This window comes from Clinocottus analis, unplaced genomic scaffold (genome assembly GCF_023055335.1).
Source record: "Clinocottus analis isolate CAN_PGR_092001 unplaced genomic scaffold, fCliAna1.0.p SCAF_22, whole genome shotgun sequence".
NCBI classification, from domain to species: domain Eukaryota; kingdom Metazoa; phylum Chordata; class Actinopteri; order Perciformes; family Cottidae; genus Clinocottus; species Clinocottus analis.
In genome coordinates, this window is record NW_027175954.1 from 8,675,001 (window position 1) to 8,730,926 (window position 55,926).

Sequence of the window (55,926 nt, forward strand, 5' to 3'; positions counted from 1 at the left end):
GCTCAAGGACGGATTCTTGGCAAATCTTGCTCATAATCAAGCTGGATGTTATATAAAAAAAATATTTAAAAATAATTAAATTATACATTAATTTTTTTTTTTGTTGAAAAAAAATGATATGAAAGAACACAAGTATTAGAACTAATTTGGGGTTCATACGACCACTTGAACACAGGCAACAAGAGGTACGTACCCATGTATGGGTACATGTTTTCCAAAAGGTTTCAAGTATCAGCCGTTTTTTTTCTCGCTAAAATTGCTAAGGTTTTCATACCCATACTAAAATTGGTTTATCTCCCCAACCACAACGGCTAATTGAATCCGTAGGTTGTGAGGATACACTGGTGTTCGCCGTTATCATGTATTATCACTATATTTGTTCAATACATTTAAGTGCAATCTATGCCCAAAGACATTTCCACTTGGACCTTACCCCAATACAGGGAGGGCGTTACCGACAGGTTCAAAAATGGACGAAATGTGAAAACACTCTTAGTCAGACCCTCCTTGCCATTTAAACAGCCTGTCTTTACTCTGTGTCTTGAATCTGTAAGGTGATTCTCCTGTTACAAATGTATTGCTGAGCTACCCTGATGACATGATCAGGCTCTTTTCTAAGGCTTGTTAAATTCTCAGAAGTGTACTTTATAATCCAGTTTGGCATCTAAACTGAACAGAAGGTGCTGCATTAAAGTGTAAAGCAACACCGCAGCTACATGATGTAACTCTAAATCAGACATATGTTGTATTTAAATGGGAACACAAGACCAACAATTAGGGAAATGAAAGCAAAATCTCCAACGCTAAATAAGCTTTGCTAAAATGCTGCTTGCATAGAAGCAAGCTTAATCAAGATAGCACAGCCTGTGAGAGCTATAGCGAGCTCACCAATGCTGGTATAACGAACGCCGCCATGATCCAAACAAGCTGATCACTCATTAGGACTGTTTGGTCCACAGGATTCATCTCTGTTTAAAGCTTCACTGGCAAGGACATTGTTTTGATTGTTGCTACTGCAGCAAAAACATTACATAATACAACATATGAATAAGTTTGAATTACATAAGCAATAGAGAGGCAGCAACTTTTTTTTCGGATCAGCGGCTAGGGACTGAGAGCTGGCGGATGATGGAGGGAAACAGATAGAAAGAAGAGAATCAAAGCGATGATTCAGCAGCTGAAGTGAGTGAAAGCTGAACAGAAGGCATGTTGCTGTGAAGCTCACGATGACAAGGCAGAGAGACAGAGAGAGAGAGGAGACTTCAAATGCAACCAGGAGGAAAGGACCCAGGTTCTCCTCCGTTAGATGAGCTTCATGCTGAGAGAGGGATAGAAAAACGAGAGTAGAGGAAATATAGAGGAACGCAGAAAAGTAGATGTTATACTGACGCGTTTCTTCTATTGTGTGTCCGCCTGCTCGAGCCATTCTGCAAATAACAAGGCTGGATGTATGACAAGTTGATTTGAGGCCCCATAAGACAACCAATCTGTCTTGTGATGGAGAGGGAAATAGTTACGGGCTTTTACAGTAAGGTCCTGCAGTCCATTGGTGCTTCACATCACTGTAACTAGATGCTATTGTTTTCAAGATGCTTGAGTATTTCTGAGCAAACATTTATATTCAACTGTCATGACTATTTCCTCTGGACCCAAAGCCTTGAGTCCTCGGTGCTATTGAGCTCTATTGTTGTCCAAAAACTATTAAAAACACATCAGTGAGTCACACTGTTAGGCGAGGGGCCATGTTACAACATTAAGATAAACACGGGCACATTTTGATCAATATGTATTCATTTGTGTCTGACAATTATCCACAAAAAGCACTATTAACTCCAGTTTAGGTAATGTTTGCTAAAATTCTCTATTACATTTTTTTGGCCTTTAAAAAAAAGTTAGCCATATATTCTTGACCTGTTTTTGAAGATATTCATCCCTGATGAACCTTGGGGCTCAGCAAAAGCAAAAGCAAGGGCAGTTGGTGGCGGTGCACGATCTGTTATGTTTAAGTCTTTATTACTGAAGCAAATATGGCTCAAGACTGAACATCGGAAAAGGAAGTGTACCTATAGAAACAAGTGCGACGAATCATCAGACGACCACAGCATCCTACGACTGCCAACCCAAACCAGCCTGACCAAACACAACCAAAGTCAACCGCTGCAGGAGGAGAGAGAGAGGAAAACCGGGATGTGAGCTAAGCTAAGCCAGCGATGGCTTAAGGCAATCCCACTACCTAGCATGAATAAAATGTAGAATTATGAGGGGCTTTTCCACAGGGATAAACCTACACAGAATATAAAAGATTCCTCGTCACGATTACACGTCAGTTCCCATCACTGATACCATCCTTGAGGAATGCATAACTGAGGCTTTAACCTTTAATTAAATGGTAATGATGTGGCATGTTACTTTTGTATGCCTTCTCGGACATTTTCTATTGTTTGACATATTTATGATTGAGATATACATGTGCCTCCTGATCCTTCGAAAGAGAAGGATCCGAGAGACCGTTGAGTCATGACAGTCATAGAAATGCTGGTGAAACATTCATTATGTCAAGTACGGTAGGTCTATCTGCTCATTGTGCAGAGGGGTCCAGCACATCAAAGGAACCTTTTTATCTATCCGTCTATCAATATCAGTTAAATACATTTAACTGTGGTGCATGATAACTGGGACTGATATCCTAAAAAAGAGCAAAAACATCCAGTCATTCTGCAATTCTTCAGGGGGAAACAAAGTGTTTTGATGCTCTGCAACAGAGTATGACCTCATGAACCAAAGACAGGCATATGTGGGATGAAGGCCAACACATTCCCTGTTGGTTTTTCACAAACCACCTTACAAATTACTGCACTGATGTCCCAAAGAAAGACAACTTGAGCCCCATGCACACTGCAGAAATCCCTCGTCTCCCTCTAATCACATACAGGTAACTCAGAGATTCATTAAAAATCCTTCTTCTGCGCTTCTCTTATGTGCAGGTCTTCCCTGAGGGACTTCTGAGAATCTCTTCTCCTCCCAGTTTCACTTAACTGGACCAAAAACTAACATGGACATTGAAGAACAGGCAAAAGAGTCACCTGATGAAGGCATTCACAATTCAACACACATTTTGCCATATACTGTTTTTGCAGGGCACATTTTTTTGTAGTTAGTGAGCTCTTATAAAACTAATGAGTAGCCTTGGCAGAAACTTAATACAAAACGTAATACATGCAATATAAACCAAATAAAAAAAAGTGAAAATATGTTGAAGTATCAGACTTAGAAAACTAAATATCCCTTGATAGGGCTTTTTAAAATGTCCTTTTTCTCCATATGTCTGAGCAGGAAAAACACCAGTGTAATTCATAATATTAATGCAACTCCTTCGTGAATGTGATGACTGCAAGGTATAGATTAATTACTGATAGTGTACATAGTAACAACATTCACTGACAAAATATTCAAGTATCAGCAGGTTTTGAAAAAGAAGCAACTGTCTGCTGAAAAGTTTACCATTTCAACTTAAAAGATGGTTTTAGATCGATCCATTGATAATATTTCAGTGTCATTTTTACAGTTTGTTTCCATTGCCCCATAAATTCATTTGATGCTTTACCAATGTCGTGGCAAACTGTCATATAGATCATTTTGTAACAGTCGTTTCGTAATGTTCTGGGAAGGCCCTGATGAATACAACACTATCACCAGACAAGATCCCTGATATGGGACCAGTGTGCAGAACTTTTTGAAATATCATATCGAGTGTATTGTGAAGGTTAGGTAACTAAAGGGAGGGAAGATATTGCAACATTTTAGAAACTTCCCAAAAGATTGAAAAAAAATATTAGTATTATTTGGCTGGATAAATGATATCTTCCTATAAATGCAGGCGTCAAATGAGGAAATGCTCATGTGGGCCATTTTGGAAGTGACGGATTATGTACTCTGTCCTTGTGGATGAAAATCTCTCATAACGACATAAAATATATAACACCTGGTGCCTGAAATTACACTGTTAAGAGTAGTACGACCGCTCTACTGAGGTGAAGGAAGACAACACCAAGAGACAGGCAAGCAGAGGGCAGTCAGGCAGATGTACCGGTATGAAAATATTCACCAAACACAGAATTCCCCACAACGGCTGTTGTACGTTACCTTGAATAATTCTCAACCGCTGCCGGCACACACACACACACACCAATAAACACACAGACACACACCCACCTGCACATGATCACACGGTGTCCCTAATGCATCAAAGAGAGCCTTCAGTCAGGATGGTACGTAACAGAGGAAACGTATTCTTTCTGTTCATCATCGCTGAAGCTCTGACGTGATTTGTGCCTCGGCCCCTTTCATCTCCATCCAGATGAAAACCACCACAGGGCCCAGGTATACTGTAGCTTTTCCGAGAGGGAGACACAGACAGACACACAGTTAATATTTCATGTCTTCAGAGACTTTCAGCTCACGAAGAGTTTGAGACCACATGAAACACTGTTTGATGGTTAAACCAAGTAGTGAGAAATCAGCTGGAATAAAACCCTGTCATGAAAGGGACCGAAAGCACTTTGTCTCTTCTTTCTCTTGGAAGTATTCATCTGACAGAATCGGAGATAGTTTTGGACCACAAAAAAGGGAAATTGCAAACCTGTACATTATCACCGTGATTCTGTGCAGTCCAGCGTCAGTGACAATGTGTCTGCTTGTATACTCACTTACGTATTGAAGATGTGGTTTGTTTGTGTTTTTTAAAAACACTTCAAACTAAGGTTTAAACAGGTGAATCCCATTTGCCGTACAAATTAAAAGGTCTGGGAGTTAGCAGTGTGCTAAACAGAAATATGAATCAGATTTTAGTCTTAAAAATTAAGACTTGAGACTTGATTGAGATAAGAACAATCCAGTGTTGTGTTTTGATCTAATAAAATCCCAGAACAAGGCCAATATGACTTGCCACACATCTTAAATATTACATTATTAGGCTTATTGTACTCGAAACAAATCTGAAGGTTCATGCGCAATTTGCTTGGTAAGACTTGTGACTTGATTTTGAGACTTGATCTGGTAGATTTTCCCTGAGAAATGTAAAGTTAACTTTGGGGCTAGATATACGATACAAATACTTCTGGACAATCTCTAAAGAAATGTGAAAACTGAAAGTCAACCTTTAGTGGCTCTGATAAGTTTTAGAGGAAGCAAAATTAATGTTATAAGAAAAAACACTGCTGATTAACTAGACAGTCAATATAAAAAGGTAAGATCCAGCCTAAAATACTTCAACTCTGTTTGTGATGCACAGTACCTTGAATCTCTCTGTTGTGTTGGTGCTGCACAGTTGAAGACAGAGAGACATATTAAAATGTTCATGAACTAGTCAGCCACAGTTAGCCAGCTTGTTGTATAATATACTTATTATCATACATTCATTTTTGCCTCTTTTCTTGACAATCAGGCCATTGTGTATAATGTAAGAAATCACAGACTGATGAAGAAATACTTCAAGCAACAAGCTAATTCACAAATAAAGAGAATTGCATTAACTACAACGTACCTTCTGTAATTCTTTAAGCTCTCCACTGCGACTCCACATTGTTGTTGCATCTCGTCAAAGAAAAGAAGACATTCCTCATCTGATGAAAAACTCCTCTGCACATTCACTCCATCTCGCCGACTGCAATCAAAAGAGGAGACTTTGCTCTTCTCTTTACAGACCGCCATGGCCTTCACCCGTTTGGCTGGGCGTCCTTTGTTTGGCTTGGCTCAGATCTGCTCAGAGAAATGTCTCAAGGGCAGCCACACTGTGGAGCACCTTCTCATTTGACCTGGTCAAAACTTCAAGAGTTCAACTAATTGATTTCTTTAAGCATGTATTTGATCCTTGTTCCATGCTTTCAGACGCATGCTTTTTTCTCATGATGTTCAGTGATGATACCGAGGGGAAATGTCACTGCTCCCCTTTAAAAATAATGGTCCAGTGCTTTCTACAGTTTCTCCTGAATGTTCTCTTTCTTGCTCCTCTCTCTTTTTGCAGGGGCAAAATGAGAGCGAAAAAACACACGTTATTATTTTTCTGTCTCTTCTTTTGTCTTAATGTCAAATATACATAATGTAGAGAAGCAGCAATACCTAAAAAAAAAAATGTTTACCTAAGCGATACAAGGATTCTGCACTGATGAAGATTACTACTTGGCTTGTCTGACTCGCCAAATGTAGACTGTTTGTATCGGCGGTCATTCTCCTCCCACGCCACTATCTCCGCTATCTATTTTGGAAGTGCAACGTTGCTGCATCCTGGGCTGTGCACGTCGGTTTTAATTGATTTGAAGAAATACAGACATGCCAGAGTGTTTTTCCCTATGACAGAATGTTAATGTGTGGAGCCACACCTTTCTTTAACGCCGAGGTAGGTCTGGCTATGTGAGACTATTACTTGGCTAGTTTAATTAAGGACATTACTGTTCATGAATCAATGGCGTTCAATAATGAATGCGATGTCTATTTAGGCACATGTATGTTGGGTAATTCAATTTTTAAAAGACAGAAACTAAATGTCAAACCTGAAAATTCTTGTTGTATAAATTAGTAAATGACTCTCATTCCTTTTTACAGCAAGTTCCAGGGCCACAGCCTTGTAAAACACAATATTGTAAAATCAACTTTTTGCTACACCAAATGAAACCTGGGGGAAAGGGCAGAACAATTAAAAAGCTGAGAACATTCTAACAAGAAGATAAAAGCAGGTCGGAGTTGACAGTGAACCAAAAGAAGCCGGCGAGGGAGCACATGGAGGACACAGAGAGGCTGCTGATGGACAGAGCTGTCAGAGGAGGGTTACAGGATCGCTGCCCTCTGTCAGAGCCTTCAGGCTCTAAAAAACGAAAAAGCAAAGATGTTCACCAAAGTTTCAACTGCTCAGGCTTTCTGGAAGTCAGAGAATAAAAGGAGGGGATGGAGATAGAGGGATTACAGATTGTAAAACTTGTGGTGGAAACAAAACAGATGAGGAAGAAGCTGCCAGAGAAGTGAGCTAGATTCCTGTAGTGTGAACACTGCTTATTCAATAGCTTTGTATGACCTGTGAATAACGCAAACACGTTCATAAGGTGTCTGATGATGGATGCTGGTTGCACATTAAGAGCAAATATGTCTGATTAGAGTGTCACATTAGTTACCAAAGATCTTTTGTGCTTTCAGCAGCATTAACCTGTCCATAGTGTATTTAAATCATGTGCAGTGTCCTACACTCTGTACATCCCTCTGACGTGGGGCCAGTCTGCGGTCTCCACCAGCTGATCTCTAACCCCTCCTGCTGATCAGTACTGCCCCATCTGACCACTTCTATTCCTGGCCACCATCCCTGCAGAGTCAGCCCCCTTCTTTTCCGCTCGCCTCGCTGGGACCGGCCTGGTACAGCGGTGCCCTCTGCCAAGTCTGACTCACTTAAAGAGAGACACTCAGTGACGACACATTAAACACAATATGGCCTGGGACTGTGTGTGTGTGTGTGTGTGTTATATTGTTTGCCTTTCCCATAGCGCTCACTGTAGAATTTAAAAGGAAGCCCAATTCACACAAACAAAACATATTCACAGATGACCAGCACTCTGAAACATACCAGGGGCATTTATGATTTATTCATGAGGTTCCCAGTGTAAAAACCTGAGTGACCCAAAATTGTAATGAGAACAGTGTATAAAAAGAGCTGGTCTGACCCATATTCAGTTTGAACATGAGGCAAGTGCATAAAAAGATAGATTTAATCTGTCTTGTTGTTTTAGAACTGGTCCACGACTAAAATAGCCCGAACTCTCACGCACATACACATGGACACGCACTAGCACACACAATTTTAGTGGTCTTCAGTACTTTGTGGTCTTCAACATTCTTGAGATTTTCCGTTGCATCTTTTTAAAACTGAAACAAGAAAAGAGGAGACAAAGAGCAAACAATTTAATGCAATGAAAATAAATATTGTATATATATATATATATATATATATATATATATATATATATATATATATATATATATACACTCACACACACATACACACACACAAGACAAAAAAACAACCACAATTCAAATCTTTAAAGCTTTAAAGTCAGGCTAAATGATTATATGTTAAGGTAAAAATGATTTGAAGATGATATTTCCCTATACTTCTTTTGTAGGCTGAAACAAGGACACCCACATGGCTTAAAATTGTATTTTAGCCTATTAAGTGGATTAAAATAAGAAGATTTGACTCAGCTGAGTAAAATCAGCCCTATCCAACCACAACATTTACAGCTCTTATTATGCTTATATTGCTGTGTCTTGCACATATTACACAGGCGCCTCCTGCAAATCCCCGAAGAACATGAACTACCCTCCTCCACTGTGCTATTCCCTTTTCAAGTACACTCTTTGTTAACTTAGGTGATCTACATGAGATGGGTCACTTCTGGAATTTCACTCAGTCTTTAGCAAATGCAAAATACAAATATGACCAGATAGTAGGTTGGTTCGAGATGAGCCAGTTCTGCTCAGAATCGATCGCTGGTGATCAACACACAATACATGCCGGTTAGATTTGTGTCCGACTTGCTCCCGCTTTGCTCTGACGTCATGCACACATGGTCATCGATACTCTCACGAGAGCGAGACGGACATCAATTTTAGAGGCAGGCGCTGCAGCAGCTCTCCACCAACTGGCTGGTCAAGTGCATGATGGGAAACGCCTGGCTGTCGCCACATTAGAGAGCTGATTGGCTCTTAGACCTGACAGCAAACACCACGTGTTGTAGAAAATTCTTATTTTATGTGTAGTTGTAATACTTAACGCTGAATTGTTGACTATTAGTCTCAGGTTTAATCTAAACATACATCTTTTTTAGTTAATAGTACAAAATCGTATGTATACAATATGTATCAAACCAGTAGTAATTTATTTCACAGGCAGACATAAAAACAACAGAGGACGCAGCTACACACACATTTCTCCATAAACATATATTTATAATCACATGTGAATGAATTCAAATGTGATCCGCAAACTACAAGTAGACTACAGATCGGAACTAACAGGAAGTATTTTGTTCTGTAACTTCCTGTTAATACTTTGAAGGCAGCTGAAAACTGTCCGACTTGATCACAGTTTTTTGTCAACGCCTTCTGCAGCGGCCGCCTGCTCTCGTCTGGATTCCAGGCGAAAGCAGCTCTAACGAACGAGCCTAATGTTACAAATAATGTGTCCTCTTCTCTGTGCCACAGTTCAGCTTCCATACTCCCCTGTCACTCTGCGTCACACTCACCTCTCAGCCACTCCCACCTCACCCGCCGTCAAAGCTCCGCCCCTTCTCTCCTGCCACTCCTACTCACCTAATCAGCTCATTTAGTGCACCTGTTAGTCAAACCCACCTAATCAGCTTAATCACTCTCATCTGCCCACTGTGCTGCTCCCTTTAGTATTTGAACCCCAGTCTCAGACACACCTCCTGTCAGATCGTTCTCTGTATTATACCAGACTGTGTTTATCATCTGACATTTTTTTTTTTTTACCATTGCCGACCCTGCATGTTTGGACTTCTACGCCTTGCCTCTGCCTCAGTAACTTGTTCTGTCCCCGACCACAAGAATAGCCTCTGCTTCCTGTCTGCCTTCTCCCGTGATGGCTTGATGTTCCAACGTGTGGATTTCTCCACGCGGGCTGATCCAAGACTGTTTGACTGTTGTGTCCTCTGCCTGGATTAAAGCATTGTTTAACTATTCTGTGTGTTCGTCGTGCTGCTCTATGGTCCTTACACTCTGAGGATCTTTGGCCAGTTGGGAGTTATTTTCTATTCTTGAGTGGCTTGATAAATACGGGATTTGATCTGTTAATGAGAAAGCGTTCAGATTAATTTACACTCAGAGGTGAGTTTACACCAAGAGGCTTCATCAACGCAGTACTGAACACATACTGTCATGGCACAGCTATTTCTGTATTGTAGCAGTAAAAACTGAAGCCTAACAGCGAGGCCCATTAGCAGCCTCCGTCATTATTTCCCCCCAAACTGTAGAGGCCGCAGCCTGCCTCTGCAGTCCAGTTAATTTGGGCCCTGCAGCAACACAACACAAAGCAATTTGCGCTGAATAGCCACCCAGGATATATTCAGTGCATTACCAAGGCAATCAGCAACGGCAAGTAAACCGGAAGAGAGCGACACTAAGCAACAGAGCAGCGAGGAGAAACTAGAAACAGGAATTTCGTGAGAAAGACGGACACATATTTCTTAAAAAGAGCCATGTGGAGAATGAGATGGTGAGCTATTATCATGTTACAGCTGGCCACAGTGCAGTTCAAGGTGCTGAATGGGCAATAAAAGGACAGCATAATAGAGTTGTAATAGCAAGAGAGCGGACATTACATACGGCTGACTCAGGGTCAGTTTTAGAGGAAGGGAGATGAGGCCCCCGCTGTGTACTCCTGTGTAGCCGTAGGGTGTCTATATCTAATTTTAGTTATTAGATATGGACACACTATTTCATGGCTGGTGATTGAGGACAGGTATTATTAGTTATAATTTTATGTGCAGAGCTGATGGTTTTAAGTACAAGGCTTTATGGAAAATAAATCAATTAGCGCTGTATTCAGTTGCCTTGTATGGCAATGCAACTCAGTAGGGTGATCTGGCAGTTTAATGCTGGGATTAAAGGATAATTCCAGTTTATTTTAACCAGGATCTTTTTTTTTTTTAAAGAGATCTGTACATTTCATAGAATAACTACATTTCATGTTTTAACCAATATGTTATAACCTATGTACTACATTTTCCTCAGGCACTTCACAATATTCCGCAAATATGTTGCAAAGATTATGTGAGATTGATACTGGCAAGTTAAAAAAAGTGGATGTGATCGAGTCCAATTCATATTTCCCTACTGTCATATCTTGTCTCTTATCAGTATTTATAGTAAAATAGTATAGTTTCCCTACTGTTAGGTGGCTTTTACACTTGTGCTTTCTACGACACATTTCGACATTGTGTGTGTTTCTACTAAAAGCTCAAATGATGAGTTTTGGAACCAATAAAGTGCACCATGGGGCTTTGATGGCTTATGACTCAGGCCATTAGAGTTGGGGAGTGTTTCTCTAATGGGCTATTATGCATCTTTTCTAATTAGATATAAGACATGATGATACATGACGGTGGTACTGCAGGGTTGAAACTCAAATTATAAACAGGGGACATTTCAATTTATAGAAATATATTCAAGGATTATGTACAAACACATACATGTGAATAATTGTTTCTTACAGAGTTTTTTTTTAAGTGCCAAGGGATTGATAAAATGCTTTGTGGCATGTAGCAGGCCATATTCAGATTCAGTCATTAGTCTTGTTTCTTCATTTTTGTCACACCGTGAGCTCAGTTTAAAGTCATATTTTTAGTACAACTAGCTACTCTTATCAATACTGTGCTTTTTTACAAGACTAAATAATTGCTTTTAAAAACATGAATAGAATATTAAAAGTAAATAAATTAAGAACAAGATTAGAAATATTTATTTTAGATATATCGAAAATATCGTTTACAGAACAGGAAAAGTTACATTATACAACAACAAAGTGCCTATATAAAGTCATTTATATCTCACTGAAAACAAATATAAAATGTTAATAATGAACAACACTTCTGAATAAAGTTCATGAAGAATGAAGAACACAGACATGCGTCAGTATAAAGTTATTCCTCCTGTCCTCTGTCCTTCTGCCTGCTTTGTCTCAGCCAGCAGAAACTTTACAATAAAAATAGCTTTTAGCCGGATGTGCTTGCTGTGCTTGCTGTGCTTGCTGTGTTTGCGGCGGTGGACGATTAAATTAGGTTTCACTTTTGTTTACTTGTCCGTTCTTGTTAAACCGATGTATTGTCTTTTTCTTGCAAATATTCTATCGCACGTACATTAACACACCTAGCTGCCATCAACTCGAGTGTCTTTCACTTTAGTGGGTTTACTTCAACACAGCGGTCTGTCTGCTCACGCTTCATGTGAGTGTTTTATTTCTGTGTGTAGTTGGAGGAGCTCAGTCTGCCAACACAACAGCAAATGTGCGCTGCAGTGTGATGATAAAATACCCCAAAACATTAAAAAGTACTAATTAAAATACTTTGGTCATTTATTACGAGGGCCTGTTTAATACCTTAACGCATCTTTCAGATAATGTAAAACACAAATGTCTTTCGCCAGAGCCAGTGTCCGTTCTGGGCTGCTGTAGAAACTTGGCAATGCAAGATGGTGGACTGCGAGGAAGACGATCTGCTCCCTATGTGGAGATATAAATAACTTTTTCTAGCTAACGAAAACGATACGGTTCTTAGTTTCAGGGGATTATGTACTGATTATTACATTGGTGCCAACTAATCCCCCTAAATGTTACACACTGTTCCTTTCATGCATAAATCAACAAAAAAACAAATTTGTATGCACTAAGCTTTGTATCACATCAGTCACCATACTATCGCTGACGACATCCAACAGTTTGCTTCGGTGTTCCCTAATGGTAAGAATCCCATTGACTTTATATTCAATTGCTATTACATCTCTCGTTGTGGTTGCAAAGACAGGAAACACAGTCATTAAAAATGTATGATCTCACTGTCATAGCATTACTGCGAGGAAATATTTATTGGGCCTAATCTGACACTGAAATCGCATAATGCCTGATATGAACAGACTGGATTACTGCATTTCCCTCTCTATTGACCTTCCCACTAAAATCTCTTATGGATTGCAGCCCATATGGAGTTGTCCTTCTACACTTGTTTCAGTAGTTAATTCAATGTCCAAAGCTCTGAATGGCCTCTCCTCATATTAGACACGCTCTTAGTTTATGAACTCAGCAGATCTTTCAGGTCTCAAGTTACCAATCTTCCTAATATTCCCAGAGCTTTCTACAAAATTAATGAGAGCATTTAACAGCGAGCAGAGGAGCTTGAACCAATATTTATAAACTGCTTGATGTATCACATTTTTACCACGAAAGACCTTTAAACATCTTGAAATGATTATAGCATCTTTTTTTAATCCTCTTCATGAAGAGTTTGACTTTAAGAGTTAGACTACAATAGGATTGTATATAGAGTATGTATCTTGTCTTATGTTGAAACCCATTTACAGTAAAAACAACTATTTTATTCAGTTTATTGTTCTCATAAAGTCCAAGTAAGCATTATTCATCTTCTATTTTGATATTCTTTGTTGTTTTCTCTTCTCACCCTTTTTATATTTTAATTTGTTATTACCCTCAAACCAGCCACTTCAACTAGAATATGTGTAAAACGGTGCTATCTATTAACGTTATTTCATGATTTAGCAAGAACATTTCAGTTCCAGTTCGTCACTCAAAGCGGCCACGCCTTTAATTATGCATAACTTGAAGTCTTAATGTAATTTAAAAAGGTGTGTTGTATAAACATCCCCCTAGATAGTTGTCACACCCCCTCGTGACTACTTTTATCTCAGAATACAGTCATAGCTTGATCTACAGCGGGAGATTCAGATTAACAAGGCATCCTAAACGTAGCTTTTTTTTTCTTTGGTGTAGGTCATAGAGTATATAATTAATTATTGCAATATTCACATAACACTTGAGAGAAGATGCAAACTGGGAAATTGTCAAGGGGTCTCATTAGATAAAAAGAAATGTCCAAACAGCTTGTTCCAAAGACAGGAAAAATGTCATGTTCTTATTAAATAAGCAATTCCTGTACTCATGGCTGTGTCCCATCATATCTAAGACCTCCTATCTTATTGTAACACAAGAAATCCTAACTATGACTGTTTGAGCCTTTAATCACTTGTTCTGTCACGCCTGTATCTATGTTAAGAATCAACCTTAAGGAATTGTGATTATATTAGTGATTCTCTGACTTTACCTTTCGTATGTAATTTAGTTTGTACCTTGAAGTATTATAAAACTAATCACATCCCCATTAGCCTTAGCTGTACTCCGTGTACATTAAAATAAAAATAAGATGGTGACAGTGGTGAACATTATATTTGCTAAACATCAACTTATATTGTCATTAGGAGCATGTTAGCTTGCTTCTTCAAAAAAGCCACTTGCGTTGTTACAAAGTCTTTAACTAGTGTGAATGGCTGTCTGCTTCTATGAGGCAGGCCTGTGATTGACTGGCGACCTGTCCAGGCCGTGCCCTGCCTCTGGCCCAATGGGTTCGATTCCTGCCCCCTTCAATCCTCTGAAGATAAGCAGTTATAGACAATGGATGGGATAATGTTTTTCTTTAAATATATGGCTACTTACTTACAAAGCTTTTAAACAATGGTCCTTTCAAATTACACAACACTACTTCTCCCCTGAGGTGCTAATATTGGGATTCCCTATCAATTTGAGATGGTGACTTGCATTGGTTTTAGTGTCTTACACATCAGATGTCATTTGGAAGAATGTATGCAAATCCTTTTGTGGCATAAAACCCTCAGAAAGAGGACAAACGAGATGAGTTGAGTTTCTGCACATGCCTCATAGCACCACCTGCATGCATTAACTACAATCACAGAAACTGTTCTATACTGGGTGCTTCTGTAAATATTGAGGAACTAAGTGCAGTTTTGATTTAGTTGCCCCTTCCCCACATCTCATTAAGAAATAATGAGAGTGACCTACAGGATAATTTACATGATATATGCAAATAGACTTTCATTTAGATTAGCATATTAGTCAGCCTTCCTGTCACTTAGCACATATAAATGGTAAATGGTACATTCACTTATTCATACACTGATGACAGAGGCTACCATGCAAGGTGCCACCACTAACTAACCTTCATACAACATTCCCTAAAAAGAGCAATTTAAAGTGAAGAGTCTTGTGCCAGGACACATTGACTAGTGGAGCCTGGGATCGAACCGCTAATCTTCTGATTAAAGGACGACCCTCCAGACGACTGAGCCACAGTCCTTACTGATTAAGACAACATCACTAGAACACTCTTTGTTTAGTCATTTTAAATGTGCCTCAGTCCTATTCTGGTGTCCCTCTGAGGCCAACAAAGAGACGGAGGAATCACAATGAAACACTGTGCAACATACCGTACGGGCCACAACAACAGCTGGCTTCTGGATGTATTGATATGCAAAACTAAATTTACACATGATGACACACCCATGGTCACATAAACACACACACAGGTACTTCTGAAAACGCATGCATACGGAAACATTTGCACACAAAAACCCCTAAAGTCAGCACATTTCTAGACGCTAAGCAAGCCTGAGAACTGCTTTGCAATGCTGGTCAGGCTTCAGGCATTACTAGTGCACATAACATGAACCCACACACACACACGCTCACGGGCCTGTAAACATTAGCAATATTTTCCCATTTCCTCTGCAGGGTAGACGGGAGAGCAGTAGATCTTCAGGGGGGCTGAGCCCTTCACTGGTAATAATCTCCTTTACACTTCATACTGCCAGAGAGATGAATCATGGTGGATGGTGTCACTGTGTGTGAGAGAGTGGAAAGGGGGCCTGACGTGCCATGCGAAGGCTAGCCTTTATGGTCCTTGGCTATGTATGTGTGTGTGTGTGTGTGTGTGTCCCTTTGTGTGTTTGTGGATTCAGCGGTGCAGAGAGAGGCCAAGGATCTTATTCAGACATTGTCAGCAGACCAGAGGTGCAAAGCTGTTTTCACTGACGCAGAGGAGGTTTGCTGGATTCATTCATTTGATGTAAAACTAAAAGGTGAAGGAAAATAACAAAAAAATACGCAATTTGTATAACAAACACTTTACTAATCTTTTCCAGGCAGATATTTTACTGTTAAAGTAAAGGCGATAATGTTGACTACCCAGTGGACAGATGTAATACATTACTTTTAGGAATCTTAACTTCACACTAAACTTTCAGGTGGTAATGCATATACACTTCAGGTATTTTGCTGTCTGCTCACTTACATTATTACAGATTAGAGTACATGTTTTATTGACTATCTCTTAGAAATAGAACTCGTCTGAACTGTTAAAGTTGAATGCTAGTGGCCTCGTACGTTGGTATCACAAGTTGAGTGAGTGAGTGGTTGAGTGGTGAGTGAGGACGGGTTGTTAACAAACACACATGAGTGGTATTAATCTTTTAATCTAACTGGGAAAATCACTGAATATACTGGTGTATTTCCTGAATGATGTTGCTTTAAAGAAGTATCAAAAAGCTCCAAGTAACAATACAGATTACTGTGGATGGAACTCTAAACCTAACATGAGAGTTCAATGTTCAATAGCAATACATTTTTAATCCTCTTGTGAATTTCATACAAAATAATTACTATTTACCGACATCAAACATACAGAAGATATGTCCAACCCAAACAGTGGCTCTGCTGCACATAAGAATATTAAATGGCATCTTGTTTAGATACACAATAAGGGTCAACGCTTTTTACCTGAGGTTTAAATAACATGCATGTGTATCGCAAATGTGTTTGTGTGCAGATCTGCATCTCTGCCATTGTGTGTCTGAGTTGGTGGATTCGTATAAATCTTTAAAACAAATGTGCACACACACACACTGGGTTTTGGCCTTAAGGTTTTTTCATTTCACCCAAATCAAAGACTTTTCCAATTTCATCAAAGACTGTTTTTTTTATTCTACCTTCAACTAACCAAATAGGTTGAGTTAACCCAACTCACAGTGAGTTCCTTCTGCGATCTATATACTTTCTTGGCTTCATCTGAGAGCAGTCTGATGAAACAGAATCTCATGAAAATGCAGGCGGCTGGTTTGGTCTCATATTCACACGCACCTTTTTTCCACCAGTATATATATATCAGCAGATGCCTTACTTTCCCCAAAACCACATGAAACTTAAAATTGTGTTCAATGTATGAAGAGTATGAATATGAAAAACTCTTGATGCGTTACAGCTTTGGATTAACTAAGCATGCAAATTAACGTGAGGGGACCGCTGAGATGTTAACCTTAATGAAATGGAATATATGAGTATATCAGACGCAGCATCAGCTCCCAACTTGCACTGTGTGACGTTAGCAGTGACCTGACTGATGAGGACATGGCAGGTTGACAGGGACAGAGACACCTGCCATCGAGCTGGTCCCCAGGAGACGCTCGCTACCTATGCAAACTGCTGATCTACTTCTGGAGAGAAAAAAAGACAGAAACACGTAAATATATGAGCAACATCTGCAGTGTGCTGACAGGCTGCAAGTCAAGATCAGAGGGTGAGTTTTTAAGAAATTGTACCTTCATTAATTCAACATGACATCCATCGCACAATTTATAGGAGCTGACACCTTTGCCTAATATTTATGACAGCTATTTATAGGAGCAGTAGTACTGGTAGCAGTAGATGCAAGTACATTTACTCAACTAATAGAGTACAAGAAAATCCCTGTATAAGGTACACAGATTCCTCACCAAATGTATATGACATGTATATGAAAGTACGTATTTTTGATATCCAAGAATTTTTAAAATAGTTAAAGCTGCTGCTGAAGGCCAAGGCTGTATTGATGGGCTCGCTGGAGGGAGGGGAGGCACGGGAGGACCAGGACAGAGCAAGGCAGACTCTTACACTGCAGTAGATTTAGTAGTAATGTGGCAATCCTGGGGGTAGCTGTAATAGTAACAGGAGCAGCAGTAGCAGCAGTGCTAGTAGGTGGAGTAATGCACACATTACACAGCCCTTAAAAGATTGTCTAATATTTCACACTGACACTCCAAACTAAAAGCAGCAGCAGTGTTTTTGGCAGTGTTGACATCAACAGCTTGCCTACTGAAGCCCACTGGCTTGTCACCCAACATAAATGATGTTAGCATTATCTAATAATTCCTTCTCTTCAACCAGTGGAAGTGAAACGGATCAGTCTGCTATTATGATGGTCTGGTCAAGGATGCTTTTTTATGTAATATGTCAGTGGTTTATACTGCTCAAAGAACTAAACGTTATCAGGTTGATTTCTTTAAATACTGCTACTGTAAGTTGAGATGCAGCCAGTCTTATTTGAATGCCCATTTATAACAACACCGACAGCATCCTGACTTATCAGGAATTCTCAGCAGGAAAAAAAAAAGGCAGTGAACAGTGAGACGTTAAGTCACTGTTGCCCCTTACCTGCCTGAATGTCAATCTCTCCCTGGTTTCTGCTACAAAGCAGCTTATTTACGAAAAGCCACATTGCTATAAAAAAAAAGCCCCCTCATACTGAATTCTGATTGGTTCAGTGTGGTACGATTCACTGTCATGTCTGACAGCTGTGTACCAGAGTGAGAAGGTGATGGAGGAGAGGAAGACGGCCGGGACAGTGGAGCGATGAGAAAGAGAGGGAGTTAGGGGCAGGCGTCCAGAAAAGGAGCAAGGTGTGATGACAGGAGGATTGAACAAAAGTGGAGGAAGAGAGGAAAATTAAGAAAGAATAAAGAGATGTTTAGAATGAGGGAAAGGCAGACAGGTTTAGAACATCAGATAGAGAAAGAAAGGACGTTTGAAGCTGCCTGACATTAAAGTGCACTTGACACCAAAGGATAGATTGAGGAGGAGGATGGGGTGGGGGGATGAAGGGGTGAGATGGATGGTCCCCTTTGTTAAACCCCATCAGTGAAGAGAATTGACATAACGAATAGTAAATTCTGTGTACCTAACAATCTGCACCACAGCCAACATTTATCATTGTGCACAGTAATATGCTCTATAGCTATGTAGCATCATGCCAGGGTGTCGTTCACTGAGAAAAAAATAAACACGTTGGTGTGACATTTGAGTTTTAAACCAAATATCAACATCACTGATTCACCGCTCATCTCGCCAGCAAATCACACTCTTGCCTGGCCTGTAGTACAACACCATATTACTCCGATGCAAATGAGCTGTGGTGGGTGTGATGCATGGAATTGGATGTCGTATCTGCGGGGAACTCGCAGGCGTTACAAGCCTGCACCAATGTCATCAATATGCACATTAATGCTTATGAATGGCCTGAGAGACGAGGCATCATGGAGGTCTGCGGTGAAAGAGCCCACAGGCTGTTGGCTCTTTGCTGTGAGTAATTATGCGAGTGAGTGAGGGAAGGTCTTTGTGAGTAGGAGTTGCTGGTTTTCCTCCAGTAATGAGTGAGTGGCACATTGTTAAAAAAAGAAAAAAGAAACATACCCGTGAGCGCACACACACACACACACATACACAGAGTGAAAAGAATGAGCACATGTGTGAGAGGGATAATGACACTGGAGCATCTGATGGCGAGGTGAGATGAGAGGCTGATGCTGCAGATCAGCATGTGATTATTCCACGACTTGAACCTGCTGTGAGCTGCATCCATTATTTGATCAGGGGTTATCATGAGTGTGTGTGGCCATAAGTGTGTATACTGTATGTGCAGTATAAGAGGGAGCAAGCACAGTGAAGTGTGTGGGTGTGTATTTGGATAAATATGACGGATAGTTAAGTTAGATAAGTTGCCATAATAGAATAAAGGCAACTGCAGATTGCAAAATAGTGAGACAAAGTGCTTGCCAACGCACCACTGCCCTCAGAAAAAACTAACCAGATTCCAAATATTAACCCTTCACTTGACTGTTAAATTATAGATTAGATACAAATTATTGAGGACTGCTTTAACTTAAGAATACAATATAATATGTGCTATTATCAAAAATGTGTAGATCTGGATTAGAAACATATCTAAATGCAGACACAAAGACAGCAAAAACAACAACAACAACCTGGGGTTTCTAAACAGACATGCGAGGTTTTGAAGCAGTGGATTAGTCAACATAGAGCTAATGTACTATTTTTTACTTGTTGAATCAGGCTTTGTCCTAGATCCAACAGTCATCCATTTCATTCATGCAAAGCTTATAATTCTGATAAATAAGGTGCTATTATGCACACACAATTGTTATAAATGTAGCAAAAACAATGTAAATTAATGTTTACAACTACTATAAATCTGGTTGAAGTATAAGGACCACAGTGCAGACGAGTGATTTTAGCGCTCGACTAGTTGAGTAAACCTCTCATGACCTAAAAACCAGAGGAACAGAGGAACAGATTCAGTGAGTGGTGCTTGGCTCAGTTCACTCTGTTAAGGTGCTCTGAAGTGCTCTGGGCAGATGTCTATCAAATGCTCTCTGTAGGATTATTAGTATTCATCCGCATCAGCCAACTTTAATCAATTTGCACAAACACACACCTTCACAAACGTACGCAGTTAAAACAAATCATCTTTCCGGTTATTATTTTTCCGAGATCTCAAGATAACATTAATGTGAATGAGCCTGTGAGTTTAAAAGATAAGTTGATAACTTTGCAAAAAGCAGAAACAGGGCTTTGGAGATTCATAAGCAATCCTAATGGAACATGTGTCTGACTATTTTGAAAGATGTAACCTGGAAATACAAAGCAGTCTGAGGGAGGATGGAAGATTTTTCAGTATACTGTATCAACAAAAACTTTTGCTAACCTCAATATTCATTACACACCACAAATTTTTGGGGGATGAAATAATAATAATAATAATAATGCATTTCATTTATATAGTGCTTTACTAAGTACTCAAAGACATTAAAAGCAATGAACAGCATATAACTAGTAGTGGAACTATAGTTAAGTTTTGAGTTTTCCTGAGGGTGGTACTTGAGGAAAAGGCCTGGAGGTAACCAAAATCATGACGTAGGTGAGAGCCAATTACAAAAGATAAGTACTGTTAGAAAAATTCTATCGACCCCTCTGAGTAAAGTCATTAAAACAGGAACATTTATTTGTTGCAAGGAAGGAGCAGAGTCAGAAGTACAAAGTGATAGACAAATTGCATATCCAAGACTGAGTTTGTGAGTAAGATTAAACAGAGACAGTTCAATGAGAAGTCTGAATATAACAGTGAAACAGTAACTGATTAAGCGTGAATATTTTTTTCTTCCAACAATTACCCAACAATTGTATTTGAGTACAATACTTGAGTAGCATTGCTAGAACAAGAGCACACAATCGTTTACAAGAGCACAAACACCTCACCTTTTAATTTTGCTCTCAAAGTGCACCAGATTGATGCATTTAATTTTAAAATAGGTAAAAAAAAAAAAAAAGGTTTCGAACTATGCAGTTTCTAACAATAATCTCTGATCATGGATACAATTGACATATGGCCAAGTTTTACATAGAGTTAAACATTACACAACGGAACTGGTGGGAATTTAATTAATGGTTAAACCCTCCAGCCACTCGGAAAGGCTTCTGAGAACGTTAATCCCACTCCTGACGAAGCCGAGCAGCGCTGCTGACTAATATACCTCACAAGCAGGAGCGCAGCGGCGCGACTATGGAGTTACTAAGCAGGGGTGGACTTCACATAACAGTCACTCAATGAAAACAAAAGCCCTGGCCCTGAATGCTGAGACTCTTCTCGCAGAAAAATCTAAAAACCGATGTTCGCAGCGTCTCCTCTGGCTCGTCCATGACGCGTCCTTATTGCAATAGATCGGCCTCAATTGATTTATCTTCAGAAGCCTCACAGAAAGAAAGGTCCCATTGATTTTCTGGTTTACAGCAAGGGCATGTAAGAAGTTTGAAGTCTGTGGATGGAAAGACACCTGTTCAGCTTGTTTGCAGTGGGAAGGACACACAAGTGTGAGGGTCTGTGTGTGTGTGCGTTGTGCTAGGGCTTCCATTTGAGATAAACAAGGCCATTTGTCTGGTATTGCAGCACCTCACCTGTCGTTATAACTCAAGTGCCAGGCGGTGTCGGCGTGGTCATCTATCAATCACACATGTCAGGAAGCCACAACAGAACAAGACACTGCAGACAACGGTAGAGATACACAGTCGCTGGAGACACATCTGGTCAGTTTTAGAGAAAACAGAAATACAAAACACAGAAAACACACAAAGGGCTTCTGTTCTGTTTAACCTCGCAGAAAGGGCCCCTAAGTGTATGAATGAATGCTATTCTGAAAATTCACTCCAATAGATGTTTACATTTACTCCAATTACATCATCAATATGTTGCAACTGAGACAAAGCTTCTTTGAAATGTAGTAGTAGACACCAACACCAACGACCAATACCCAATTTGTTCATAACCACGGTTACAAACTAAAAGCAAACAATAAATACCAAATACTGGCTGCATGATATTCATGCTTTGTCTCCAGTACACTGAGCAGAAGCAGTTGGACCATAACGTTAAGGTGTATTGGAAAGAAAATACCATTACCATCCACCACTACATCTCTTTCTCTAGATGCCAATTTCTCCACTTTTGCCAGGTGTAAAAACAGCTTGTTTATCTCAAATGTCTGATTTCTCAGTGGAAAATAAACACACTCTGTAGATTATTGGCTCTAACGCTATTGTTGTTAGAAGAATCCAGGAGCAAAAGCTGAATGTGGCTGAAGTAATCCATCTTTTACTGACAAACATGCAATCATGATGTTTTCACTCAATTAATTATACGAGTGGTTGTGATCACTACATAAAGCTCCAGGCCAAGCATGACTACCCCTCAATGACTTCATGTGCCAGCAGGAAAAAAGTCCTGGGGAAAAGGTCAACAAATGATTAGAGCACTCTATTGATTAACTCGTTGATGTGTCTTTCTACAGCTTTGAGTCATCTACAGACCCTTCTCCTGCTGTAGAGATGTTACTAGCTGTGTCAAGACAATTGTAAGTGAACTTTGGAAATGCCACAAAAAAAGAAATGGGGTTTAGAGACATTTTTATGAATCCTCGGTGCTGAGAAACAAAGCCAACACATAAGTACAAAAAACTGCAGTTCCTCAAATGACTCAAAAAGCAAGTCAATCCCCACAGACGCAGCAGAAATAAACATGGTTTCAGCCTGGTCTAAAAAATGGGTTCATCGCTAATTTCCCCATTCATGGTAACTGAACATTTTTTTTACATTTTTTTATAAAATGGACCAGTTTAAATTATATTGAGGCTTAAAGTTCAACATATTTAGGGTGTGCTAGCTGTCTGGTGCATCACTGACAATCCACCTCTTTAGCTGTGTCGTCACTGTCAAGATGATGACATCCACTTCTTGAGAGCTTCACAGCAGCTCTGAAGGTATAATTTAGAAATAAACGTTCCTGACCATCAGTACTGCCATTTCTGCATCACATTATATTACTTAAATAGATAAACCTGCCATTTCCAAGAGATGTTTGTTTGATAAATCAATTCATTCTGCGAGGTGTTTCCATAATCCCTTAAACGCATCAACTTCTTGTGTGACCGTGAAAACATTGTTTCCGTTATTACATCAGTTTCATCAAATTTACTGTTTCCAGACAGATGTTTTGATGCAATACTTTAAGATATTTAAATATTTTTGTAGTCTCAACACAGTATTATGCCACATCAACCCTTGGTTCAACCTTTGTGACACAGCTGCCTCATGGTGTAATGTACAGTCAAGGCTGCTGGCAGTGACGGCATCATTGTAACGGGGTGCTGGAGGGATTCAAGACACCGTTTCCACGTCATATAAGTAGCTAAAGGGATTATAGAATTATATTTTTAACATTCTTGCTTCCCACTGTTTTCCTACCTGAGTGTCAGCATGACTTCTTCTGAAGAAAAAAGTATCTGTCAGTCTTTGAAATTAATAAATTAATATTCCACTGAGCTCTAATTCTTCAGCATACAGTGAATTCTCCATTAGGGAAACTGTATCTATCTGTCTGTCAAGAAGTAAATGAAGCAATGTTAGCTGTTGCTTGTTTTCTCCATCTGCCCACTCCCAAGGCCCCACCCACTTTTTCACCCACCCAGTTTTCCTCTCCTCTCTCTTCCCATCTCTCATTCCTGAGGCTCAGCGATTGTTCTTGTTATCGCAGACGAGTGCACGGGGGTTTTGTGTCAGTGCGTATGTGTTTGACGACGAGCCGACGCTGGTGAAAAATGAGGCAGTTGGTGGCAATTCATCAACACTTGAGCGGCGATCTGGCAGAGGGAGGCGAGGCCGCGCAAAACACAACGATGAGGGTTTTTGTGAGACCAGGCATGATGAAATGGATGCGGTTTCTCCTCCGCTACCTCAGATAGAGGATAGATAAAGAGAGAAACAGAGAAGGGAGGGGAGAGGGAAGGGTCTTTCCTGTATCTGCAGGCTTCCACATCAAGCATCGGCTTTTCCCCCGCAGATACTCCCTCCACATCATCCCAATCTCCCTCCTCCTTCCCATCTCATTCCAGGGAGTCAATCTTTAAGGGTTTGCTCTCGCAGCACACATTTTTTCATCTTTCCTAGGTAATTTGTGTCGTTGTTGGCGTGGAAACAGATGACAGAATGCCAATACAGGGAATTAAATTCTTTCACAGTCCAATGATGCCATGTCAACACTTCCCCTCGCTCCCACCCACCCTTCAACTTTCAAACCATCTCTTGATTCATCTCTCTCCGTATTACCTGTGCTCTCAATCCCCTAAATCAACACACACACACACACACACACACACACACACACACACACACACACACACACGCACACACACGCACACACACACACACACACACACACAAACCCCTTGCCACTGCTGCAATTTCTGACCTTTTTGCAATATATCTCCTTCCCTATCATCGCTTTTCCCAATCCCCGATATCATTACATAAACACACAAATACACACAGATATTGTACGCGCACACACGCACGCACACACGCACGCTCCTCTCACTCGATGCCTGCAGCCGCCTCAAGCTCACTGAAGCGCTCTCCACTGGGAGGAACACATGGTGGGGAAGCTGCATCAAGGCAAGTGATAAAAAAAAACAGCAACAAAAAAAAGACAAAAACATGAATACCTAAAATTCGGGGAGTTGATTAATAAAAAAAAAATAAAAAAATCCTCTTGGCTGAAAGTTTCCCTTTGCTAGTTCAAAATTACTGATGACTCCATCTGTTAATATTTCAACTAAAAGCATAGTGTGCCAATGATTTTTCTTTCTGCCAGATAAGGGAGGAGCCACACAGAAGAGATTACAGAGGGCTGAATATATACAAAGCACAGACATGTTTTGATGAAGCCGAGCCAGTGAATCTGGAACAAACGGAGAAACAATAAGTGAAGAAGGTAAAACAAAGACAAATAAGAAATTATATAAATAGGGAAACAAGATATCCATGGATGACATACCTGGGAGGATTTTAAGTGGAGAAAAGTGGCTTCATTGCGACTCCAGCTTCTTTGCTTATGGCACTCAGACACGTGTGCTAAAATGCATTCGACACATGCATCCAGGGGTCGAAGGAAAAAAGGGGCTATTTTAACGACAAGCTGTGCTTCCTGGCTGCAGTGTTGTATGCTGTTAATGCAGCATATAAAACTGGCTGATTTGATATTTCCATAATAAATGCACTCGCATGTTTTTTTGTTGAAGACAACCCAAAAACAACAAAAAAAAGCAAAAATGGACTTCCACAGAACAAGTTCCAATGGCAGAAATGCTCTCTTGTGATTTCAAAGCAGCATTAATAAGTGATTTTGGCCCCGAAAAGCTTCACATAACACAAATGTTTGGCCTTAAAGTTGTTTCGTCTCACTTATTAGCTGACTGCTGCTGCTGAAAACAGGTTAATGAGAAGGATGAGACATAATCAAAACAATAAAGTTGTAGAACGTAAAACCAAACTATGTGCTAAAGAAGACTAAACTACTGACCAGACCTTGGGAGAATCACAAGGCTCGGTGATAATTATCTGCAGGTTTGTCACTAGTTCATTTTACATGTTGTTCACTTTATGTATGAGAGCCCAGCCACCACACGAATGGTGCTCATTTCGATCGCTTGTATCCACAATCTCATTATTTCGGTGACTACCCAAAGCTTATGACTATAGGTGTGGGGCGGCAAGTAGATGGACTGGTAAATCAAGAGCTTCGCCGTGCGGCTCAACTCCCTCTTCGCCCACAACGGCCCACATCCCTGGTGGAGCCACACTGAACCGCAAGTGGATCTCACGCTCCATCTTACCCTCACTTATGAACAAGATGTGAACGAACGCCCTTGCTGTGGGCAGGGACTCACTCATAACTGAGCTGTTTGAGAGAAAGAACGGGAGAACAGACAGTGAGCCAGAGACCGACAGAGAGTAAAATATCATTAAAACTTTGTGCCCCTGAGTCAACTGGACATGTTTTATTTACTGGTAATTTGATACAGAGTTGGCATCAGAACGGTTTGCTCCACAGTTTGGGTCAGCCTGGGCCGACAGCCTGGGCCACGGACGCACACACAATAGTTTAGTAGATGTTGAGATGCTGGGTTGACTTATAGTAATTATTGAACCATAACAGATTACTTCTAACCTTATGACTCTCTACATTTTGAAATCAAAATTAAAACATTATTTATCTTACAAATTAAATGTTGAATTCATAAGCAATACAACTAACTGTTGTTGCTGCCATCGTCGTATGTAAGTGTTCGTTTGAGTTGGCTAATGTTAACTAACACTGCTGAGGTAGTTCTAGGACTTCATCTTCTCTTTGCTATTGCTAAACTGAATCAACTTTTTCAAAAAACTTAATTTGGGCACACTAATTACCAGTTAGATTGAAAATGTCAACATAAAAAAACAACACAAAAAAGACAAAATAAAAGTGCCAGTCCAAAATCAAAGAAAAAACTGCATGAAAGCTGCACTGAAAAATACAAATGACTAATTAGTCAGCATTTGTTTTTCAAACTGGGGACATCAGTTTTATTCTTGGCAGAACAAGCCATCTAAAGTCCAACATGAGAGAACACATGCACACACACACCGTCTGCGGTGGCCCAATTGGTCGATAAAATAGCCTCCATGGGTTAATCTGAATTACCCTTAAGGGGAATGAGAATGTATCGTTGAAGTGAATTTAGGACCATGGAGCAGGGAGATGAAAAATTCACTGCCTCTGGACCTCAGTCCTCCAGTTACTACTCAGCTAAAGAGTACCTGAAGCAATCAGCTGTGTCCTCGTATCACTATACCTTTTTAATGAGACCGTCTGCTCCCAACAGAGCTCTTCGCTCCAGCCTTCGGCCAACCGCCTCTGCAATTCTTCCATGACTTTCTACAAATGTTTTTGAAAAGGGCAGTAAAGTTTGCATAACGGCATGAAGTTGATTGGAACAAATTCCACAGTTGAAGCTGAAAAGTCTCCTGATGGATTATTGACAGTTTGGGACTATGTGCTAAAAGTATGCAAATCTGACTCGCATATAATAAACTCAATAGCTGAAGTTATTGTATTTGGGGGTGTTCTGGTGGTGGACGCAAACCACCTTGTTGCCGGTATAAGTCCCGTTGGGATCTTTGCTGCATATCATCATCCCAAATGCCTGTCTTATTATATCATAAAATGAAATCAAGGCAACATTTTGACATTTAAGACGTCAATGGTTAAAAAAGAAATTCAAAAAAGTGTAATCCATTATTTAATCATTTCATAATTGTTTTACTTTGTAATGTGTGTAAGTATGTTCTGTATACTGACTCTGACTTCTGTTCTCATAGAATCTTGTTGAATTAAAGACTTTATCCTGCTGCCCATATGTTATAAAATATATGTAGAAATGAGAATGACTCACGTCTTGCACCTCTGGACAGATTTTCAACTTGATTTTATTTTATTGAAAATAGATCTACCCATTATCTATTACCACTTCAGGAGGGCCAGTCAATCAAGGCTGACCCTTGAGCAAAGCAACCATTCACATCTTTTGGCAATTGAGTCATCAACCCAAGTTGCATGCTTTTGGACTGCGGGGGAATAATGCAGGAGAAGACCCACACAGTTTCCTCCTTTAGTAATTTCTGAACAGTATTACCCATATTTTTTCAGGCTTCCATAGTCACAATTGCCTAACTATACAATATAGTATGACACAAAAGGGTACACCAAAGTCCCAATATTAGAGAAAAAACAAATCAAAGAAAAGGTGCTCAGTAATTTCACAGTTCCAACTCTGACATGAATTGGACAGGAAGGTCAGAATAGAAGCAGAGTAAGTGCAATACAAAATAAATGCTTGAAGGCCTCTGAAAACATGATGGATTTTGTCCAAATGTTTTCAATTTATTTCCTCTGGAGAGGCAGAAGCAATCTGAACTCTGACTAGTTGAAGCACTGTCTACTTTGGTTTAGGTATCTGTAAACTCACCAGGCCGTGCATAACAGCAAGCAATAGCAGTAGAAAGAGTTAAATCCAGAAACAAGCAGCATACCACTCCGTCACTCAAACCACTGAGAAGTTTGTATCTTCTTGCCTTGCCTCTTCTATTTTACAGGCATTGATTTTTCCACACTCTCGTTCTTCCCCTCCCTCCGTCCGTACCCCTGTTGTTTCCCCCCTCTATTCAGATCTCTTCATCTACTCTCCTGCTGCTCCGTCTTTCATGTCTCTCTCCTTTCTTTGAGAGAGACAGAAACTCTATTTCTTTTTGTCTGCCACCCAGGGACACAACCCTCAGTCCGCTGTTAAGATGTTCGCTCCCTGCGACTATCTGCAGGTGAACAGATTTCAGCCGATTACCGTAGAGCTCGTCTCTACAGTAAAGACTGATTCAATCAGAAAAAGCTGGTTACCTGAGTTAAAACGTGTCGGAAAACTAAGTGAATGCAACATTGCACACATATCGGACCCATGAGGAAATATAAGGTGAGAAATAAAATAATTGGTTTCTTGTAAATCCTTAAATCGTTTTACGGTGCGTTAAGCTCAGGTCATGAAGCCTTTCCTGAAGTATGATCACTACTACGCCATGATCTCTACTACATGGTCACTGGACTATTCCGGTCTTGTCTATAATGGGTCATCAAACCAATGTAATGGCACAGATAAATGGCCCAAAAGAAATTTGCGTAGAAAAGATACATTTTGGTTCTATACTCATAAGTTCACGAGTTACATTAACCCTTGAGTTAAGTCAAAACATTACACACTTTGTAAAGGATCACATGTTGGTGCAACCGGGCAGAGCTTCTTGGGCCCATGGCTTTTATTTCTACTAAATTTTAGTGAAATATCTTGAGTTTTTTGGGGGCTATCCTGCTTACAATCAAACCTACCTAAATAGTAATTTAATGTTCAGCAATCTGTCTTTGTGATTTGGTCCTTTTATCACATAAATTGAGAGATCACATGCCCGGCATATATGGTAGACCAGATCTAGCTGCAAAGTACAGTGTCCGATCGAATGCAGCCTGTTGAGCGAGTGAGAGGCTAAAGCTGGGTTAAGGCCTAGAGGAACCTGGTACAGCCCTGCTTAGTCAGCACAAAGCCTCCCTCCCTGTCTCAGCCTCTTTGTAGAGGGGCTGATCAAAGAGCGGAGTGCGCTCAGAGGATTCACCCCGTCAGGAAGCTTCCGAGTGGATGAACACGGACATCCCATTTTGTTTCCCACCGGGGTAAGCTGAGGGATGTGAGCGTGCACACACACACACACACACACACACACACACGAGCCCGCGTGTGAGCCACTGTGAACATAACTGTGAGTGTGAGCTGCTGCACTTTGGTTCTGAATGTACAATTCTGTGCATCCTTGGAAATACTTTGCATTGGAGGGCGAGAACGAAAGAGGATTTTTCGAAGCGTCTGAGTGTGCAAACGGCCTGCAGCTTTGATCTGTAATGAGGAAGGTAGGGTCGAAGTGAGCGGCGCTGCCTGTTATTTCAGATAAGATTCACAGGATCAAAGGATTTTCCTCACCTCACTGTTCCATCTTTCTCTTTCTGCCTATGTGTCTCTGCTTAACCTCAGGCGTCCTTGGCTCACCTCCTAAACTTCCCCCTCTGCTGCAGCAGGATGGAGGTGTGTACCGTCACATCCAAACAGGAAGCCTTGGTAAAAACTCCCCCCTCTGAGCAAGCAAATGAATCCCAACTAGCTACAAGTCTGTTGCTCACTTGCTGACCTCTGACCTCCCTTCTGGCAGGTGATACTATTCCTGACAGAGACTCGGACCTGTGCTGAGTAGGCTTCATATTGTTTGTAATGGATGAGTCTAATTTCACAGGTGTCATTTAAACTTTTTAATCTTTCCTCTGTCTCGACTATATGGTCAAGCTAATAACGCAGAAATAAGACAGAGACAATTATTTTGGTGGCAAATCCTGAAACAATCTTCAGTTTTCTTAAGCTACTGGAATGTTTATCCTCCTCTACAATAAATTTACTTAATTTTACCAGCAAATTGGATGAGAATGATTAAAACTTGTGCTGTGTAGACTACACAGTGATTGCAATGCATGACTTTAATTTCACTGGTTTAATTTAAACTTTTTGATCATTCCTCTGCCCCTACTGTGATTGAGCTAATAAGGTAGGAGAGACAATTCATTTTATGGAAACAATCTTTAGTTTTCTAAAGGTAGATTGTTTATCCTCCTCTACATCCAGTTTGCTTAATTTACACTGCAAATTAGATGAGAATGATTTGGCTTTCTACCAACAAATGTGGCTTTAATTTAGGATTTGGGGAATTTCTCGATGAGTCACTTTGACGCTGTGACATTTAAGCCTATTTTAAGCCTGTGATAAACAACCCTGTCACACTATGTGCGAAGGTACCACTAAAACAAGTTATTTGTGTTGGAAGTGTGAGAACCCACACGTATAAGGTGTATTTTGTCACTTACCTCATTTCTTTGTATCATGTATCTGCACCTGGGAAGTGTGTGCGAAGGTATTCTCTGGAGCGAAAGTCAGCCTGTGGAAGAAGTTATGAAGAAGAGGGAGGGAGATAGCAAAAAATTACAAAAAGGATTTAGCGAGCCGTCAGAAACAGTTTTAAGCTGTGATCATAAGTGCAAGATTGCACAAACACACAGAACACATTTAAAATTAAAGTGAAGTGCCTTGATGCTGACTTTACGCAGAACAGACCGAGCTCTTCTGTTTGCTGCCAAATCTGACAAACAACGTAAATCTCTGTGAGACACAGTGGGTTGTTTGCACAGCTTTTATTGAGGCTGCTTTGCTTTCTAATCATCATTAGGATGTTACAGCGTCTGCACTCAGGCCCCAACATCTGAAAACTCTTTCTGTGATCTTCGATGGTGCTCCACAAGTGACAAAAATGCATAATTTATGATAAAAGTGTTCCTGTGGGTTATCCTCGACAAACCATGGTTCATAACACACAAAAACTTGTGCTATGAAAACATGAAGCTCATCATTTCGCCATCTTAGCAACAATGTGTTGGAGGTCAAAGAGAAAGCTACAAGGACTAGCTCACGTGTATCGTCTCGTCACATTGCAATACCTTTTACTGTCGCGCCTCCCCAGAATAATTAGATTGGTGATCGGGACCGCTCGGCGTTCACTCACTTAAGAAGAAATAACGCTATCACAGGTGAAGGGGATTTAATGTGAAATACCATTCCACAGTCTAATATATTTATCTTTTTCTACACAACCATCTAGTGAAACCTGAGAATCTCAGCAGTTTGGGGTCTGGAGTTATGAGTTGCACCTTTACTTATGAAGGGAAGTTTGCAATGATATTTCAGCCATTTCAGACCAGTATTGGGGATTAGTTAATAAATACATTTTATGACATGTTTTCCATCTTTTAACATTTTGGAACCATGTTAGAAATTAGTATTCTCACCAGATACTTATTCAATCTTTTCAAATTCACTATTTGTATGATTCATCCCAGGAGAAGACAACCAATATCAACTTTTTTATTGAATTAACCTACACAGTGTCCGTACGGAGTGCATGCCCGTTTGGAGCCAGCTTTTAACATTTTGGAACCATGTTAGAAATTAGTATTCTCACTTCAACGTGTTATCCCTTGGACTGGTGCATTTGATAGATTAATAAATTAATCTATTTAAACATCAGAGCAAAAAAAAGAGACACCCTGCTTCTATTAAATGTCGTTCTAGACGCTACAAAAAAATGAGGCCCAGTTTGTTTATTTTTGCCCAATTTGAGCTGTCTTTTTCCAACAGCATCAAACAGAAGTTGCACACACCAGCTTTTGATCAATGCTTTGATTTGGTGAAGCTGTTTGAACTCATAAACCTGGTCTCCTCTAATCAAACTGCTCTGCCTCGTCAGCTGATATGCCACTTAGCTGTGAACTGTTGGTACTTGCTTCTTCAAAGGCCTGTTTGAGGGTTCACGCGTGGTTTCAAGGTTCAGGTTAGAAATAGGTTTAAGTTATGATACAGGTGTTCAAGGATGTAGTTGCGATAGTTAAGGTTAGGCCACCTGATCCGCTAGATGGTTTGTGAAACAAAAGCAAAGGGCCCGCACATGGGAAAAATATGTGGCAGGTGAGAGTTGGGAGGATTTTTTTCTTTTTCAAGTGAGAAAAAAGCCTTCAATGTTGTTCTTTGCTCTTCTTTCGATAAAGAAATCCTCTCTAGTTCTAAAAAAACTGATTCTATTGCAGCATTTACACTAACCTCTTTAAGAGCTGCCATTCTTGTTAAGGAACAGTCGCCCCCCTGGGTTGTCTGCCACACACCTGAACCACGCCGTAGCTTTAAGTAGCTTGTCAGTGATTTCTCAACTGCTGCAGCAAACAGAGCAAAGTAAATGTACTTTCACGAAGTGGATCAAGTCTCCAAACTCAACTCCTGCTGCTGGTTTGTGAGATATTAAGATGTCCATTAGTAAAACACTATCCGTCCTCAGGAGCGTTTCCAAACTCCTCCATTTTCGGTGCTCTAAAACTCTGGTCTCGTGAGGACGCTCAATGTAAATTTAGCAAAAGATATGCGTTTTAAAATGGAAACATAGTAGTGTGGACATGGCCTATTTATTTTACGTTATTTTATTTGCATTTAAAACATTCTTAGCATCCTAAATGCATAGGGCTGCTGTGAAGCGCCTGGGGACCAACTGTGGGTTCAATGTCTTGCTAAAGGGCACTTTAAGCATAAACAACAATGTGGTTACAGGATAACCACTGTTGGGGCCATATATTTACTTTTGATTATAAATCATGTCATATAATTTATCTGTGCCTGCGTCATATGAATGGATCTTATATTTATGTTTGAAATAATGCCTCTTTGTGTGAATTACTTATGCTAATTTGATGAAGATCAGCCGGTGTAAGAGGAAGGGGCAGGACCGAATATCAGGGTTTTAGTTTCTTATGTGGAACGAGACATCGGCACAATCGTTTTTACAGAATTTAAACTAGGAACTGAAGTTAGACTTATGATTTTGTTTGTTCGATTAGAGAGGAATAAATCGACAATTATGAAAATGGAATCAACGTCTCCAGAGCCATCATTTTTTAACGTGGGAGTCAATCAACAGAGTCCCGTAATGTGGCACAGAATATCAACAGAAAAGCAGGAATTGGCAAACCACTCTACCCGATGAGCCACAAATATGAGGGGTCATGACCTGCACATAGTTGTGTGTTTAATTGACCTTAATATAGGCCGACAAATGGGAGTGTATTTTTTTCAAAAAGTAAAATATCAGTCCAATATTATAAATTGTCTTCTATAATTTTACATAATATGACTCTATATAAAACATTATAAGCTGTCATATCAAATAGCTTTTGCGGCTCCAGACAAATTTTATTTGGTAGAAAATAAGGCAAAATGGCTCTTTGGATAGGAAAATTGCTGACCCCTTGATTTGAAACATAGATATAAATGTACTGAATTGTTATTTATACAAAATAATAGTATCCGATACCAGATCAGATTATTCCTTTAAAGCAAGAAAAAATGTCACTGAGGCAGTCGTCCAGAAAGGAGCCCAAAATTCCCAAATGTTCGACCTTATTAGGCAGTGTGAACCTTTACACACCGTGTCAATAATACACAAAAGAAAATGTCCCACTCTGGTTTAGAGACGCATAAATTATTGATCTGCGTATCAAAGGTAAAATGGAGAGGGTAAACTGTGGTAAATTTAAGTGAATCTGACAGCTGTGTTGCTGAAGAGCAAAGAAAACCCTGAACTGAAGTCTGCTCAGCTCAGAGCCGGTTTGCCATCGTCCCTGGCAAGGAAGGAATGCACAGGTGAACACAAGTGCACGGCTAGTTCTCTGCAGGGGCTTTTGGCAGATTTAGGACACACACACAGACACACACCACACACACACACACACACACACACACACGCGCACACACACACACACACACACACACACACACACACACACACACACAAAGAGGTGTCTGAGTCCTGGCTTTGGTCCAGTGGCCTGGGGCAGATCTTTATCCTCCAGCCCACCAAAGCCCTTTAAGCCCTGCAGCTATACCAGTCTGTTATACTCCTTTCTCCTTTCTATATCCCTCCTTGCTTTACCAAATCATTTTTTTAATTCTTCTTCTCCCTGGAATCCACCTCCTCTCACTCAAATTTTTTTAATTTTTAAAAAAAAATCATTCTAATTATTCAACTTTTTCCTCCAGATCTCTACGCTTCACTGTCTCTCCACCACCTCAGGGCTGCTGTTTCATCTCGCTCCAACCTTCTTCCCATCTCTCTGTGGAGGTCCAGAGTCCAGTGGCTGAAGCACCAGAATGTCAGACAGCCATATATTAACATTTAGACAGCCTCTGGGCCTGAAAGGGAGCTCCGGTTTAAATCAGTCACATCCTCTCTGCGCGCTCAGAAAAGTGTCACAAGCGGACTGGTACAGCTGGCAACAGCGGAGCACCAGTGTCAATCTTCACGGGTGTTTTACCCCGTCAGTTGGCCTACGTGACTGTTTCATGGGTTTGTAGGTTTCACTCTCTCTTACTTTTTCCTCTCACACTGTTCTCTTACAATTCCATTAAACACATTGTGGTATGTTGCCTTCAGTGTCAAGTCAATTTGACAGTCTAGCTTCTCTATGGGAAATCGAGCATTAAAAGAACAGTGTGTGTGTGTGTGTGTGTGTGTGTGTGTGTGTGTGTGTGTGTGTGTGTGTGTGTGTGTGTGCGTGTCCCATTCCAATAACTGTGGCTGAAACTACCCAATATTTTTAATATTCTTTAATCTTATTTTTTTCATGAAATGTTCAACAAAACCCAAGAAGACAGTAAAAAACACCCATCACAGTTTCCCAGAGCCCAAGGTGAAAATTTCAGATTGCTTGTTTTATCTGAATAACAATCCAAAATCGAAATATGTCCAATGTACACAGATATATAAAGGAGAAAAGCAGTAAATCCTTACATATGAGAGCCAAGAGCCAAGTCAATTATTCAAACAAACACCTTGGTTCAGAAATACTTCTATAAATATTGGATGAATTGCTGGTTATTACCATGGCCACAAAAGTCTCAAGTTTTAATACCAAGTTTTAATACCAAGTATGTGGCAAAAATGTTCCAAAAATCTTGACGCTTTTAAAATATAGTTGACCTTCTAAAGGAAAAATAGTTGCACACTTGTAAGGTTTACCCTAAAGAAGATGGTCATGTTGAAAAGTCGGTCTATTACTAAATTATTATATACCTTTTACTTTAACGAGTGTGTGACTCTTTTTCCTTTACATTTGTATCATCCACGTGGTCAGCACCTCTCAAAAGTGTGTGTTCCCTCTCTCTCTCCTTCAGTACATTAACTATGTAAAAATATAGACTACATCAATAAAGCAGCCTACTTTGGCCAAATACTTATTCAATCTTTTCAAATTCACTATTTGTATGATTCAGCCCAGCAGAAGACAACTAATCTCAACTTTTTTCATTGAATTAACCCATGCAGTGTCCGTACGCAGTGCATGCCCGTTTGGAGCCAGCAGATTGATCGGCTAATTGCATTGCTTGGTTGCAGCGTTGCTGGGGTGATTGCCCATTTGGTACCTGAGCCTGCGCAGAGCGGGACTCTTGCTTTGCCCCCAAAGTGCAGCATTCTCAAGAAGTGCTCATCTCGAGTTGACTCCAGGGAGCTTAAGAAAAGTATGGCGTTAGTGTATTCATAACGCAGCAGCAAAAATGAACTGCCGTCATGAGCTGTGGCCTGAAGCCCCACCACCGCCGCTGCACAGATTGCCAGCGCTTGTTTATTCAAAGTCTATTAATATTGCATGTGTGACATGTCCAAATCTTACCACCTTTGATACTGCACATCCTTTGGTCTGCTACAATACACCCACCAATTGTGAAGTAGATCGGATGAACAGTTTCCGATATATGGAAAGAACACCGACAGACAGAGACTCCCTTATCGATTGATGCAACTAAAAAAAAAACAGTCCTGCAATTGTGGCGGTGACAAAAAAAAACAAGCTAAAGTAGAGTGAATATTGATTGGCACTTCATCATGATGACCAGAAACACAATTCCAAATCACTGCTAATATTGTTCCCGGTTTATACTAGTAGGGTCTACCTGCGGTCGCGCAGCAGCCACTTTAGTAAAAGACTCTCCCACTGCGATAACAACCAGGATAACCATAACTCTGAGCTTTTCCTAAACATTACCAAAGTTTGAATGTTTTGAAGGTGTATCATGTAGTAAGCATGTCCTGTAGGACTGTGCGCCAGTAGACAGACCAACTTGAAGTAAGAAACAGTTTGCTAGTACGTTTGCCAGCTTCATAGGGGGACGCCAGTGTTACGTTTTTAGATTCTTCTGGTCCCCCCACCTGGAAGAAAAATCAGTTAATGCAGCCTTAAAAGAAGCATTTGTTGATGCCAGATCCCTAGTGGATGTAGTGGAATTTGAGTATGTTCATAGCATGTAAATGTGTAGCTGTCTTTACGTTACATAGAAGAAACCCAAGCATCCATGTCCCCAAAAACAAGCACTAGAAGTTTCTTGTTTTAAAGTTTGGTCTTTCCTGACGCAATGTTTAACAGGTGAACTTTGTGTACAGTGACGATGGAAAACAGAGGAAATTCATTGCTGGAACAGCAGAGCAGAGACAGGGTGGAGCACATTGATGGCGTGAAATCCCTGTAAGGATAATTCTTCGTAGTTAGCGAGTCTCAACGGTCTCACAGTCTGGTACTTTTTTGTTGCTGTCGGCAGCCTCGTTTGTGCAAATTGGAGTGTGTGTGCATGTGCACGTTGGCACGACTCCATGTGTATGTGTGTATGTGTGCTTGCTCACTATGGGCTGTGTTTGTGGTACTGCAGAGGTGACAACAACCAAAAATACACTAGCTCTGCAGGCCTGAATTATTCAGAGAGTGGAGACGGAGCAGCAGGGGTGTGGGGATGGAGATAGATAGATGGATGAGAGACAGCAGCAACAGAAGAGGGAAACAGTACAGTGACGACCGAAAGACAAGAATGTGAGAGTAAGTTGAAAAAGTGGAGACTCGTCAAAAGCAAGCCACACACACACCAGACACATGCAGGCTGGTTGTAGCAAGAGAGAACATACACACAGAAAAACATACATTTCAATCTGGCCTGCTGGGGTGCATAATCAATTCTTGCATCTGCACACGGCAGCGCTAAAACAAACAAGCAACAACACAATCAAGCACAAATCCTTGCTTCGAACACTCACACACACAGATTCTGGTCTTTAATGTCTGCACAAAAAACACACATCAGCAATGTCTCTCTCCCGCACACATAAACAAACTGCATGCTTGCTCTGCTGCCTCCTATTTTACTTTTTATACCCACACACATTCGTCCATCTCTTTTATTCTATGCATGCAGGCTCCCCATCGCCTATCACTCACATTGAAATTCCATCTGTTTTTGCAATCTGGGAGTGCAGCTGTGGAGCTTTCACATTTCCTGTCTTCCTGAGAGGGACGTATGGAAACCCAAAATGGAGACTGGAGTGTGGAGCCATATTTATTGCCTTTTGTACACGTCCAATATCTAAAGCACCTTACTGTACTCTGTGAGAAAAGATGTTTTGGGGTGGCCCTGCATGGAGATTGTCTAAATATTTCCGTAAATGAATGTCAGCAAGTCACCCCAACTAATACTTTCAGGGAAAAACTGTTTGCAAGACAACAAGACAAACTTTAAACTGCACTGACTTATATGAACTGTGTACAGGTGACTGCTGTAGGCGGATCATAATGAGTAACTTCCGCTCAGCGCAAAGCACTTAGACAGAGAGGTGAGGTCTGGAAATAAAGGCTGTTAGTGTACGTCTCAGGCAGCATCAGAGTCCCATTATAGTGGATGTCTTCCCATCATCTGTGTGTGTGTGTGTGTGTGTGTGTGTGTGTGTGTGTGTGTGTGTGTGTGTGTGTGTGTGTGTGTGTAAACGAAGAGGAGAGGGGTCTGGAGAGTAATGGATTTAATTCTGAAGATGACGACCCATGAACCAAATGTATCCCAAGACTACACACATGACAGCAAACTTGACAAATCTGTCATACAGTTTGTTGTATGTATGGATGTAGAAGGCAACAGGATGTGGAAGTTGGGGACAATGTGGTATTTAGCCACACAGGGGAATGCTCTTTCATGAGCATTTCATGAACTGAAAACACACTTTCATGAACTGAAAACACACTGAGAAAGGGTTAAAAGTTGTCCACGGACCACTCCTACACACTCCAGTGGCAACGACCTGTCAATCACAAAGTAGCCCCGCCCAAAAGCATTCCCCGTTTTATTGTCTATTTTATTGTAAATGAGACCATCACTTACAAAGTGAACATTATGAGAAGAAGAAACTTGTGTTTAGTAAATCAAGTGAGACGGGACAAGAATGAAAACAAACAATAGCATGTTGTGTGTTGTTGGCTGCGGAGTTTGGAAAAACCTACAAAGATTACTTTTTAAACACACCTGTTGTTTACTCAGTTTCAACAATTAATAAAATGCATGCAATTGGGACTTCACCGAAAATATTGACACTTTGCAGTAGGTGGGAAATATTGTGAACTAACTATCAGGTTGTGTTTATCTTGGACAACAGTATTTTTCTTTCTTGACTTTGACTAGGAAGTGTAATACTTGTTCTCAGTGCAACGCAATACTACAACTCTTTTTTCTTCTTCAATTTTCTAAAGCGCCAACAGGCCTGCTGGTTCCACGTGAGCAGAACTAACAGAGTAACAGAGTGGTTGTCAGGCAGCATTAGAGACTATTAGGTTTTAGTTCTGCTGAGGCCATTACAGCTTTTAACTGCCGAAGGAAAGGAAAGAAGGAACAGGAGATGTGCGTGCGCGTGTGTATGTGCGTGCGTGTGTGTGCATGTGGGTGGACCGCATGTGTACAAACGGTATGTGCTTGTGGGTAAGTGTACAGGGGTGTATGTGTTGTCAGTGGATGGACTGTGTGTACACATGTTTTCTGTATCTGTGTACAACGAGTGAGCAGAAAGGTCAGAGGAGAGAGCGTCTGACCTGCAGCGTGTTTTATAAGTGGAACATGTAGAAGGAGAACGATGCTCTGTTGGTAACGCTTTTTTCACTAGTCTAATATTTTGTAATACTTTCTTAAACATGTGTTGATTGGTCCTCATTAAAATTGAAGTCATGGTACTGATATTATAGCTTAGCTAGTTGTGTTAAAAATTAATCTCTGTAAAACAACAAGAAATGTTTTTTCTTCTCCAAATGTCTGCCAGTGAGTCAGATAGCTGAATAACTTCAATAGGAGTCAAAACTTAGATCCTGGAATACTTGATGAAATTGGGTCAACACAACCTTCATCTCAATACTTCCCTGTATATGCTGAATTTACCTTGGTATATAGTATAGATAGATTGTGGATAAATGATCCAATCAGAGAATCACAAAGATTCAGTTGTTGATCAAACACCTTGACAAAACTTTTAAATGAATTAAAAAAAATTAGATCATTGACGACAAAAAAAACCTTTATTGAATATAGGAACTGCCACTTATTTTCATTAGGAAATAATTTGTCATTTACGTTCAAGATTTTGAAGATTATTAATTTAAGAACATAAAAGTGTCCTTAACAATTTGTCATAGCTCATGGTAATGCCTTAAAATGTGTTGTTTTGTCGAACCAATGGCCCAACACCCAAAGATATTCAGTTTAAAATGATAAATAAATGTAAAGAAAACTAGCAAACACTTACATTAGAGCTGGACACACACACACACACACACACACACACACACACACACACACACACACACATTAGTTTCTGTAAAAAGAGACCATGAACCACAACCCACAATGTGCTTTTCCGAGGATTGGAGTGGCCACTAATGCAATATCATGTCAGCTTCCTCCTCGTGACCTCTGCTCGTCACTCTCTTGCTGTCATAGTGACTGTAAAGTTCTAAAAAAAAAAACAGAGGCTGAATCCAGGCAGGTGTCAGCTCGCCGTCCATTTCCCGTCACATGCAGGTGAAGCGTGGGATACAGTGGGAGTGTGAGAATTTAATGGTGTGAGGGAGCATAACTGTGCCGTGAGCGAGTCTGAGCGCTGGCGTGTGTGCATGTGTCTATGTGTGTTTTAGCTTTGCACTCGGGTATAAAAGATTCTGCTGCAGTGCTTTCACACATGAGCCTTTACTGCAGAATCCAACCATGATGTCATCTTTTCCTTTCATCTTTCTCTCGCTGAATCTCTCAAGCTGTGGAAGGAGGGGATTAATTCAGTCATGATGTCAAGTGAGAGGATCGTATTCGATGGTGAAGAGACGGGAAAGAGAAACAGAGACGTAAAGGCACTTAGCGTTTTAGAAAAAGAAAACCGTGACGAAGCAGTGGATCACTTTATGCCTGAGACTCCTTATTGCAGAGTATTAAAACTTAAAGTAACACCTGACTCACTGTGCTAACCAAAACATACGTTGCACCTGTATAATTGCTCCACATAAATGTTCTTCTGTTTCGCAAAATGAGGATTTGCTGCCTTCCTGCATTTTAAGAATAATGTTGTATAAATAGAATAATTCCTGAATATTGTCAATCACTCACTTTATTAAAGACATTTCTTCTTCACATCTTCATCAGGTAAATCTCATACGGACAAAGTGTTCTTTATACAATCAATCGTTATGAAGGTCTGAGGACAAAACGTCATTAATGGAGTCAGTGCAAGCGTTTTTATTTATTTATTTATTTTTTAAGCTTTTTGATTAAACACACTTGGAGAATTTTGCAGTAATCCTACAAATCATTACATTCTGAAAATGTAATACTGCAATAATTATAAATTGCTTCAATGGTAAATTGAAAACCTCCTATGACTACTGGCAAAACAAAACCAAAGAAAAGCTATATTTTCAGAAAATAACTTTGTTATGTCGTAACATGCACTTTTATAGAACTTGGTGACATTTCTTAGTTTGGATTTAATACACACAATTACCTCTGTTTCTTAATTAAAATGTGAATACATTAGTGGAGAAACATAATGAATGCAGATTTCAAACGAGGGCTCACTGAATGATAAATCAGTCGGTGGCCTTTACAGTCCCCAGTCAACCCGACCGAACACCTATGAGAGAACTTTTGAGTTCTTCAGACTTGTACAATCAATGACACGGCGCATGAGAGCCGTTATGCAGGCGTGTGGTGGAGCAACACATCACCAGGACACTTTATGTTGGTTTGTCCTTTAATTTATCACCAGCATCATTATTTCTTCTGTCACAAACATCCAGCACTGAATTGTGAGGTTTCTGCCCTCATCTCCAGAAATACCATGTGTGCTCCACATCATGTTCCTCAAGAGACGAGTACAGTCGATGCCATCAAGCACTCCTCAAAACGCCTTTATCCGACCGCTCCTTAGTGCGTGTTGGCTACGATTACATGAAAACCACAACACAATGTCTGCGGACGCTGGCAACATTTAGCTTCTGATACATTTCAACCAAATGTATGTCCATAAATATATGTGCAGATATATTAATTTTATACATTTGCTTATCGATATGTTGATGCACTTGAGTGTGCGCACGTTCTTTTTTTCAGCAGGTTTTCATATGTATATGTACACTTTCACTTTTTTTGCCTTGAAGCTGCCATAATGAGCTTTAGGACAGAGGGGCTGAATGCTGCAGCTCATCTTCAGAGTTCACAAAGACAACTGTTATATAATTCAGACAGTCTTCCTGTCAGATCGACAGCTTTTGATTGTTTCCTCAACAAGTCGCAATTGAGGTTTCTCTGACCTGAGGGACATAAATCTTGCCATGCCCAAGGAAAAAAAGACATAAACTCAGGAGTTCAACCCCGGACATGGCACTCACCACATCTTGATATGTGATGGGTTTTTTCTGTGATGTCAGCAGTAAAGAGAATAGAAAATATGTACAGGAGAGGGAGGGAGAGAAAGCAGAGATGGTGAGAGAAAAAAGAGAATGCAGAAGTCAGGGAGAGAAAGGAACACCGTTTGATGAAGAGACAAAAAAAAAGACAGAGGTGCCAGTGATTGGACAGAGGAAGGTGACAGTGTCCCTGGTTCCTCTGATGTCCACATTGAGACTCTGCCGGAGCCGCCTGCTCCTCTTCCTCCCCCCACTAGCTAAACACATCACACTTAGATGAAATACACACACACAAACACGCACACACACACGCACACACACACACACCCACGCGCACACACACACGGGTGGGGGTGGAGATAGCCCTGCTCCCCTGGTGAAAAACTGATTTTGAGACACGTGTGTGTGTGTGTGTGTGTGTGTGTGTGTGTGTGTGTGTGTGTTAGTGTGTGTGTGTGCGCGTTTGCAGAGTGCACAGTGAAAGCTCACTGAACAGCAGAAGCACAGCACAGCCTAGTGGCAGCAATACAAAGAGCCTGAGGCAGGACAAGGGATCAGTTAAAAACTTCTAAATTACTTTAAATGATTGTGTTTTTTGAGGAAACAACTTTTAAAAAACTTTTTTGCAAAAAAGAAAATGCTGTTTACTCATTTGACACTACTCATGAAACCAGTGACGCTGATAGATACTGATTTTCTGGACTCACTTTGATGTTGAGGGTGCTAGCAGGCACTGGATAAGGCTACACTATACAGCAGATGGCATACATGTGTAAAGTGACACTAGCACAAATATAGAGAGGTTCAATTTAATTCAGTTCATTGTATTGTTTTGCAAGCCGATAGAAATAACAAGAACAAAAGTCAACAAAATAGCCAATGTTTGCTAAATTGCCTTAAATGATGTCATTTGAGTCAGTATCAGTTGGGTTCATGTCAAAATGGTAACCCTCAATTTGAAACTCACGGAAGATAGTTAAGGTTAGGCGTTGGCCTAATGGTTAAAGTTAGGCCTGATCATCCAAAGTGAGTTTTTGCAAATCTTCTGTTGTCATCGAGACCGAACAGTTGGGCTGAAGGTTTGAAAATGAAGAAAATCTGGCAATGTTGAGTTTTCAAGTGAGTTCATCGGACCCTTCTACTCCTGGGGGAGTATTTCCTGATACAATGTGAGGTCCTGGGACAGGAATGTCAAATGTGCACAGAAAGCCGTCTGAGGAAAATTTGAAATGTCTGATTCTGGGGCTGTGCAAAATTGAATTGTAGCCCGCTCCTCGACTCTGCTTCAGGCTAACATCTCGAGGCTACATTAGCAACTAATAGCGTATAACACACCTGAATCTCTAAAAGAACAAGCGGTGTTGGAGTTGCACTGTGGGTCATGTAGGTGTGTGTAGGTAATGTGTGAGCGAAGCATTACTAGAATAAGTATTTCAGAGTATTTCATCATACCTTACCATCAGTTCCAACCAATATTGGTAACACAGCTACCTGTTGTCAGTGAAAACCTATTTTTAGGATAATAAACAGCATTGACAATATGCTGCAAGAATGGGTAAAAAAGGATTGCCTGCTTTGGAGTTAAAACAAATCTTCACTGTCCCACTGTAGCGTTGCAGCACCAGTCCTCAACAATTAGCACCGTAATATCGTCTCAAACAGGGTTTTTCTACATTGCTAAATCAGAGCATCCCTATTTTGGCTGCATACATTGTTCCTTGTTCATTCTTACAAGTCTCACAGGCCCTGCTGCTGAAACACACAGCATGATGCTCACACCTCCCTGCTTCACAGCAGGACGCCGTTACACAAGTGATGAGCACAGCTCACTCTGCCTCGCAGCTTCCATCTGATCACCAAACCTTTTGCTTCTTGCTCTGCCTTTTTCTACAGGACACCCACACTGAGCTGTGTGTGTGTGTGTGTGTGTGTGTGTGTGTGTGCGCGTGCGTGTGTGTATGTGTACCTGTCTGATGGGCTCTGGGACCCGGTAGCGGCAGCAGGAGTGTGTGAGGCGTACAGCTGTGTCCACACTGATCTTGTGGCCGACGGACACATAGACCGGCTTTGAGCTCTTGTCGGAGCTTCTCAATGCCTGGACCCACAAAGAAAACGTCTTCTGTAACTTGGACCATATTTCTTCTTCTGTTATTGTGATTGTCATCCACGTTTTGTTGAGTTTAACTTTTCGCAGGGTGGGTGCTCTTTTAAGTCAGCAGCAACAAAACAACACTGTTGTTAAAAGTATGTTTCCATTTTGTGAGTGTGTGTGTGTGTGTGTGTGTGTGTGTGTGTGTGTGTGTGTGTGTGTGCGTTTGTTCTTTGCCGCACCTTTCCAAGCACTTTGCCTGAGGCGGCAGTGAGTGGGAAGCTGTCTCCTCCTTTCTGCAGAGCAGATATCTGCAGAGGCAAAAATCAAAGTTAAAAAAGATGCACAGCACGACAATACAAATGGCAAACTGAAACAAACTATTAACCTGCTGTGAAAGCTTCTCCGTCTCTTCTCGTTCTTTAACCGCTGTGACTTGACTCGCATCGCTGTACATTTGGAGTTTTCGTATGTTTCCACAATCCAAACCGAACAAACTACAAGATAGCAAATTCTTGATTTGTGGTATTCACTTCATAATAAAATGTTTTCTTTAGAAAACATTTTCCAAAGCAAAATGTTGACAATTATATTTTGCACAAGGCAACAAAATAACTTCTTGTCAACGTGACTCTGACTTTAATCTGTCGACAAAAACAGCTGTCTGTTTACCAACGTGAAGCTTTGGACACTAAGGACACGGTGCTTTGTCCTCCTCTACTTGCCACTGGATTAACCTTTAGATTTGAAAGAAAGCATCATGTACGCACAAAAGCATTTTAGTCCCTCCAGACAAACACAATCAGCGCAAGCTGAATATTATGTTCTTTGTTGAAAAGGAAAAACTTTTTTTTTAAATAGTTAAAAAAAAAAGTTCTACAAATGTTTTTTTGTTTTTTTAATGTTGCTTCTAAAAAAATCCTCTTTACGAACCAAACTTTTGGCTGAAAGAAAAATCAACGTGAGCAAAGCAGTCCGATAAGATAATTTAAACTTTACAACAACAATAATAGTAAGAAGAATTATCTAATGTTGAATGAAACTGTATCATCGGATAACCAATATTAAAAAGACCATTGGGGCCAAACATGACTTGATCAGGAATTCCCTCCGGATTCTTTCTTTTTGTAAAGCGACGATGGATATTTCCTGGCTAAAGAATATAGGAAAGATATCATGGTTTGACTTCTTATAGGCATCTAGAAAGTTTTTTCACAGCTGCTAATGATGTGCTATCGAGCCAGTTACCTCACAGACATTCATAATAGAACATTTAAAAATAAATCAAGAATAACAGACTTGATTCTCAAAGATAACTCTCCTTGAGCCTGAGAAAACCACGGCTGAAGAGTCCACAGTGGCTTCCAATCAGTCTGATATTAAATATGTAATACAAAATAAATAACCAAACAGTAAATCTGGCTAGCATTTGCTGATTAAAAAGGCAAGCAAGACAAAACCTCAACAATACGTCTGATTTCAGAATAGTGGATGATGAACTCAAGGTACCTGCATTTTAAAAAGTATTTTTTTATCTATAGGATCCAAAGTTTTTGTCAAACAGTTGAAAGAAAGACCGTGCAAAGTCAGACAGTGATGTGGGTGGTCGCTGTTGACAGGTGTGCTGTAGGTTATGGGCCAGAGCGATGACGAGAGCTTAGCCCCCATGATGGATGGGGTGTCTGCACCACTGTGACTGATTACAGCAAGCAGCCAGCAGGGAGACATGGGAAGAGGGGGGAGGGGCATCCGATCACAGCTGGGATGAGAGAGAGAGAGAGAGAGAGAGAGAGAGAGAGAGAGAGAGAGAGAGAGAGAGAGAGAGAGAGAGAGAGAGAGAGAGAGAGAGAGGGGGGGGGGGGGGGGCTTCTATGAAGCAAGAGAAGCCAGAATAGCAGAAGTCAGAAAGACAGAGCAGGTCATCAATAACACACTAGTTTGACTTACAGCCAGGCCATGAGTGAGTGACAGACAGAGGAGGGGGCAAAAAGATGAGAGAAAAATAAAGTAAGAGATTCAGGCAAATTCCAACCAAAAGTTGAAATGCCTATGGAACATTGTTGGGAAGGTACAGACTTTTTTTTTTTGCTGAACTGACGTTTCTTAAAAAACAGAGAAGAATGAGAACAATCTTTGTATCCGCTCGGTCATTGTGTGTATTTGTACATCCGCACAATGAGTTTGCTCTTGAGGTTTGCACGTTTAATGACAGCAGCTGGGATAAAGTTATCTCTGTAACCTTCAGAAACACTCAGAAGACATGTTTTTGTGTGCTGTCAGAGTCTTTGGAAACTTTCTCTTCAATCTAATTCCGCATGGCAGCATATTGCTCGTCGGTAGTACGTAGCGGCGTGCATGTAGATCCGGGAAAAGCTAATCTTATTTCATTCCAGCTAATTTTCTGAAATTTGGTAAGAAGCCTGATATGGCTCGTGTTTCATAGTTTACTTCACAGTTAATTTCCTACTAAGCGCTCAGACACCAACGCCAGTGTGGACCCGAGGCGACGCACTCCTGTGCCGTGTCTGTAGACACATTTGACGGCGGCCCCGGAGAGTTACAATTACATCAACATGGACGGGGAGGGAATTTCATGCACCGCTCCTGATCCAAAGCTGATAGCTTTGAGCTGAACGATGCAAGATGGTCGCGTACTGTGGGAGCAACCCGATACCTATAACGACCGTGTGCGAGCCACTGGGATTAGTATCAGCAGATACGTGTGACTGCATCCTCGGAGGCGACCGTGTTCAGTCGAGACAAGGATCAGATTCTGCCCCGCAGCAGAGACCAACCAATGTTTTCTGACAGCAAAGCCACTGACCGTAATTGAGGGAGATGGATACAGTCCTCGAGAGGATTTAATTAGTATGTTACACTACTACATGAACGCCGCTGGGGATGCAAGCAAATAGTCTCCTTGCCTGCTAATGGAGTTACGACTCGCTGAGATGAAGAGCCAGCCACGCTGGTAGCCTTCGAAACTTTTCAACAGCACTCATCATCCGCACAGACAGGATATGCCCATCACTGCTCTTCTACAGATCAACATAATGTACGAAGAGTTTGCATATTGATATTTTTCCGCAGGGAAAGCACTTGAGGTCAATTATCATCATTGTCATCTCAGGGCAAAGCACGTGTTCAAGATCTTTCTATGAGTTCACAAGATGTTGGTGTTGGTTGCTGAAGATCCCATTTTAAACTATTTTTTTCAATAGTGTGTGTCAATGCATCTACAGTATGACAAGTCATTTTAACATTTATTAGCTAGGCTGGATATGTATTGCAGATGTTAGATCTACAATTCTTCCTAAAATCGGTCACTTTTTCCTGTGTATTGGGAGTTAGTTTCAAATATCTGCAATATAAGTATTACCAGAAAGAACATTTTCGATATCTAATTGTTAGTCATCCTGATTTTAGTGTATCCAAAACAAAAAAACAGAGATATCCATAATGTAATTTTGAATTTCCAAAACACATTGTGACTATAGTAAAATGTAATTACGCAGATGCACAGTTGCAGATATCTGTTCTGGATATGGAAAAAGATAATATGCCAGAATGGCTCACATCCGTTTTGACAAGTGAAAATGGGATCGTGGATATCTAAATTGACAATTGTGAAGAGGAAAATGTAATTGTGGAAATCTGAAAGGGTTTTTTTTATAGAAGGAATTAAATTGCATGTTTCTGCAATAGATCCAGTCTAGCTATGAGAAGTCAAACATGCCACTCGGTCTTTTTCAGGACATGTTTTCCTCTTACTTTAGACTGGCCAGACTCCTGCTCATATGAGTGATTTAACTTGGACTTGTTTTTATTCTTTTCTCAACAGGTCATGAGGCTGCAGACGGAAACAAAGTGAACATTTGCATGTTAATGAAATCCAGTAATGTCGTCCCACAGGTATACTTTGACCAATGGGTATTTGTTCCAGCTTGATTCTTATTCAAAAAGTCACAGGCCTCTTTGTGCATTAGCTACACAAAGAGGCCTTGGCTTGTAACACAAAGTCACACTGTCAAAACAGCATTCGCACTAACACACACACACACAGACACACACAGACACACACACACACACACACACACACACAAACATAAAAGTGTTCACATGCACAGTCAAAAGTAATTGGGGATTCTGTCCGTTGCTTCGTCCCTCTGATATTTCTTTTGGAGAGCAAAGAGTAACAAACAACATTAAAGGAAAGTGATTACACTTTGATAATTTAAATAATGCATTGACCCGTGGTTGCCACCTCCGTTAAAGAAACAGCATTTGTACACGGTAAGCAGGAAAACTATTTGCGAGGTAGCGCACCAGGTTTTCCACATTGATATCCCACGGCATAGAAGGGACAAAAACAAATGAACAACTTTGTTAAGTGTGGAGAAACCTGAGTTCAAAACAAGTCTCACCTGTAACTGGTGCTCTTCATTCTTGTACACACCCTGCACCTGCAGCAGGTTCTTGGCCACGCCCACACACGGCAGCCCTGACAGCACCCCGAGATGACACGCCAAGCCGAACTCTGCTGGGTCCAAACGGGGACAATGTCAAATCAGAGCCCAGAGTCACTCTTGACACCAAAGCAATGTCTTTATGATATAATAACTTTTTTTTAAAGAGACACACAAGACAGCTCACCTTGAATCCTGAACAAGTGCTTTTAAATGATCTGAAATGGATCTGAATCTCAATAGCTGAATTAAAGTTAGAACAGGGAACTGATATCTGTTCATGATTGAATTCAGATTTCTCTATAATCAGCGGTGTTATTTTTGTATTACATTAGTTTGTTGGTGCTTTTGTTTTGGTGAATCGCTCAAATATCTTTATTGACTAGTTGTCCTCTTTAGTTTTGTATGTGGAGTTTAAGTGGCAGTGTTTGTTTCTGTCTTCAAATCCCATTTGTTTTAAAAAAAAAAAAAGGTCCGCAACAATATATATCGTCCCCTTTGTGCTCAGTTAATTATGTCAATTTTGTCTTTGTTAGGTCAGTTTTATTCCATTAATGTTGAGTTAGTAGAGCCTGAGTTTAGCTCTGTTTAGTTCTCTTTTGTGAGCCCAGAACTTTGTTGCTAACCGTGTAACTTTCTTTGGGGTAAATAAAACCCTAGATTTTTTTAAAACCCACTTTTGAGTCCTCGTGCCTGCCAGCTTGGTGCCTCACGTGCAAGCCCACTCACATCATACTGTTGAAATAATGATGATGAGCAACCAAATACGGAAATAATGTTAATGATGCGAAAACTCTCCCGAATCAGAATAAGTTCTTTCAGTTCTGCTTACAATATGTGAATGCAGCATGACACAAATGAAATGCAATGCTTTTCTTTCCATGAAATGAACACATTTTGTAAAAAAGATCAACATGGAGCAGCTTGACTGACCTCTGTAGTGGAAGAGGCCATTCCCATCCACAAACACCACCTGTTGAGAGGGCACAACTGAAATGAATAGACCTATAGTACAAAACTAAGATGTCACCGGTTTATCTGCGGTTAATTTCCCAAAAGTAACGGCCATTTGTACATTTTAATATGCGACATGTCATAGCGGAGCTTTAATTAATATCGTTAATCATGGCTGCTGAGACACTTCAGCGGAGCAGAGGCATCGTTAGTGTTATTAGATCCACCTGTGCTCTCCTGATATAACAAGTTAAAATGTCTGCTGTGAGACTTTTTTCTGCTTGTCTGCAGTCTGTGGCCAGGCTGCGACCGCTGCCTGATACAACGTCTGGAGATGAAAGCCTCTTTTACACATAGCTCCAAGTAAATTACTGGGTTAACCTTTGAGGCGGTGGCGGTTATGCACCAAATATATGGATGCCAACCGCCGTTAAACATCAAGAAGAAGAACCTTTGAGGCACTGCTAGAGATTTTTCTCCACTCATATATGCACTACATTTAGAAATATTTTCGTTTTGAGGACTTTTTACACATGCCATAACAATGCTGGAACAGAAAAGGGCAAGAACAAAGTTCAGCAGATGGTGGTGAGGCATCACTTATAGATGCTCGTCATCATAAAACTGGAGGAAAAGAAGAAGAAGAAAAAGGAGAAGAGTCAAATCATCTGCAAATGCATTGGTGTAAATGCTAAACTATGAATACGTCGCAGATTCAAATACATCAGCGGTGATTTGTTCTCTGTGGAAATGTCTTTCGTCAGATGGAAGGTAACCCCAAAATGCATGTTTCGTTAAATGTTACGAGATCTTAAGGTCAGAAACTGGTGGTGCAGAATACCCTGAATATCGACGCTGCTCCAACTCACACATGACCTCTTGTTCTTGAGCTTTTCAGCGATCGACTGCATGTTTTAAAAGGGACAATAGAGCGTGCGATAGCAGAGTGTCTTTATCCTGAGCTTCAAAAGGTAGTTAGTAAGAGACAAGATCCTCACACTGATGCTCTCACTCTTTCAGCCCCACTACCTCAAAGTCAAAGGTGACAGACTTATTTCAGCTGTGACTCATAAGTCACTGGGAAAAACATCACTTCAAAAGTTGCAGATGAACGGAGCAGTGACCCAATCTTTACACAGCTAAGTGTCAGTACAAATAAAACTGTGTTGTTTCTACACACCTCCGTGTATGGCGACACAGAGACAGAGTGGGAGGATGCGAGGGAGGCGGGTGGACTGCGACAAACAGAAGTGAGTGGGTGAGGATGAATGAGAGGCGACTTTTGGAGAAACCGTGTGAGAGAGAACAGAAGAGCTTTGTCATAAGAGTTAATACAGTGTGTTTTAAATGTGCATGAAGTTTATTACCATTTAAGTGAGCCGAAAAGTGTCAGTGTCCCATTGAGTGTCAGTAAGTTCGAACCAGATTTCTAAGTCTGTGACTTCCATGTACTCATGGCTACAGTTCATCCTGGATACATAACAAATGAATGACTAAAATGTCATCTGTACTATGGGATTAAGGCTTAATGTCATAACTAATACTGATTCAAACATATAAGCGTGTGACCATGCTGGCTTTATCATTACAATCAAAGCACACCTGAGCCTCAGCCCACCTGAAGCTAGCAAAGTCCAACTACAGGTGAGCAAGGAGATGATAGAGCCTGACTGAGGTTCATGGCCACTGTTTATTGAGGGGGAACCGTCTTGATACACAGTAGCTGTCTCCTGGTCTTTTCGGTGCTGGTTTAATGCCAGCAAAACTTAAGAATCAAAAATGATCAAAGATGAAGAAAGGGCTTTGGGCGCACCAAAACTCAACTTCTCTGGACCAAATTTGAATGTCTTTGTTTTTCTGCAAGTAGAAAAACGAGCAATGGCTTACATGTATTCAACACAAAAGTGTGACACAGAAGACCCAAATAAAGTCTAATCTCAGCATTTTAAGGGCTGAAGTCATGTGAGGTGCTCCTCTAGCACCTTAATGAAGCAAATCTGGGGCATGCAACTGCTGCACTCAACAACAGGACATTCTTCTGTGTCTGTGCTGGTGCTTCACCAAACTAAGGGCACGCTAACAGCCATCTACTGTAGATACACTGACTGTAGAGGCTCAAACTTTAACCAATTACAGTATTAGAGCCACTCGGGGGGCAAACAGGAGAACATGTTAGGACCCGTGTTCTGCCACAAACAAATCAATCCAATGTCCATTCCAGGACTGTCTTTTTCTGTACATTATTCCGTGACTAATCTGTGACACCATAGCATACAATCACTAACATGTTGGTCACAGCACAGGATACCAAAAGTAGGAAAACACAGGCATGTTGAAACAAGCACACTGAGCTTCCCTTTCACACACACCTGTTCCCATTAGAGCCTGTATGCCCTGTATGCTGACTATTTTTAAGTACATCATACAACCCTACTTTAAAATATTTAAACTATCCCTTTAATCTTCTAAGACCCACTTTAGTGTGTATGTGCAGAAGTTGACCTGAGGCAGGAGTTTGGGCTGGTTCCTCTCCAGCCGCTGGAGAGCTTCCAGAAGGAAAGGGGTTTCTCTGAAGGCCAGGAAGCCAGCTATGTAAGGGGCAGTCAGGGTCACCATCTGACTGTCTTCATAGAGCACCTGGGAAGAGATGAGGGGACAGATATCACGGTTAATATCTCAGAATACCGACACGGTCCCATGCTCCATTCCAGCATCCTATTCAGGGACACTGGAGCTGATCCCAGCTGTCGTTGGGCGAAGGCAGGGTTCACCCTGGACAGGTCGCCAGTTCATCGCAGCATCGAAGCATCTGTTGTCCTGAATGGAGCTGTTGGGGTCATAGTGCTGCATGCATGCATCCACCCCAGTGTGTATTTAAGGGTGAGTCCACAGATGCACACACAAGCTGTGTAAGATCAGCACTAACATCCCCCATCTGGCAAAAAATGAAACATCTGTTACTTCTTGTTGATTTAAGGCTGTGAACATGGTCTGAACATCAGACGAGTTATTTTATTTAAGTAGCCTGCTGTGTTCAGAAGTGGACACCATTATAAATTAAGGTTAAACAAGCTTTCAAATTATATTAACTGAAAAGATGTTACAGCAGACATATCCACTCTGTAAATCTCATGTCCAGTGCTCTGCTCTGAGAAAATTAAAATAAAACAGTACACAAAATGGTTTATATTTGATATTTCTGGTTTTATTACGAAGTATCTGTGCATGCACCGATGACAAGACGCTTTGTTCTCCCTCAACACAGAAAAAAACACCAATCAGCTCATTTAAAACAACGCAAGGCACAAAAAACAACCCACCCTCGTGTTTGAGTTAATGTCTCCTCCTAATCTAAAAACAAGGACACCTTTGCATGTTGAATTTATTGCCAATAAAACGTTTTTCACCAGTTTTCAGCTCACAGTGACAACATGTGCCACAGTGTCAGATGCTGCAACATCAGATTCGTCGGTGGATGAACGCTGGACTCAAGGATGTTTCAGAACAGACTTAACCATTCAGGACATATCAATGTTGTATTTTTGACCAGCTTGTTATACGGAAAAGTTTTATTGACAAGAATTACAACAACTTTTAGTATTCATGGTTATTCATGCTGGAAAGGATAACAATTCACATTTACAGTCAATGTTTTTTTAAGTGTGTTTAAGACTATTTTGTATAGATGCAAACTGTCCAATAAAAGTGCCTTTTGTGTCATGTTACCAATATTACTTTGTGTCACAAATGGCCTGAGGTGCCAGTGTTAGAGTAAATTCAAAGCAAGCACCGAACATCATCCAAGTACCGGGCAGCCTTTCTGAACATCTCATTAGCTTTGTTGGGTCCATTTGTCGACAACGTATAGTGACAAATTTCATTAATTATAATGGGTTATACAACGAGAAGGAGCCAGCAGCCCGTGTTAATGCAGAGTTGAATGCAAGGGAGGAGAAATGCTTGTGAAAGGCTGATAGAAAAGAGAATAATGAAAAGAAAATTAGAACTGCCAAGGTCACTTAAACAGCAGCTTGTGTAACACGACTCGACCTTGAGCTGTGTTGTATACTAAACCTCGGCTCTCATGTGTATTATTATTATTTCTTTTTTATGCTTGGCAAGTCTGCTCTAAGAAAATGTATTTGGATGAGATTAGACATCCACAAACTTTTTTGGTTAAGAATATTAAAAATTAAAATTCATCTCACCTATGAGAGGAGACGCGTGTAAAATGATTAGAAGGCTGTTTTATTAAATGAATCAATAACATTCAGCCCCTTTGAGTTTGGATGTTTGGATTAAGAAATAAACTATTTTCATGGGAAGTTCCTTATTCCTTCATGATATTGTATTGTTCATGTACAGTTAGAATCTGTTTGGCATTTCTATTGCAGAGTATAACAATGCATGTGTCTTGATCCCATATAGTTGATCTTTGTGTCCGCATCGTACAATAACCCAAAGACTACAAATATTGTAAATAATATTTGTCTTGAAGCTCATTGTTTTGGTTTTAGAGCTTTGCAAACTTTACTGTTTTGGTTTTGGTTTCACTGCTCTCCTCATCCAGAATGCAGTTGTTTAGTTCAGAAAATAGGGACATTTTTCGCCTTAAAAGAAAACTAAAATCATAGAGGTTTAGGTTGAAGCCTGAACAGGATCTGTTTTAGTATCAGAAGGTTCCTGAGCAGAGTTGTAGTCAGAAAGTAATACAATAAATGATCTACGGTGACAAAAGTCACATCAGCTGCTGCTAAATCCAACCAGACATCAATCGTGGGAGTACAGTATGAGTCAGTTGTTGAAGTGTGTTCACAGTCTTCGTCGCGAACTCAGCTCTCAGGAGTCAAGATAAGTGTTGAGTGATGAAGCCGTGCATTCCAAGGTAAAGTCAGCCAGGCTACTTTTAAGGGCAAATTAATTTTTATAATCATTTTACATCATGGCATATCATTTGTATATTTCTTTTGGGAAAATGGGACTTTTTCTGACTCACACAGGTTCTGTTATGGAAGTGTTGGGACACTGTGCAACCACTTAGCAAATGCATTCTGTTCCCAGCGTCACCACTAGAGGCCGACAAAGCTCATAGATAACTCGGTGCATCTGAGATGACTTAGTACAGGGGCGTCTCACCTCCAGGTCCGGGTAGCTGAGCACCACGAGTTGGGCGCAGGCGTTGACGTCATCCGATTTGATGAAAGACAGGTCCACTCCTCCGACTCTCTCCAGACCAGAGAAGTCTGGACTTCGCTGCCAGTCCTCAGTGTCTTCGTCTATCACCTGCAGTCTGAGACGAGCCTGCTCGCTGCACAGAGGAAAGACTCCTGAGTCCAACATGCTCCCTCACAGCAGGACACAAGCAGGGACAATTACTCAAACTAATCCTCATGGGGGGGATTTGAGTTCTCAATTAATCGTTTTGTCTTTAAAATGTCAGAAAAAAAGTGAGAAATGTTTATTCGAATTTAATATGGAATCATGGCATTATCACAGGCCTTGTCATTACAAACTCATAAATCAATGGCTGCTGAGGACCGATGGCACAAGTCCAGAGATGCTGGCAAAGAGTTACAACGCGGGGACGCAGACAAGTGTAGCAGCACCTGTCAGCACCTTATGGAGCACTTTGTTTTTTGGCAAGCTAATACTTCAAGGAAACCAGTGATAGCAAGTGGCTACACCGTGAGAGATAAGTTCCAGTTATATAAGTTGTTCATGCCTGTGAGTTAGTGTCGGCGACAGGTTCAGGTGTATAAACGAAAGAACAGCACTCTGACCTCTCCCATTGTTTGACCAGATCTTCTCCAGGAGGAGCGAACATCTGTACCAGCCTGGTGAAGAGCACACAATGAGGTGGGCGAAAAAAAGATTTTAAATAAGAAGAAATGAACTGAGGGCAGCGTGAGCACCAGCGCTCGTGTCGTGTAGTTGTTTTGCTTCCGCGTACTGGCGTCATTGCGGGGGCGGGGCTTGCGTCTCGCTGAACGAGTTCATTCTGCCATCTGGTGGCCAGAAGGGTGAACTACATCAACAGAAAATGTCACATCATTTAGTGTTTTCCTGTTCGGACATTGCAGCTCCATGCACCATAATTAAAAAAATAATTATCTAAACAGTTACAACGTCATTGAGTCATTTTCTTTTGGTATACTTTATCTATTACAGTATGTTCTGTTCAGTCATGCCTGTGTAATGAACTACAATCAGTTCAAATTGATTGTGATGATGACAGTACAGGGCAATCACAATAGCTCCTCACAAGCCTGTCACAGCTTCACATCAGCAAGTAGGGCAAAGATAATGCATGCTCAAGTCTGATACAAAA

At 40.7% G+C, this 55,926-nt stretch overlaps 1 protein-coding gene across 2 annotated transcripts; it reads right to left on the reverse strand.

Moving 5' to 3' along the window:
• Nucleotides 1-7,614: 7,614 nt before the first annotated feature.
• Nucleotides 7,615-55,502, reverse strand: LOC137793212 (endonuclease V-like). Of its 2 annotated transcripts, XM_068589232.1 has the most exons (9): nt 55,379-55,502; nt 54,735-54,906; nt 52,101-52,235; nt 49,578-49,617; nt 48,603-48,715; nt 44,421-44,489; nt 44,056-44,184; nt 30,618-30,688; nt 7,615-7,905 (listed from the first exon to the last, which is right to left on the reverse strand). In XM_068589232.1, the coding sequence occupies exons 1-8, from the start codon at nt 55,420-55,422 to the stop codon at nt 30,632-30,634; spliced, it is 759 nt and encodes a 252-aa protein (XP_068445333.1). In that variant the 5' UTR covers nt 55,423-55,502; the 3' UTR covers nt 7,615-7,905; nt 30,618-30,631. The 2 variants fall into 2 exon arrangements, with proteins under 2 accessions (XP_068445333.1, XP_068445334.1); XM_068589233.1 differs by lacking the exons at nt 7,615-7,905; nt 30,618-30,688 and adding an exon at nt 32,442-32,507.
• Between the last annotated feature and the right edge of the window lie 424 nt (nt 55,503-55,926).

Bases quoted from the DNA above. Each gene is read 5' to 3' on its own strand.
- LOC137793212 (XM_068589232.1), bottom strand. From the start codon at position 55,422: ATGTTCGCTCCTCCTGGAGAAGATCTGGTCAAACAATGGGAGAG. The intron at 48,716-49,577 runs GTCAGTCAAGCT...TGGACCCAGCAG, and splicing joins TGGCCTCTTCCACTACAGAG to AGTTCGGCTTGGCGTGTCAT. The intron at 44,490-48,602 runs GTGAGACTTGTT...TTGCCTCTGCAG, and splicing joins ATGAAGAGCACCAGTTACAG to ATATCTGCTCTGCAGAAAGG.